Source organism: Camellia sinensis, chromosome 12 (genome assembly GCF_055761805.1).
Source record: "Camellia sinensis isolate YWXY chromosome 12, ASM5576180v1, whole genome shotgun sequence".
NCBI classification, from domain to species: domain Eukaryota; kingdom Viridiplantae; phylum Streptophyta; class Magnoliopsida; order Ericales; family Theaceae; genus Camellia; species Camellia sinensis.
In genome coordinates this window covers 102,933,154-103,005,242 of record NC_138972.1, presented here as the reverse complement: position 1 = coordinate 103,005,242, position 72,089 = coordinate 102,933,154, and the positions used below count along the sequence as shown (strand labels likewise).

Genomic DNA, 72,089 nt, shown 5'->3' with positions numbered 1-72,089 from the left:
TTTTATATTCCATAAAATTACATGATATAATATAATTTGTGATTGTGTATTCATGTGCTTTTAATTCCTTATAATGATTAGCCATTTAATATGTCTATCGCTCAAATTACTTGTCTTAGCCCTCATTGGTGAAAAATGTTTTGGGTTGAAATGTAGTGGCCAAAATTATTTTGTTCAATAGTCGTATGAAACAATTTCTTTTCAGTATGTCTTATTGAATTACATGTAATTTTCATAATGTTAAGAAGTTAGTTATGTGGGAAATAGTTTTGAATTATTACACCATTAATCTTGGTTTTGTAATTTTTAGTTAAAGGTTATTTAAAATAGGACAAATTACTAGTAAGTCCTCTTTGAAAGAGGTGTGACCTATTCAGTCGTACAACCTTTTGTCTATACTAAAAAGTCCTATAACGTTTTTCTTCGTCTTTGCCCCTTTTTCTTCCTGATTTTCGACAACCAGCAACTACATCTTACTTATTCTCTTTCTCTTTCTAATATATAGTCACCAACAATCGATGACCACCATCAATTAGGGTTCACCGGCAACCACCGACCAACGATTCCTTACTTCACCCTCACCAACAGTGAAGAAGATATGTTTTCAACGAAAAAGATAAGTAGGTCTACTCAAATCTGATGTAGATTTACTCTGATCTACATCATATCTAAGTAGATCTACATCAAATCCGACTAGATCTAAACTAAAAATAGTTGCCGGAGTACAATCCTTTCTCTATATTTGTCTATCTCCTTCGATCTCTCAATTTTTCCACCTTTTCTCGACTACATACTTCTTTTTTCCTATTTTAATTAGGGATGCAACTCAGGCAGGCTCCACCCAAGCAACCCATGTCTAGCCTAAGTTTTCTTAGGGCTTGGGCAACAATATCATGTAATCTGGACGGGCCTGGGCAGATTTTTGATGCTCGAATTGTAATTCCAGCCAGGCCTGGGCAGAGTCAGTGGCTAACTCAAGCAATCCAAACCCGAATAACATTTAATATATTATATAAATTATATAATATATGTATAAATTAAATAGCTTGCCCTTTATTTTTATTTTATTTTATTTTTGGGTGGTCTTTGGCCCTTGGATTAGCATCTTTTATTTGGACCATTAGATTAAAACTAAAAACAAAACCCTACCTTATCTATTCTTTCTTCCCTCTCTTTCAGACTCTCATTTCATTTCTTCATGAGAGTTGAAGAATAGCAGACAACAACGACGCCGCCATGAACAACGACGATGCCACGAACAACGACACAGCCACCCTTTTGATAAGCTTCGACGCCACACAAAACTAGTAGATCCCTCTCTGTGTTTGTATTTGTGCTTCAATTTGTCTATTTTTGGTCACTCATTATTCAATTACCACTCAAAACCGATGATATTGATTTTAAAGGACTTTGGACTAATTCCATTTGGATCTAGTCGAAAAGCATTTTGAAATCAATCTGGAAGTTGCAACAATAGAGCTTGCACTTGCCAATCTTCTTTGAAAAATCTCGAAATCCGTTAGATATTGATTTGTGATTATGTATTAATTTTAAGCAATAAAACAATCTCAATCAAATAATCAAGACAAATCGACACAACGATTTTAACGTGGAAAAACCACAATTGGAGCACCTCCAATTGTGATAAAAAAATCACGGGCAACAGCCACAAAACAATCGACTAAGAAAATATAAAGAAATTACACAGGTATACTCTCAATTACCTAGCGAATCCACGCCCGAATTGAACTAACCCCTATGTGCCTCTTCCAGCCCCGTCTTCACCTCAGAATTGTCTTGACGATGAGCCACTCCAGAATCCACCAAAGGTTCAGACTCAAATTCTTCAGAATCCACCGAAGAACAACTCTCTCTTTTGTATAGAATGAACAAACAATCCTTTGATGTATCCTCCTTAAACCATGAGTTGAATACTCAATGAAACATCAAAGAAAACTAGCAAAATAGCCCCAAACAAAAACCCTAATATCCAAGAAGAAGATCTGGAGGCATAACCCTAGATTTGGAGCAACTTGCGAATTTGTAGAATTTGAAATCGCGAGGTCCGCTCGAGCGTGAGAATTGACGCTCAAGCGGGGACTCTATATGACGTGTTCCAAACCAGGATGTAAAATCACGATACTCAATATTTTTGCAGACACGCATACTTCTAAAACTCACCATTCTCCACTCGAGCAGGGAAATGTTCACTCGAGCGGACAAGCAACTTTGAATGCGCTTTTGCATTTTGCTTCAGGAGCGCTACCCCTCGACCCCGTTGGACACTGCCCAGGACTTGCCAAAGGGCACTCCCCTCAACCCCCACGAGCTGACCGGGCAACTCGATCCCCGTCATAGTCAGCGAAGTGGCAATCTTGAAAGAATTAAACACCACAAACTTCTCTGAAAAGCACAATTCGGGTTGGATTCGTATCTAATAAACTCATAGCCTCACTAAAATAAAAGTGCGAAAACAAGTACAACTGAAAGGAGTTTTGTCAAACGGGATTGCCAAGAATAAAAACCTAACATTCTTTACTCATTTGATTGTGAATTACCTGCTGGGATGAAAATTGAAGATATTAAAACTAATATCAATCCTGGTCTTACAATGCATTAGAGAAATGCTCTTTGCCTAATGCCTAAGGTAACGTGTTTCGGCGTCAACCATTGCCTTGCTCACATAATACACTGGCCGTTGCTCCCCAAGCTCTTCTTTTAACAGTACGCCGCTAACGGCCCGGTCGGAGAGTGCCAGATATAAAATGAGCGGATCCCCTGCCGAAGGAGTTGTCATGAGTGGAACTGATCAGAGGTAAGTCTTCAAACCGTTCAAGGCGGCTTCGTACTCAGAGGTCCATTCAAAAGCTTTACCCTGTCAAAGGGTATGAAAGAATTGTCGGCAGCGATCTGTGGAACAACTGATGAACCTGTTGAGCGCGGCAGCCATCCCCATTAGCTTTTGAACCTCTTTGACCGACCAAGGAGAGCCGAGTTCGCGGATTGTAGTGATTTTCCTCGGGTTGGCTTCGATTCCGCGGTGGTTAACAATAAAGCCAAGGAATTTGCCGGATCCAATCCCGAATGCACATTTGGAGGCGTTCAGCTCCATTTTGTACTTGCGTAGAATGTCGAATGTCTCTTCCAGATCAGCCAGGTAGGTTTTCTCTTCTTTGGATTTGACCATCATATCATCAATGTACACTTCTATAGTTCGGCCGAGTTGCTCCTTGAACATGGCAGTGACTAGTCTTTGGTACGTTGCCCCCGCATTCCTCAGCCCAAAAAGCATTACCTTATAGCAATAGGTCCCTCTTGGGGTGAGAAATGCAGTTTTGTCTTGGTCTTCCGGATGCATGGCAATTTGATGGTAGCCTCTATAGGCATCGAGGAAGCTCATGCGTTGATGATGCGTCGTGGCATCCACGAGTTGGTCTATTCTGGGAAGAGGAAAATAATCCTTGGGTCAAGCTTTATTTAAGTCCATGAAATGCACACAAACACGCCAAGTCCCACTTTTCTTCTTGACAACCACAATGTTCGACAACCACGTCGGATAGGTAACTTTCCGGATTGCCCTGGCATCAAGCAATCGGTCAACTTCCTCAACAACGGCAGCAGTGTGTTCTGCGGCTGATTGCCGGCTTTTCTGAATAATCGGCTTGCATTTAGGGTCAATGTTTAAACGGTGCTGCGAAACATACGGATCCACACCCGATATCTCATATGGTGTCCACGCAAATACATCAAGGTTGCTAAGTAAGAAGGAAAGTAGCTGCTGCTTGGCGGCTTTATTCAGGGAGGTGCCGACCATGAAGAACCTGTCTGGATTCCCGTCAATTTTAACTCGATCCAAGGCTTCCGTGGCCTTTTCACTTAGGAGCCGCCCAACATCGTCGAGGCTCTCTCGATCCGGCACCTCAATAGAATTCACTTCCAACTCTTTTGGTGTCTTTGCGGCAAGGAGATAACATGCTTGTGTCGATTTCTGAGAACCACGGATTTGCTCAATGTCGCATTTTGTCGTGAAGCGGAGCAGTTGATGATAGGTGTTTGGAACGGCCTACCTGGTATGCAACCAAGTTCGCCCTATAGTGAGATTATACAGCGAAGGAAGCTTGACAACCAAGAATTCCACATCCACTGATCGGGAGCCCGCATGAACTGGTAGTGTGATTTTACCCAACGGGTACTCTGGATTAGCGTTAAAGCCGAATAATGGATAAGGAGCCGGAGACAGGTCCGACTCGGAGAACCCGAGCTTGATGAAGGTCTTGTAATACATAACCTCCAAAGTATTCCCTTAGTCTATGGGAATGCGTTTAACGGTAAATTGGTTTACACGTAGTTCGATGACCAAGTCTATGAGAACGCGTTCAATGGTAAATTGGTTTACGCGTAGTTCGATGACCAATGGATCAATGTGGGGGAGTGTTACGCCGATTAAATCAGAATCGTCGAAGGTAATATTTGGAGCTTCATGGGGCCGTTTTGCTGGTGTGATTTTCTTTTGGGGGCCTGGATGCGACTGAATTGTATGCACGGTGGGGGCTGTCAATAGGCTGTATATCATATGGATGATGCCGAACGGAAGTGAATCCTGCTGTAGGGCAACTGTTTTGGTTGAGTTGTTCTTTCAGACGTGTTGTCGGAGCCGACCATCTTGTACCAACTCCTCAAGGTGATCTTTCAAAGCATAGAAACTATTGGTATCATGACCGTGATCTTTGTGATATTCGCACCGCCTATCCCGTCGCCTCGCGTCGGGAGGTCTCACCATTTTTTAGGGCCATTTAAAGAACGAAAGGTGTTGAACCTTAGACATAACCACACTGATCGGCTCTAAAAACTCCGTGTATTTCTTGTCGGCGCGCCTTGCGTGCCTGCTATCCACCTGAAGTTGCTCATTAGCTCGGTGTAGACATTGGTTGTTTGATCGGCGTGAATCCCGTCTTCTATCTCGTTTAACCCGAGTCCGTAATTCAGGGCTCCGTGGTGGTACAGTGTTTATTGGCTGCACGACTTCAGGCGTGGCCAACTTAGTGGCTTTATACTCGTCTTTGACCTAGAGGGCATCGTCTTCTACTTTGCAGTATTCCTTAACTTTTCTCATCAACGACCAGACCGTTTTTGGGGGCCATCTGGTCAAAGAGCTGCGGAGGGCACTATTTGGATGTAACCCCATCTTGAAGGCGATAATGGCCATGGAGTCATTGCAGGCATCATCTACTAGATTAAAACATTTCCAATTCCGCGCCAAATACACACGAAGGGTTTTCCCTGGATGGATTTGCATTGCCCACAGAGAATCGGCTTACTTCGGCTGGACCTCATTAGTGATGAACCTTGCCCTGAAGGATTTTTGGAGTTGGTGGAAGCTCTTAATCGATGTCGGCTCCAGTTTATAATACCAGCTGACAGCCAGTGGTCCTAAACTGCTCGGAAATATTCGACACATGAGGGCCTCGTCGTCTGCATGAAGCGTCATGACTTGCTTGTAATGACAAATGTGATCGGTGGGGTCTAATTTACCATCATACAAGGTAAATGACGGTGCTTTGAACTTTTTGGGTAGCACTGCCCTTGCAATCCGTCGTACAAAGGGGTCATGCTGATCCTCTTCATCTGAATCATTTCTTCTTCGCTTCTTCCGTGCACACGGACTTTCCTCAGAAGAACTGGAGACTTTGACCCGCCCCTTCTTTTTGGGGTCTGGGGATGAGGAGTCAGAATCACTGTCACTATGTTGTCTCTGAGTTCGAGGTCGTCGGACATCCTTTCTCAGAGGTTGTGCCCGGTCTTGGCGCGTAGCCTATTGGGATTTTGCCACCTCCAAGGCCAAATCCTGTCGAAGGCGCTCGTTTTTAACCATCATGTTACCTCTGTTCGTTTTGCTTCACCTGATCCATAATTGCTTGTATTGTTTCATCAGCTGAGTCAAAGTTCAACGCTCTTCGAGCAATAATGTTTTCTGGTCCCAGCATGGTGCTTGGAGTTGTAACGACTGGTGGTGTAGGGTTGTCAGCGACTGCCGGAGGATCTTCCGTCACGCCCGCCATGGATGTGCTGGAGTATTCCCACAGACGGCGCCAATTGTGGGGAAGTAGTTTTAGAAATACTCTTTGGATCCAATGGGGCACTCGAGATCCTCAGCTAGTAACCTGAAAAGGAATAAACACTCCGGTCGGGGGTGCCAGAATTAGCACTCTGACGGATAAGTCAGTATATATTCTCTCGATTGCTTGTATCTTAAGTTAAGCGTACTAGTTCTCACATACCTTTCTCTGACTACTAACCCTCTATTTATATTATTCCCATTGGGCCTTAGGGTCGGGCCCATTCTCGATCCATTGCATGTACATCTACTCGGCTTTTATTCTACTAGTTGGAATGCCGATTCTTTTATTCCGCTCCTCAATCGACTAGGATCAATTGTGGGAGCCGAATAAAAGTTATGTTCCTGACTGACCTCATATCTACATTCGGCCCTATTGACCTCCAATTATTCGGCTCCCACAATCAACATGGTAAAATCTTAAAAAAGTACGGTACGAGTACGGGTATGGTTTAGTACGCTTGTAAAAAAATATTTATTTTTAATTTGAAATAATACAAAAATTGATTAAATGATTTAATTTGTTACATCCAACATACAATTGACATTTAACGCCAAAAAGCATAGGTATAAGATAAAATTAAATGTTATTATATTAAATTACTTATAAATCATAACTTAATTTTAAAACCATGTTAAACACAAAACTAAAAATGAAAAAGAAGTTTAGTAAAAAAAAAATTTATTCTTGTAGTAGAAGAAAAATATTATTTTCGACTGAGGTACAACACACGACTTGGGTATATATTAGATATGTTTAGGCAGACCAAAAATTAAGAAAGAAAAATTTGAGTACATATGTATGTAGAAATGTCATACGTTAGTAAGTGCCCGGTACGGGTACGACACGTTTGTCGAATTATCCATACTTTATAATCACAAAATAATTCGAAATGAGAATTTTTATATTTTTTATTATTTTTTTTCAAAGTATATATTATGGAAAATTTAATTTTTTCATTATTGAGATAAAAAAATTATTTATTAAATATTTAAATTTAATTTTTTTTTTTATATTTGGGGGGCAAATTGATTTTTAAAGTATAGTTTGGGGGATAAAATGAAATTTCAAATGAACTTTAGTGTCACATCAGCACATTTCATCCAATTGTATACGGAATGTGACGACAGGGGTTAAATTGATCAATTTGGTTAAATTGATCAATTGATCATACTAAATTGAAATAAATCGAAGTATGGGGGTCAAATTAAAAAACGCGTGATAATTTAGGAGGCAAAGTGATATTTCCGCTTTGTTATGAAATTAGAAATCTTAGGGGATGGAATGTAATTTCTAAAACCACCGGAGGCGATTCGTATTTTAGTCAAATCTCAAGAGGTGTATTTGTAATTTACCCTTAAAAATATTATCTAAAGAAAACAGTGTGAATTGCATAATATAGTTATTATCCTATAATATTTCTAATTTGTTGCTAAGTGGTACATGGAAATTGTTGCATATATAATTCACCATTACTTTGTGTAATTGATAGCATGTGGCTGTTGAAGATTAGTATGTGGATCGTTATTGTTATTTATAAATATTTATGAAAACAAATTTGTCAAATTAATTGATTTTAAATTTTGTTGACTAAACTATTGGAATTTGGTAATATTAGTGCTTGCCAATTAATTTGTGTTCTAAATTTTGTTGTGTAACAATTAAAATTGAATAATATTTGATGTACTGATTAATGTACTAACTAATATACTAACAGATGATGTGATATAATTTTAAAAATTTTAGGTATTTATAATATGTATAATAGATGGGAACAATAATAATGGCATAACATTAGTTGGTACAGTAGTGTGTACATTAATTTGTGCATATAGCACCACCGATTAAAATTGAAGTGTGCCATGATGATGGAATTTATGGAAAAAGTATTATTATTAAATTTTATAATAATCTAATTTTTTATGGTAATGTTTTATGTAGAGCCATTACATCTTGTATATTTTAAAGGTCTTGAATTTTGTAAACTTTTACAGCTCGATAGACATCTAATCGTGGATACGTAAAGTTAGTTACGAGCATTGTTGTGGGAAATAAGGAAAAACGTTAAAAATTCAATTATTAAAATAATTAAACTTTTTTTGTTTAAAAATAATAATAGTGAATAGTCATGTCCTAAAACAGAATATATTTTATGTTAAAAGGAAAATATCTTTTCCCTTAATATTAGTTTATGTTCTTTTACTAGTGTTAATATCTGTTATGTTTTGAATTTTGGTGTCTTGGAGTGTTACTATTAGAAACAGATTAAAAATGGAAAAAAATATTCCATTGTATTTAGTATGATATTTATCTCTTATCATAACAGTTTATAATGCCTATAACATGTCATTTATTTGTAAATTGATTGGCTTTATATGTTTATATTCATTTCCCACATGGAGAGCTACAGAGAGTCTGTATCTATTGCATTAATTGCTTATGATATATGTAAAATAAATTGATATATATTATTGATTGATTTGTGTATTATGTATATTACAAGGATTCCTATTATATAGGAGAGGATTTGGGAGTAGGTGAGGAGTAGGTGTAGGTGGTAGTGGAGGTGGTAGGTGGAGTGGGTGGTAGTGGAGGTGGTAGGTGAAGTGAGTGGTAGTGGTAATTTACATTTACACAATTTACATTAACAGCCCCCCTCAAACTCAAGGAGGATAGGTACTAGTCAACTTGAGTTTGGAGAGAGTAACAAAACAGAAAAATAAGCTGACAAATAAAATTAAAAATGGGATAGGAGACACTTTATGGTTGTGTCAGACCGTTGTAGAAGACACGGTATGGTCGTGTCGGACCGTTGTAGCAGACAGTTTACGGGGTCATGTCGGACCGTTGTAGCAGACACTGTGTGGTCGTGTCAGACTGATGTAGAAGACAGTTTACGGGGTCATGTCGGACCGTTGTAGCAGGACAGTTTACGGGGTCATGTCGGACCGTTGTAGAAGACAGTTTACGGGGTCATGTCGGACCGATGTAGCAGGACAGTTTACGGGGTCATGTCGGACCGTTGTAGAAGACAGTTTACGGGGTCATGTCGGACCGATGTAGCAGCTGACCGGAATCAATGTCAGGACAGTTTATGAGGTCATGTCGGACTGATGTAGCAGGACAGTTTACGAGGTCATGTCGGACCGATGTAGCAGGACACTGTGTGGTCGTGTCAGACCGCTGTAGAAGACACAGTTTATGGGGTCATGTCGGACCGTTGTAGCAGACAGTTTACGAGGTCATGTCGGACCGATGTAGCAGCTGACCGGAATCAATGTCGGGACAGTTTATGGGGTCATGTCGGACCAATGTAGAAGCTTGTGGTGGTTCCCATGATGTGTAACCATGCTCACCATGATACATGATATATGTATGATATATGTATAACCCCCCCTCAAACTCAAATAGGTGTGAAGATAGAAACCTATTTGAGGTTGAAACAAAGGGAGTGATAAAGCTGACCATTGTAGAAGACACTGTATGAGTGTGTAGATAGGCTGCCCAAAAGATATACATGGATGTAGATATCGAGCCCTCAAAAGTCGTGCCCTCAAAAGGTGTGCCCAATCTGTCAAAAGGCGTGCCATCAAAAGGCGTGCCCAATCCATAAAAAAGGCGTGCCAGATGTGATGGTGAGGCACGTGAGTGCCTTGGCTGGCGCGCCCGTTTGTCGTCTGTTGTCAAGTGGCGCGCGATACGCGTGGCTGCCTCGGCTATTTAACCAAGACGGAGGCTGAGGCCGAGGCAGAGGCAAAAAACCTGCGAAATCCGCTGAAAAACTCTTCGTTGTGCTGAGAGAGAGAGTCTGTAACACTCTGTTGCGAGAGATATTCGGTAACACTCTATTGCCCAGAAAATGGCCTCGTCTTCCCGGAGTCTGCTCACTCTCTTTCCAGACCTCAACGAGTCAACAAGAGAGAAAACTGGTGCGGTGGCACTGGAACCTCAACCAAGCGCCCCGGAGTTTGCTCCGTTGAACTTTCCGATGCGGTCTGTGGAGCAAAAAATGGCGGTGCAGTCGGATGTGGAGGCCAATCAGTATACGCTGAAGTCATGTGTGGAGACCATGACGGCTGTCACAAACCTGTCGCACCGGCTGTAGAGTAGGACAAATGAGGTGCAGCAGTTAAACGCCCAACTAGCTCTGCTCCAACGCATGTATAAGGATGCGCGAGCAGAGATAAGTGTGCTAAAGGCGGAAAATAAGGAGCTGAAGCGGAAGGCCACCGTGATGTTCCGATTTGGAGGTCCGCCATATGCTGCAGTGGAGGAGTATGGGGTAGTGAACGTGCTCGGAGGCGCGGGAAACACGGAGGCAACACCGTCAAGGGCCGGCCAGGACGGAGGCAAGAAGAAGAGACCGGCGGCAAAGTAGGTCGGTGGGTGGCCGTCTGCAGAAAAGAAAACAAATCTGTTGGTGTTGTGTTTGGTTTGTTGTTGTTTTTTTTTTTTTTTTTTTTTTGTGTAAAATTGTAATTGGGGTTAATCCCGGAGATGAATAAAATATGTATGTTGTGCAAATTTGTAGTTTTTTTTTTTTTTTGGATGGGTTATTTGAAAGAGATTAAAAGTGTTTTGGAAAAACTAAATAAAAAAAAAAGAAATGATTTTGAAATCAAACGGATGAGAGAGAGAGGGGACAAGCGCATGTGATAAAGTGGAGAGAGAGGGTGTTCGGTTTGCAGATGAGCATGTTTTGGGTTAAAAAATAAAAAAAAAAAGGGGGATGGATGTGCAAAAGGTGTTGGAGGGATGGGTTGGAAAGGTAGACATATCGTGGATGGAGCATACTCGGTCTGACCCAACTCAAGTGCATTGTGCAGTGATTGGAGCATATACTTAGTGCAGTCCACCATGTTAACATCCATCGTCTTCTTTCAAAACTCTATTCCAATTTGAGGGTTGTGGAGAAGATACACTCTTCCAGAACCAATAATGAAAATCAGTGAACACAGCGATGAAGGAAGAACCCTAAATGTTAATCAGGGACAGTGGCTGAATTTGAGCCTAGGAAGGAATCCAGATACAACAACACCACTGTGGCCATCGTAGAGAGAGAGGAGGTGGGTGTGTGTGTGTGAGCTGCTGGGTGTATGGCAGTGATGGGTGGGTGTGTGTGTGTGCTGGGTTTGTGTTAGAGAGAGAAGAGAGAGAAAGAGCTAGTGCATGTCCGTAGTATTCGGCGCAGCTGGGGTGGTGAGGTTGTTTGTGTGTTTTCTGGAAGAGAGAGTTGCCGAGAGGGAGAGAGCTGCCATGCATATGTGTGTGTATGCCGAGAGGGAGAGGTGATAGTGATTTTATAATCAAAAGAAACATGGCCTTGACAGTCTCTGCAATTGGATTTGAGGGTTATGAAAAGAGGCTTGAAATTTCCTTTTTTTTTTTTTTTTTTTTAGCCCAGCATATTTGCTGATCCTGAACGGGACGGCGGAGGGGACGGGTTCGCGGCGGCGATGGACTCGACGAGGCCGTTCTTGCACTCGTGACAGACCACGTCGGGGAGGGTTTCGATGGAGACCCGTTTGTCGCAGTGGTAGCACCAGTACTGTAACGGATCAGGATCCGAACCCGATTGGGTCTGTGATGGTGGGGCTTCTTCGGCCATAGGGATTCGAGTACCGATACAGACGATGAAGACTCCGCACGAAGTGGTGAAGACTTGCGCAGAGAGAGAGAGGAAGCTTGTGTGTTGTGGGGTTGTTCTCCCTCCCCTGCACACCGAGAGAAAAAGAGAGAGGAGGAGTTGTATTAGTTGGAAGATGAGAGGTCCGGCGGGCGGCTAAGGCGAGGCTGCCGCCCGCCGGTGAAGCGAAAATACGAGGTTCTTAACAAAGCTCTGATACCATGTAAAATAAATTGATATATATTATTGATTGATTTGTGTATTATGTATATTACAAGGATTCCTATTATATAGGAGAGGATTTGGGAGTAGGTGAGGAGTAGGTATAGGTGGTAGTGGAGGTGGTAGTGGAGGTGGTAGGTGGAGTGGGTGGTAGTGGAGGTGGTAGGTGGAGTGAGTGGTAGTGGTAATTTACATTTACACAATTTACATTAACAATATATATCATTTGAATATTGATGGTTTGGGAGTTTTAAAAGTTTGAAAAATGTGAGATAAATTCAATTATGTTGTTTGAGTAAGTTACATAATTATAATTGCTGGCAGAGTCATTGTCTTTTTTTCTATAAATTATTATTTTTTATTTATTTATTTATTTTTAAAAAGGATTGGAATGTGGTGAATGAAATTATTTGTATGTCTACAAATTCTTATTTTGAGATTGGTTTGTTCTAAGCACTAGTATAATGTTAATCTTGCATCATTATTTAGCATAATTTTATTGATTGATTTCGAAAAGGATTCCATTATTTAGCATAATTTTATTGATTGATTGTTATATAAATTAATAATTTTATTTTAAAACAAGGATTCCAATGTGGGGGGAAAAATTATTTTGAACAGTTAGTTTGGAACTTGATCAATGTTTGTATTTTTCACTCCGAAATCATTTTCATTAGTTGTGGTAAATTGAATTCATAAGTTCCAAATATTTGAAGGTTTTTTTATATTCCATAAAATTACATGATATAATATAATGTGTGATTGTGCATTCATGTGCTTTTAATTCCTTATAATGATTAGCAGTTTAATATGTCTATTGCTCAAATTAGTTGTCTTAACCCTTATTGGTGAAAAATATTTTGGGTTGAAATGTAGTAGTCAAAATTATTTTGTTCAATATTCATATGAAACAATTTCTTTTAATTATGTCTTATTGAATTACATGTAATTTTCATAATGTTAAGAAGTTAGTTATGTGGGAAATAGTTTTGAATTATTACACCATTAATCTTGGTTTTGTAATTTTTAGTTAAAGGTTATTTAAAATAGGACAAATTACTAATAAGTCCTCCTTAGAAGAGGTGTGGCCTATTTAGTCCAACAACCTCTTGTTTATACCCAAAAGTCTTGTAATGTTTTTCTTCTTCTCTGCCTCTTTCTCTTCTTGATTTTCGGCAACTAGCAACCACATCTTACTTCTTCTCTTTCTCTTTCTAATATATAGTCACCAGCAATCGATGACCACCATCGATTGGGGTTCACCAGGAACCATCGACCACTGATTTCTTACTTCACTCTCACCAACGGTGAAGAAGATATATTTTTGACCAAGAAGGTGAGTAGGTCTACTGAAATCTGATGTAGATCTACTCAGATCTACATTATATCCGAATAGATCTACATCAGATCCGACTAGATCTAAACAAAAAATAATTGCTGGAGTGCAATCTTTTCTCTATATTTGTCTATCTCCTTCAATCTCTCAATTTTTTTTACATTTTCTCTACTATACACTTCTTTTTCATGTTTTAATGGAGAAAAATTTTAAGTTCTAAATAAGTTGTTTTCGAGTTTTAATTACAGGCGGTGAAAACTGTAAAATTTTGTAACTTCAACTTTTTTGGCGTTGAAATGAATCATGGTTTAAAATTGTAAAATTTTGCAGTTTCATAACATTCTTTAGAATTATAAAATTTTACAGTTTCATAACATGTTTTTCAATTTGATTAATAAGGATAAATGCTTAATAGATTTTTGCTTTGAAATTATAACATTTTACAGCTTCAAAACTTATTTTTTATTTTGATCAATATTTGAGATTATTTGTTTAAACCCTACAAAATTTGAAAAGTAACATATACTTTTTTCCCTTTTTTTGTTGTTTTTTGTTGTTACTTTTTTTTTTTTCAATTTATCAATATTTAGTACATTTTGCTATTTTTTTTGCTCTAATTTCTTCGTTTATTCTTCTCTTTTTTTTGGCAATATTTTGGACATTCCAATGAGTCTCTAACGATATTCTTAACGTCCAGTGAACGTTTTGGACATTTTGGCGGCTTCCATGAGATAGAGAAATACATTGTTGATCAACAGTTAGGCTTGGGAAGTCGAAATAGGAATTGTAACGCCCTCAAAATAATAACAATAAACCCATCAGATAAGACATGCATTTACATTTAAACTAACTGCATTCCTTTCATTCATTAAAATTCCAAGTCGTAAGTATTACATGTTAACCTCATAACAAAATGCCCTACGGGCTTACAGCTTTCCAAGTTAACACTTGGTTACAACAAAGAGTTCTAACTCGTTTACACATTAAGCCCTTGGCTTGAAATTACATGTAATACATCAAAAGTAAAACGACAAAACTATGCCCGCCACTAGCCTCCCAGCTATGTCCTTGGAGGTGGCATGCTTCCTGTACCTGAAAATGATATTCCCATATAGGGTGAGCCACAGCCCAGTAGAAATACACTAAACCAACCATGGATAATGACTAAAACATTAGCAATTGATAGTTGGTCAACACTGATACAATCACATAAATTACATATTTATGTCAACGACTTACAAGTCCCAATTACTTTTCATTTTCCCTTTTTCAACAGATAAGCTTGCTAGCTCTATCATCATTTCCACAGATATGTATAAAAACTATATCTCACATTCAGATAAGCATAAAAGCTATATCCACATTCTCAACAGATATGTATATCAACAATATCCACAGATAAGCATACAAGCTGTATCCACACTCTACAACAGATATGTATATCAACAATATCCACAGATAAGCATACAAGCTGTATCCACACTTCACTTCACAAAGATAAGCATATGAGCTCTATCTTCACTTCTCTAGACAAGCATATGAGCTCTGTCTACGGAGTTCATCCCCTATCTCCTCCCAATACCTATCCGGTTTAGAGGTACATCCCCTATCTTCCCCTAAACCGCGGAGTACATCCCCTATCTCCTCCTCTACACATAACGTATATAAACACATTGGTTCTATATACAATCACGCAATACATACAATTAATGTATTCTATCAACTGTCAAGTTCCATGACACATTCCATTGATTAGTTTCCGTTTACTTAATCATCATGCATTGTCTACAACAATCACGACTATCCTCCACCGATAGCCCAAAGCAGTTATTTCTAAAACAGAAAATAAATGCACAAATGGATGTTCAATCAACATTTCATTTCCTCATTTCTCACCAATTAATTATCCCAATTAATTAAACAATGTAATTAGGCCATTTTCCATAATTACCATTTCAACCCTTAGGTCCCATTTTCATCAATGATTCAACAATCATTCCATTTTTTCATGCCTAACATGCATCTAGGTTTATTGTGAATAAAACCCCAACTTTTGTATAATTGCACAAAAGCCCCAAACTTTCACAAAATTACCAAACCAAGCCCAACATCTCAAAATACTAAAATTCAAAGACAAAACCCATAGAGAGGAGTAGGTTATCCCTACCTTGAAGTTTTAGCCCAAAAGGAGATGAAGACTCCAAGATCAACTTGCTCCAAATCCAAACTTTTTCAGATTAAGTCGAAGCTCTCAACGCCCTCTATCTTTTTAACAAAGGCCCTAGGCTAGATTTACACCTTAGGGAGATCAAATCTTAGAGAGAGTGCAAGTTTAGAGAGAGAGGGTGTCGGATTTAGGGTTTAATCAAAGAAAGGGACTGAAAAAGTGATGTTTTAGACGCTGCTGTCCGTTGATATAAAACACGCTCGCTCGAGCGAAGACATGGTCGCTCGAGCGACCAGACACAGAAAACTCTCGCTCGAGCCAAGAAGTTCTCGATCGAGCGAAGAAAAACCCAGACCGCTCGAGCCACGAAAATCTCGCTCGAGCCAGAAACTACAACTCTCAGGTCCAGAACCGGGGCAACACTACTCTCGCTCGAGCGACAAACTCCTCGCTCGAGCGAAGGACCAAAAATCTGGGCAGCAACACTAGGCTCCCAAGCACAACCAACCTGTAACAAACCTGCCCAACACATCCCATAACTCAAAATACAAAGTAAAGAGGATGCAAACTAGGAAATAAACAACTACCAACATCCACGGACACATGTCCGGTTCACTGTACAACAAGGGTAAACCCGGGATCGCTATAGGAATTTTTGTCTCTCTACTAGTGTTGAGGCTAGATCTGCTATTGTCCAGGGGGATGAGTGTAAGCCCATTAGGAAATCACCTAGGGAGGTAACCCATCTTTTGTGATTAAAGATTCTGTGAAGGAAGTATAATGGATAAAAACAATCCATATAGCGTGACTTGATTCCATCGCTCATTTTTTAGGAGACACCATATCAAGGTTGATCTCGTACTCATTCCTAAGACAATAGTGCTAAAAGAAGTGATTGATTACGAACGGTTTTACCTTGAATGAATCCAAGGCAGGCAATCTCCTGCAAGGTGCATTATGTTACTATACCTTTGGAGGGTTCTACTAAGTGGAAGTCGTCGCGAGGTCGCAACTTAATGACTTGGGCTAGTCTCTAGTAACCAATGAGAATCAAGATCTAGTGCATGGCCTTTAAGAGCACTAACTCGCGAATTGATATCCAGTACTAGTACTGTGTGTCTGACAAGTTGAACTTTGGCACAAAGGGTCTAGTTCAAGATATATTTCAAATTGTCAACACTAAGTGTAGTTCAAGCTCGGAAGGCTCCCACATCTATTGCGCAGTATGTAGTTGCCCTTATAAAATGTAGGGATAATTATTTTTTAAGGACCAAATTTTTTGTTGCGAAAAGTATCGTTATTATATTTTTAGCAACAAAAATTGGATATTAGTGATGGATTATTATCATTTTGGGATCAAATTTTTTTGTTTCAAAAAATAAATCATTTCGAGATCAAATTATTTTGTCATAAAAGTCTATTTATTAGTGAGTGACATTTTCAAAATTTTGTCGCTAAAAGCCTTATTTTCTACTTTTTGGGATGACCTTTTAGCAACTATCCTCACGATGATAGAAATTAGTTTTTAGATATCTTTTGCAACAAAATTTTCACTTTTAGAGATCAAAAAATTTGGTCTCTAAAACTCTAATATGTTGTAGTGTAAAATTTTAAAATTGTGGGGGTATAATATAAACTTTATGGTATTATGTAAAATTTTATTTTTATTAAAAGTAGGAGAATGTTGGAATTTTAATAAAAATAAAATTAATTATTTCTATTTAATTTATTTGACCATTGTTAACATTAATATTGGTTTTAAACATTTCGGTTACATAGATATTATGAAGTTTTATTATTATAATTATGTAATGGTTAAATATTATATATTAATTCTTATAAGATTTTCACTTATATATATTTATATGTTTTCCAAACATAGAGGACACATAAGAGACACACAAGAGTATAATATATATTGAGATTTTGTTGAAGGGTATAGTTTAATCTATCTTCTATATTTTTTGGCAACTATGATTCGTGACTTGTTTATATCCTCTTGGTGGACGTGAACATCAGATGAGAAAGGTTGTGAGTGCTTAGGTTGTATCTTAAAATCGTTGCACTTTGATTGTACCTTCACGTGGGGGAGGAACAACAGTTTTAGGACAGTGAGACGGACAGTAAGTACACGCCTCTCAATCTCAAAAGCCAATTCTTTTTTACTCTATATGAGTTTACTTACTTTCATATTTTATTTATCGTAAATCTCTTAATAATTTTATTACTCCCTTCGTCCCAAAATAATGGTCCTTTTTGGGGAATTCAATTTTGTTTAGTAGTATAATTATTGCACTTTAAAAAATTAAGTTTCTAAAATTACGCTTTGATAGTACAATTTTTGGAGAATATCAATGTCATAATTGTATTTTTATGTTGTTAATGAATTTAAAATAAGGGAAAAATAAGAAATTTATATTATTTTTGTTCTTGATTTTTAAAAAGGGACTAATATTTTGGGACAATAAAAAATAGAATAAGGGACTAATATTTTGAAACGGATGGAATAATTAAATTATATTAGTGCATAATATTTTTTCTAATAATATCATATTTTTACTTTTTATACGTCTTTTCGTAATAAATAAAAAGTCAACTTTTTTAACACTTTCCAAAATAATCCATACTCCAACAATCTTCCAGTGTGTATATATATATAACATTTTTTAGGAAGAATTAATCAACCGTTAGACAGAAAATATATATATATATATATATATATATATATACAGAGATGTAAGTGAGATTTGCACTCTCACAATTTTACGTGTACATCCCATCACAAATTCACTTACACCTTCCATATTTTTATAATTTTTTTTTCTATCCCACTGTCAAAGTAATTCTCTCCAATTTTTAACTCAAAATACATGTTAGTGATTTACAACATGCACTACAAGAAAAAGCATTTTTGCCGACCACTTTTAGCTACCAAAACTAATTTAGTCGCCAAAAGTCACGGAATTGGCTACCAAAAATAATATTAGTCGGCAAAAGTCAACATTTTAGCTACTAATTTTTTTTAGTAGGGGAATGTTGATTATTGGCTACTAAAAAAAATTTAGTAGCTAAAGATATTACAATTGGCGACTAAAACAATTTTTAGTAGCTAAACATATGACAATTGGCGACTAAATAAAAATTTAGTAGCCGTAGAGGTACCTTTAGCTACTAAATTGTTTGGTAGCCGAATGAAAATAAAAAAAATAATTTTTAATCTTTCCCGACCAAACTTTTGGTCGCCAAATGTCAACTTTCGGCGACAAAATTTCTTTTAGTCGCCAAATACCTACTTTCGGCTACTAAATTGTTTGGTAGCCGAATGAAAAAAAAAAAAAATAATTTTTAATCTTTCCCGACCAAACTTTTGGTCGCCAAATGTCAACTTCTGGCGACAAAATTTCTTTTAGTCGCCAAATACCTACTTTCGGCTACTAAATTTTTTGGTAGCCGAATGAAAATAAAAAAATTAATTTTTAATCTTTCCCGACCAAACTTTTGGTCGCCAAATGTCAACTTTCGGCGACAAAATTTCTTTTAGTCGCCAAATACCTACTTTCGGCTACTAAATTTTTTGGTAGCCGAATGAAAATAAAAAAAATAATTTTTAATCTTTCCCGACCAAACTTTTGGTCGCCAAATGTCAACTTTCGGCGACAAAATTTCTTTTAGTCACCAAATACCTACTTTCGGCTACTAAATTGTTTGGTAGCCGAATGAAAATTAAAAAATTAATTATTTTTATTAAGAGGTTGTACACCTACCATCCAAAAATATTAATATCTTATTTTTTTTATTATCTCAAAATATTAATTTTTTTAAAAAATTAGTTATTAAAATAATATGAATTTCTTATTTTGTCCTTTTTTTAAATCCATTAATAATACAAAAAGTACAATTATGACAATTGATATGTCTAAAAAAATATACTATCAAAAGGTAATTTTGAAAAATTAATATTTTTAAAATGTAATAATTGTATTATAAAAAGAAATTAAATTCTGAAAATAGATTATTATTTTTAGATGGAAGAAGTAGTCGGCTTTCATTTGATGGTTGAACACATCTTTTAATAATTGGGCCCTCACGCGAAAGGTATGCTAAAATGGGCAACTTGTTATTGGCTGTTTGTCGATAGTTTTACATTGCAAAAATTTAAAGGCATAGTTACAAGTCAGTCTGATGAATTTAATTTTTAATAATAAATTTATTATTTTTAAAAAGTACAATTAAACTATTTATACTTTTTACATCATCATATTTCAATAACACTAATAAATTAAGAATAAATCAAAATTCACAAATAAAAGACAAAATATCCCCATTATTTATCATTTTAATAAAATTTTCAATATTATTACCAGTACTAATGAAATAATCATTTTACAGACACAAAACATATGTTTAAAAAGTTTTAAAAAAATTTCATTATCAAAACGAGGGCTAAGTGTGTAAAAAAAATTCACTCATGACTTATGAGTAAATAAATCTGATTTGTAAGACTTCTTTTTAAATTTATACTTTCTAAATATTTCTAAATTTTGTAATTTTTTTTTCACAAACTGAGTCATAAAACTCCAATAAAGTAAAAAGTATAAACAATAAATAAAATTAAAAAATATTAATTTAACAAGCCTGATCTATTTTTCACATCTCGAAAAAAATTAGCAGCAAATATTTTCACAAAATTTTATCTTAATTTGAAATTCCCTCTCAAATTGGGGATTCCCCCCAAAATTTTGCCCTAACCCTTCTCCGTTTCTCATCTCACTCTCACACACAACTCCTTCTCATTCCTCACTACAAGAAAAGTGGGTATATGAGACGGAACTATTTGCGACGGCACACTTGCCGTCTTAAAAAAACAGAGTATTTGCGACGGAACCATTTGCCATCTCAAAAAAGCAGAGCATTTGCGACGGCACTATTTGCCGTCTCAAAAAATGAGAGCATTTGCGACGGTATTGAATTATTGTATTTTTTTTGTATTTTTGGTATTTAGTGAATTTTTAAAATATTTTTTTTACAAATTTTTAAATTTTTAGGTGCATTTATGTTAGGTGTGTCTAAAAATTTTAAAAAATACTTAAAATATTAAAAAAATTCAGTAAAAACAATATAACACGAAAAACAAGAAGTATAATTTTCTCAAAAGAGTTTTTGGAAAACTCTAACCTAGCATAGTGATTGTGGTTTTGAGATAGCTTCATATATATATAGTCACAAAATGGTTTGAATAAATTCAACAGTATTTTTCTGTCGCAAAAGAAATTAAAAAAAAACAATGTCGTCTTACTCTTTTGATATAACATTTCTCGCCTATCTTTCTTTGTCTATTTCTCTCTTACTATGTTCGTCTTGCTCACTCTCTTACTCTCATCTTCTCTATTTATCGAGCTCCTTCTCGATTTATCGATCCACTATAAGAAAATACACTTTTAGCAACCATTTTGTCTATCTCTCTCTATCGCTCATCACTCTATCTCTCTCTCTCTATCTCTCTTCTTTCTCTGTCTGTTTGTCTATCTGTCTGTGTGTCTTTCATTCATCTTTCTTCTCTTTATCTTTCTCATTTGTCTTCTCTCTATGTCTCTATTTTTCTGTTCTCTCTCTCGTTCATCTCTTTTCGTTCTCTTTCTATATATCTCTCATCGCTTGTTTCTCTCTATTTTTCTATATGTCTCTCTCTATCTCTTTTTCCCTCCGTCTCTCTGTCTGTCTCTCTCTCTCTATATCTCTTTCTCTCTTTATCTCTCTCTCACTTATCACTCTTCTCTCTTTCTTTCTCTCTCTGTGTCTGTTTGTCTCTCTCTCACTCTTCTCTCTCTCTCTCTCTATGTGTCTATCTGTCTGTTTATCTCTCTCTCCAATTGTGTTCACATTGCTCACTTTCTCCCTCATCTCTGTGTCTCTCTGTGTCTCTCACCCATCTATCTCTTCTTTCATCTATTTTCTCTCTCTGTCTCTTTCGCTCATCTCTCTTCTCTTTATCTCTCTCACTCATCTCTCTTCTTTCTATATTTGTGTCTCTCTGTCTATCACTCTCTCCCTCATCTCTGTGTCTCTCTGTCTATCACTCTCTCTCACCACCCATCTCTTCTATCACCTTCACCACTACTGCAAACACCATTCCACCACCATTATTACTTCCACTGTCGCTACTTCACCTCTACGACTACCATTACTACTACTATCGCCACCACTCTACTACCACCACCACTACTACTACTGCTACTACTACTACCATTACCTCTCTTTCATCCCTGCCACTCCATTTACACTACCACTAAAATATATATTAGTGAAAAATATTTTTATTTTAGTGAAAAATATTTTTTATTAAAATATATATTACCCCTACTTCTACAAAATAAAAAATAATAATATTTTTTTCATTAAAATAAAAATGAAACAAATAAATTTTCAATCTTAATAACTAAAAAAAAAAAAAAATTTAAAAAAATTCATTAACTACAAAAAATATATATATTTTAACAAAAAATAAATTTATTTAATTATTTTTTTATTTTTATTTTTATTTTTCATCCCCCCTAAATTGATTTCCATTACCGCTCCCCCCCTTTATTTTTTTCCCATTCCTGCTTCCACACCGCCTCCCAAAAAAAAAAATCCCTAATCTCAAACCCAAAAAATCCCTAATCTCTTCTTCCCCCCCTCTCTCTCTCTCTCTCTCTCTCTCTCTCTCTCTCTCTCTCTCTGTCTCTCTGTAATGGGTCTTGATCCCTCTTTGATTTTAATGATTTAAGTGCAGAGTGGGTTTCTGCAAGATTGCAACTGGTTTTGTATCCGGATCGAAAATGCTCTGAATGTGCTCCCTTCGAACTCACACTCGCTAGGTTTGATTTCTGCCTCTCCCCTTCTCTCTTTGATTTTGGTTTTACCCTAATGACAGTGAGTCTTCGCCATCTTCACTGATCTTCCGTATCTGAGATTTGATCAGCAAAAAGGTATGTAATTCTCTTTCTTTCTCTGTTTCTGACAATGTAATGTGTCCTAAATATGCTCTAGAGAAGAGAAAAAAATTAAATAAATGGAGAAGTGAAGGAGAAGATTTTGTTGCATAAATCACTCTGATAAGCTTGAATTTTTGGCTGAATAAAGGAACAAAAATTTAATACTACTTTGTTGGATTTGAAGTTGTTTTAGTGCCAATGTTCTAACTATCTCAAGGTTTGATCACTCTACTTGGTAATCTTTTAAGCATTGATAACAGATGCCTAATGATTGAGCTAGGACTTGAGCATGTCTAAAATTGAATGGATTAACCCAAAAAAGTAGGGGGAGAGCTTGAAGTCGATCCTTTCTTGATATGTCCACATGAGTACTTTGCTCATCTTGCAGTATTGTGTTAAAGAAAAGATGGGAGGTGGAGTGGAGGATGCTTCACATAGATATTGAATTATAAATTTTAGATGATATCTGCAAGTAGATTTAGTTTTCTGGGTTATATTACCAAACACATTGTTCTTTAATGTTTCATAGACTTAAGTGCATCATTGTATTACCATCATTTTGCAGACCGATACTGTTGTCCTCTATGTGTGTCCACTTCTGTTTTCTCGTGGAAGGTAACTCTGGCTGGGTCTTGAATTTCATTCCTTTCATGTAGCTGGTGTTTTGAACTGCTGAAGAGGTACTAAACGATGAGACTTTTTAGTTATATTCTAGAATATACTTACATTGTTTTAACTTTTAAGAATTATCTTATTCTTCAAATTTGGGCCTTTGGCGAGGACGGTAGGGGATAAGGGGCAAGATTGTAATGATATTGAGTCATGCTAAGTGTGTTGAATTCTACATTGAAAGTCTACATGTGAGGTCTTGGGATATAATTGGGGACTATGAACCCAATTGATATCATAGGTTGGCCCTTTTATGTGAGAATCAAGGTTGTTGTTATTATTAAACACCACTCTATGCGTGTTTGTGCTTTATGTTTAGTTTAGTTTATGTTTTTGTCTACTTCCCTCTCCACCTGCCAGATGGGAACACATGAGGGAGGGTGTTAGCTTATTTACATTGATGGACTCATTCTGAATAGTTTAAGATTTTTGGACAATTGGTTATCTAGCAAAATGTAACCAATCCATAGTCCATTGGTAAAGTTTGTAGCATCTTGCAGATAGGTGTCAAAGACTTAACTGTTCAGTGCAAGCCACAATTAAAGCCTGAATTGACGCATTTACATATTATCATTCTAGCATAATTTCCAGCTACTTGGGAAAAAAGGCATTAAAATGGAATTTATGGAAGTACTCTAATGCAATTAAAGGAGAGATAGCGAATATCTTTTGATTCCATATGTAAGTGATCAAGTTGGATTATCTTCATTAACTTCACCTGATTGGGATTTGATCTAGCAGTAATGGTTCTAAATTTTTCATCTGAACATGGTTCAATGCAGGCATAGCCGTGGCATCTCAAGCTTCTTCAGCTAATATAAAGAGGAAAACGGAGAAACATGTTGATGATGGTGGTGGTGATATAGTTGAAGCAGTACCAAACCTGAAGTTGCTTCAGCATCATCATTGCGAAGTGCTAGTGAGTATGGCAATTCAACTCCATTGGTCCAGGTTATGACATACAATAGCGTTGAAGTTCAGGAGTTCTCATCTGATGGCAAGATTTGAATATTTTCCTCACTGTTTTTAGTAGTAGTTGTGTAATTATTCTTAGAGCCTGTTTGGTGCAGCTTTTCCAAAGCTGTAAGTTGATGATAAATAGAAGCTAAAAGAATGATTTCCCCAGCTTTTTTCAACTTTATTTGAGCTATTTCTGTCTCATAAGCTATAAGTAAAAGCTGCACCAAACACTTTCACAGACTCAAAATAAGAAAAGTTATAAGCAGCATTATAAGTTGCACCAAACAACACCACAGTTGAGCTGACTCATTATTTATTCATTTACAATGCAGTGCAAGACAGTGGGGATGTTAATGACAGTGCAGATGCAGCAAAGTTGATTGAAAATATGGGGTTGAGTGAGGAGGTAAATGGTTCATCAGAATATGGAGGCGAAGATGAGAATGGGACGACTTTCAATGACACTGATCGAGCCGACACTGATGACAACGGCGATAATAAACCAGAGCATCCTGGTGAAGTGTCAAAATACGAAAGAAATCTGGAACTTCTTAACATCATGACACACTCCATTTTTTTTGAGTTTTCTGTTAGGAGCGCTCTCTCTCTCTCTCTCTCATGTGTATTGTGTAGAATATATGTACAGAAATTTCTTAGCTTAGTTTGCATGTCAGGGTTGATCTGTTATCTAGTTACAGCATAGCCTAGTTGATTTTGTGCAGTATCACCAGATGGTGCATTTTTCGACTCTCATTCATAACCGTATCTCATTTTTTGTGCCAGTTGGACTTCATTTCTATTTTTTTTAATGGATGAAATCGACAGCATTGGATCTGCTTGAATGGAATTTGGATCTGGTAATGGTGATAGTGAAGTGCAGGGGACGATGCTGGAGCTTCTCAATCAACTAGATGGATTAGAGCATCTAACAAAATCAAAGTACTGATTTCATTCTCTTAAACTAGCAACATGAGGGTGCTACTGCTCTGGGTCTTCCAGTTGCAACGAGTGCATGTGTATACATTGATCTTTGTAAGTAATTTGAGGCATTTTCTTTTAGTTATCTTTATCTGTCCTCTTATTTGACATTATTGTAGAATTTATAGCTATGCATACTGTTTGGTCTGAAATTAGTCATTTGTACATTATGGTTTTTTCATCTCATAGACTTGTTTCTAGACTTGATGGGACTTAAGGCTTGGTTTGGTTTGTTTTGTTTTATAGACTTGTTTCTATAATGGTTCAAAAAGAAAGGAAAAAAGAATAAAAGAAAAGAAAAGAGACTTGTTTCTATAAGATTGAGGCTAACTTTAGGAGTTCAATATGCACCATTACACAAGTTATTGCATGGGGAATTTTCTTAGTTGCAATCTGACATTTTGTTTGATGTGACCAGATACAATCTTGAAGAAGTATTCATCAGCTGTTGCCACAATATTCACAGGCATAACATCTGCTGCATTATTTGGCCACTCTGACTACATCTGCTGCACGTATTTACTGCAGAATATTCTTTAATATGTAAAATTTATGAGTACAAAAGCCATATATAAGCTTCATGGACAACATAACAATGGGATTTGGAATTGGCCTATCTGGTCGTGGTCGCTACCAGCTTATCACTGAGGTCTGGTTGCCTTTTCTAGCACACAGATATATATATATATATATATATATATATTTAGATAAAAAACACTATTTAAGTTATTAATTTTTACTTGTTTGAGTTTCTTTCAGAGGTCTGCTTGCTATGCCAGAAAATGGGATTGGCTTGTTTCCAGATGTGGGCTTTTGCATATATAGCAGCACGAACTCTAGGAAGAGGATCAGTTGGTATGCTTTCTGTTATTTAAAAGGTTCAGTTGGGTTCTATGGAGGGAATTTTTTTTATGATGTTATGTTTTCTTTTGTTTGCACATTGAAGCTTTTTGGTATCACCTTTAAGTATATTGAATTTATTGTTTAAATTCATCATTGAGGGGCATGATGCTCATTATTTTTTTAGCAAAAGTAAGGTGAAAATGTGATAAATCTGCAAATCAGTTTTATTTTTTTTGATAAACTGATAAATTGATAAATCATTATTTTATTGATAAATCTGCAAATCAGTTTTATTTTAGCAAATGTGATAAACTGATAAATCTGAAAATCTGAAAATGTAAGGTGAAAATGTGATAAACTGATAAATCTGCAAATTAGTTTTATTTTAGCAAAAGTAAGGTGAAAATGTGATAAATCATTATTTTTTTTTTATGATGTTAAAACGCCGCTAAAAATCAGTTTTCCAGCAGTGAGTATGTCATCGTTTTTCTTATAAGAATTAATTTTTTACTTTGTCAGGAAAGAAGAAGAAAAAGAAGAAACCCCGGTTGCCTTTGAATGGTATATTTGCTGTTTTGTTGTATATCCCTTGAGACATCTCTCAGAGTTAGTTTGTTGGGATTTGGGGAAAATTCCTAGTTGGAATCTGTACTATCAATGTGATTGGCAGGAGGAAAATATGGCTGTAAGCGGGAAGAAGAACGGGGAATTTATCACAGGCAGTGATGTTTCTGAAATGAAATACACAAACAAGGTCTTTTTTTGCCAAGTTTGATTGAACTTGTCACTGTCTCAGTAAAGAACAATGATGGGTTTTATTGTATCCTGTGTGCTGTGTTTTTTCTTTCATTTTCTTGATAATAGATGTTTTTTCTTTCATTTTCTTGATAATAGATGAAGAAAATAATAGAAGAAAAACCAGCTTCAAATAATTTTGTGTAGTTGCCCAAGTTGAATCATTTATGCATTTGTCACCTTTCATGTAGGTGGTGGAAGAAACTTTGAGACTCACAAACATTTCACCCTTCCTTTTTCGCTCAGGTGACGGAAGAAGTTGAATTTCAAGGTATGCCGCTAAATTTTGTAAACACATGAAATTGTTGAGAATTAGTGATCATAATGAAGACTTGCAGGTTTCATAATCCCAAAAGGCTGGAAATTGTTATTGTGGTTTCGATACAATCACAGTAATTCAGAATACTTCATGGATCCATTGTGCTTCAATCCAGATAGATGGAATGTAAGCTCGCAATAAGGCATTGCTTTTGTTTTTGTCTATCATCTCAGAAGTTTCACGTCTTTGCTTTGTTAGTACATAGTCTTCCAAAAGTAGATTACTCAATTCCTAGAGGCAAGAAAAGTGTTTCAAATATTTTACTCAGATCGCTATTCCTATTGAATGTGAACATATTTATTTTGCTAGAAACCGGCAAAACCTGGTACATTCCAAGTTTTTGGTGGGGGTTCAAGGAGTTGTGCTCGAAATATGCTCTCTCGGACTGAACTTGCAATCTTTCTGCACCATTTGGTTGTCGGCTACAAGCAAGTGAAAATTTTAATGGCTTGAAGGCTTGTAAGTATTTGGGCTTCAATGGAATTTGCATAATTCTAAACTATGTTCTGTTTTTCCATTTTTCTTTTTGGTTTTTGGTGAATTTTCAGGTGGGAACTAATAAATCCAGATGCCAAGATTGATTATCTTCCTCACCCTAAACCAATTGATCGGGTTAAGATTGCCTTTAGCAAAATTTAGAACTACTTCATCATTGTTTTGGTTCCATGTATTTGTAGGCCTTATGAGCCAATCTGCTTTGTATCCTGTATGACAGTTTAACAGTGGTGTGCTAATTTGTATGGAAAACACTGGTGCAATAAAGGCCTCATGAGCCACGTTTGTATGGCTAGTGTTTTTACACCTTTAAAATATTCTCAAGACCTTGCTGCTGAGAACTATATGATGCCTAGGCCCTGCTGCTTATAATCTGCATTTTTTACACCTTTAAAATATTTTGTAAATGACATTTGATGTAGAATTTTTTGTACAGAGGACATCTTTTTTGTATGATTTTGTGTTTGTATGGAATTATTATTTTGGGTTGGGTTGGATTGTATTTGATTTGTATAGAATTTGATGTTAAAAGATCAAATTTTTGTATTGTTGAAACGAAATAGAAATAGATATATGTATTATTTTGTTTAAATACAGGGTGCAGGTTGCATGAAATAAATACAGGTTGTGAATAAATTAATTATAATAAAAAAAACACTAAATAAAGTTTTTGGAACTTAAATGTTTAGTAGTGGAAAAAAAAAAAAAGTGAATTTATTAGTGACTAACCAATTGGTAGCTAAAAAGGAAATCAATATTTTTAGTGACTAAATATTTGGTAGCCATAAAATCTAAAGATTTTTGGTGACTAAAAATTTAGTAGATAAAAATAAATGAAGACTTTCGGCTACCAAATGGTTAGTAGCCAAAAGTTTAATAAAATGAAAAATAATATTTTTGGCGACTAAATTCTTTAGTCCCTAAATGTAGTAATGTTGTGACTAAAATTTATTCCCGACAAAAATTTTTAGTCGCTGAAAATTTAATTTATTTTATTTGAACACTTTTGGCGACTAAATATTTAGTCGCCAAAGTATACCCTTTCCCGACTACTCAGAGTTTGGTAGCCGAATGTTCACTTTTGGCGACTAATATTTTAGTCGCCAAAAGATAACCTTTGCCGACTAACCAGAGTTTAGTAGCCAAAACATTCACTTTCAGCGACCAAAAATAGTTTAGTCGCCAATACTATCGCCGACAGGGTATAGGCGACTAGTTTGGCGACAAAATATTTTAGTCGCTAATTGTTTCGGCGACCAAAAATGGGGCTTTTGGCGACCAATATTTTGGTCGCCAAAAGTGGCATTTCTTGTAGTGATGCTTTACATATTATGGTAAAATCATCAGGTCACATGCAACGCAATAGTAAAGGCAAGGCACCATATTGTGTTGATTAAACGAGTATTGGAATGTAGGGTTGATAGTGATTGATAATGACAAATCTCAATGATTGATTATAATTCACCCTTTATACTCAAGTTTGGCATCTTCTAAAAAATTTAAAAAGTCAAAAAGTCACTATCCTATTTAAATTATATCATCTTATTTAAGTCACATCACCTCTCTAACCCATCACTTCAAACCCAACCCAAATCCAACTCATATTTCATAAAAAGCCAAAAAATACACTTATTTAGTCTTCCCAAACTTTGCCGGAATATTTAGTCATGTGTCAAACGTAAATTCAATCTTAAATGACAAATCTCATGTATAATTATTACAAGCTCAAATTAACCACCCCCACCCCCAAAAAATGCTCAAATTAAACCCCCATATATATATATATATATATATATATATATATATATATATTTATCAAGGTCAGCATACTGCAAAGCTCAACTTAAATTTTCTTTATGATAAATTACACTTTGTTTTCTCTATATTTGATTATTTTTTCATTTTAGTATTTAAATTTTTTTTTCCTCATTTTAACCTTACTCATTTTAAATTTTTTTAATTAAATTATATCTAAAATTAAACCAAAAATAAATGATATATTGACCACCACATGATATAATAATTTTAAGTTGCAGTTTCTTTGTGCTTCTCCGTTAATTATATATATATATATATATATATGTACACACATATACGTGCGTATCCACTTGTGATTTGTTGATGTATCAAACCCTCACATGAAACGACAACCTGGGTCTAGTTCTTTTTCATATGAAAAATCAAACCCAGGTTTCTAAATTTAAAGATTCTAGTAGTTTTGTGTCGTATTTGTTTGTGAAAAGCTGAAACCCTTTAAAGTTACTGTTTGCAATTCAAGTGTTTGTTGAGTTGTCTGAAAGATGGGGAGAAGTTTTGGTTGAATGAAGAGGACAAGTGTATGATAGAAGCTGTTTTAGGCAGTGAATCCTTTGAATTCTTTGCTGCTTCGGCCTCCGGCAACATGTTGTCGGAGTTCGTGTCGTCGGCCAGAGATTTGGGTGTGCAGAAAGGGCTTTGTAAGGTTGTTGAGGGGTCAAATTTGAATTATGCCATTTTCTGGCAGGTTTCGAAGTCGAAATCGGGCAATTCGGCCTTGATTTGGGGTGATGGGCATTGTAAGGAGCTGAAGGGAAGTGAGGTTGAGAATGGGAACTGTTCCAAGGATCGAAAATTGGATGAAGAAAATAGGAAAAAGGGGGTTCTGCAGAAGCTTCACGCTTGTTTTGGAGGATCGGATGAAGATAATTATGCAGAGAATATGGATTCGGTTTCAGATTTGGAGATGTTCTATCTCGCATCAATGTATTACTCATTCCCATTTGATAAGCCATCTAGTCCTTCTCAATCATTCAATACTAGTAGAGTGATTTGGGCTTCAGATGCCAAGAGTTGTTCAGAACTGTTAGAAATTGGGCGCCCCTGTGGCATGACCCTTAGAACCTTTTGAACCTCATCTAAATGGGTTTTGAATTTGAATTCAAACCTATTTGGATAGCCACTCAGGATATATATCTATCATATCATGATATGGATAGATGATATAGATATCAGATATTATCTCATTTAACAAATGGATAAATGAGATAAATAGATTATATATCTGATATATGAGATATGGGTGATTAAGTGGAAAAACAACGTATGTTTGTTTTTTTTTTCATGATACTGACTCTCTCCCAAAATAACGATCAAAGCCATTTGCACTGTGGTTTGTGTGGGTAATATTCACCATTGTAATATCACCCCACTGCTGGGATTGATTGATTAGATTCTGGAAGCACGTGATTTATCCACGAGGTTTTAGATCAGAAAAGGTATGATCTACACATTTTATTCGGCTGCATGTTTTGTGTTTTGATTTACATTGGTATCAGAGCCATTAATGGATATTTTCGTGTTTCTTTTTAATCATGTGTATATTTTTACATGTGTATGTTTACATTATATACATGAATGTTTGTAAAGGAGAAAAAAAATCTACTTGGATTAGATTAAGAGCATAAATATTTTTTTTGTGTTCATTAATGTCTTTTTTTCATACCATAAACGGTTTTATTTTGAAAAAAGGAGTCCGGCAGTACAAAAATCGGACCAGAAAACACCCGGGAAGGCGGCGCGTGTGATTCACGCGCTGTATGACGCCTCCCAGCAGCGCCACCACGCGCAGCCACGCGCTCCCACGCGCCGGATGCCCTTCTGACGCGCCTGCACGCGCCATCACGCGTGCGTCGGCGGCGCTGTCCACGCACGCGCGCCATCCGCGCCTCGCACGCGCGCCGCGTGCTGGAGCCGAGCGCCGAGCCGCAGCTGAGCCGCGCACCGAGCCGCCCTTGAAGCCGAGTTGCGCCGAGTTGCGCTGAGCGGCGCCGAGCCGAGCCGAGCCGTTTTTCCCGCCTGGCTTGGCTCTAAGGCTCTGTTTGTTTGTTTTTAATTCTGAATTGCGTTAATTGGCCATAATTTATTCGTTATAGCTTTGTTTTAAGCATGGTTGGTACCGTTAGACTCAGAATTAATTTTTCTACATTCTGAAAAATTTTGAAAATTTTATGAAAATAAAAAATATTTTTCCTGAAATAATAATGCATTATTTTTGCTTTAAAATGCATATGGTGTTGCATGATTAAATTTCTGGGGCTGAATTTTTTATTGTAGACTATTGATATAGTTTACTATTTACTGGTATAGTTATAGCATTTTATCAGATTCTGGAATATTTATTTCTGATTTTATGTGTGTTTATTAGTTATTTAAAATTCCAAAAAATTCCAGAAAATTCCAGAAAATTTCAGGATGATGTACTTTCTGTTATGGCATAATTTAAATATTTAATACAGCATATTTTTTTTAGAATTTGTAATATGTTGTAATTAGAGGAGCATGATTATTTATTTATTTATTTATTAGAATTCCATTATTAAATGAACATAGCATGAGTTATTTGTAAATTTACATTAAGATGCTATTGTATGGAATTTATCATGCTTTGTATATGCCATAGTCAGTAGGAGGTTATTCGGTTGAGAGAAATCTTTGTAGATTAACTCCCGAAAACCAATATTTTGCGCATAAATTAAATTAAATTTTGGATAATTGTCACCTGTGGCGCAAGAGATGATTACGAGCATAGCGGATTTTCGATCTTGCGACTTGTGTAATATTGTCACAATTTAATTTAGTTTTTTGCGGCAAAATTATATAATGCTAATCAAATTAATCCCAATGCGAATTTCTCTCTAAATTGATTTAACTTATGGAAGTTAATTTGATTGACCTAGACTTAGTAGAAATGTTCAAATGTGAACAAACTAATCCCATTCTTTAGATGAGCAAAAGTCTTGGAGACTTTAGGTCAAACCTTAATTGAGCCAAAGTAAGGAAACATGACTCAAAGTCGTCGTGGTTTTGTTGCCTTGTTTGGCACAATAAAAACTAATGTGTGCGCTATGGTTAGCGGCATACTACGTAGTTTTTTTGGTTGGCGAGTTTTGGAGTTATGAAATTAGTAAGCCCTCAATAGATCAGTATATGATCTTGACTAATGAGCTGCGCGGATTGACTTTGTAATTTGATTTGTAAATAATGTTACATCATTGGATGAAGTAACATTCAAGAGTCACGTCATCCAAGAAATGCGACCTTAAATAAATTAGTCATTAAGTGTAAGACGAGTAGCCAGTATGAGTAGTGTTTTGCTCTCTACCCAATTATTGGGAGTGGATTGAGCGAAATTTCATGCACTATAATAGTGTGCGTAGAAATATCACGTGAAGTGAAAAGATCAGCGCTTAGAAGCTGCAAAATCTATTAACACTAAGTGAAAAGATTAGCGCTTAGTGGCTGCAAAATCTATTAGCATTGCCAACTTGTCTAAGTTTGGACACTTACTGTTTCCACACTTGAGTGTGAGACATGGATGAGGTGCTTCTTTGTGTGATTCCTTTACTAGGCTAATGTTTTAACATTTACCACTAAGCGCAAATGTTGCAGCATAGTAATGAAAAGGTCAAGGCCGACAAGGTTGTAATGACTCTAAGAATTTGACGCATCGCTTGTGAGAGCATTATGTTGAAATTAGACTCTTTAGCCTCATTCGCGCTTAAGTTACTTCAGGAGCTGCCATAGGTGATAGCTTATTCTCTCCTTCTTGTGGATAGTAGAATTAATTGCAAGTAACTATGAAGTGAGAAATAGATATGGCAAGAGGAGTACCGTCATCTTTCAACTAGATGTATTAAAGTGTATGGAGAATAAAATTGACTTGAAGGTGTAGGGGATTAGCACTTACTAGTTAAATTTGCGACTTAGGCGCAGTTGATATCTCCATGACATCCTTTTATGATCTAGTGAATATGAATTAGTCCTGAGTCATTACCTAGTTGGGCCTAAACCTTTTAAACTTATCTTCGAGAACTCACACATTAAGATGATTGGAATTAGTTTATGACATTGGTCATGAACCAGTGGCTTATTATACTTAATCACATTAATGAGATGATGACACGATGGTTTGAGTAGGCCTTCTCGGGCCCACTCGCTTATGACATCCTGCTCTCATGTGAATGTGTAACTTTGTTCGCAATGGGTGCGCACAAGTAAGTAGGAAAGCCGTAGAAGGTCATTTGTATTGGCGCATTTAGTCCACTATGATATTTGTGACTAGATATGTGTGAGGGTATGATAGCTAAGCCTCAATCTCGACACATTTATAGATTACGATACGCATCTGAGTCAAGACTATTTGATCTCCTATAAGTCAAAAGTTTTGAGATGATTTTTGACATTGCACATATGAGGTTGAGATCAATTAGATAACAGCTTTCATGCTTTTAGTTTTGACCAAGGTGGCGAATATCTATTTGAGTTATTTTTTTAGAAAACTCTGTGAAGAGAGATGGGTGCTTAGAAAATTGATTATTCCTAGTACTCAACAACACAATTGTGTAGTAGAGATAAGGAATTAAATATTGTTAATGATAGGTGGATAATGGCGCAAAATGTTTCCCAATTGGAAATTGCACTAGTTTGTTGCCTATATCCCTAACTAAGTGCCCTCCATATCAGATTTTACACTCCATTTGAGTAATGGGTTAGCGGAGAGCCATCTATGGGCGATCTGTAACCGTTAAGCAGCTTATCTTTATTTTACTTCTCATAAGATTGCGAAGTTCAGACCTAGGGTTCTATAGCGCATTATTGTATGCTGTCTTGTAAACACAAAGGGTCGTGTGGCGCATTATTGTATGCGGTCATGCAAACCCTTCGGGTCATGTGCATATAGGTAAGCAGCTTTGTGGTAGTGTAACTAAGTCACATAAAGTTTTATTAGTAAAGGTGACGTGAATAGAGTTTTTGGAACTCTATAAGATGGAGAATTCCAAGCATAACGCTCTATGTAGCCTAGTTGAGAATGGAAAGAAATTTCTAATATCCTAGGGACAGTGGGAGCGATGTGCCTACTAATGGATTACTCCATTAGAGCAGAATACTCTACATTCTTAGTTGCGTGGTAGCAAATGTGAAAATTTTCCACATCATCACTGGGTGATTGAGAGGGAAACATTCATGATTGCTCCGCAAGATGATAAAGAGCCTAGGATAATGCCAAAGGCTCTAGTCCCCTGTTTTTAGAAAGTGGATCAGTGTTGCGCAGTTTAAGACAAAGTCTTTGAGGATTAACCATTTTTTGGTTGACTTTCCATTATGACGCAAAACTGTTATAAAGTTATGCGTAATTTGGATAGTCATTGTTGAGGCATAAGGCTCGCTAGATACCGAATGGTCGCACCATTGAGGAAAGTGTAGACCATGAGAAGACTTCCTCCTGGGGAGTGAGGTTATTTTGACTTAGGCTATGATTGACATAAGTTCGGAACATTGATTTGTGGATATTGTGACCCGATTTTTCATTAGAGAATTGGATAAGTAGATCCGTAAGGATTTACCTTCTGCTTTTATGGTGAAAAGTTAGGAGCGCAAAAGGTTGCTGGTTCCAATAAATCTTTTACAACCTAAAGCAGTTATCCAAACAGTGGTTCTTAGATTTCGTCAAGCCATGATAGGCCAACGATGATCAATGAAGACCACTGAGGCATGATCAATGGTCCAAAAGAAGTTTTTTCCTTACTTAGTCATTATGAGCCAGGAATTTAAAAGGTTGTCGCCACCTAGGGTGGGCAGTCCTCCATTTTAGATATGATGGACATGGGTGATGTAATTCATATGCTCGGATGTACGATCCTTAGGGATTGTTTTAGGAAAATTCTCGGTTTGTCTTCGATGACTTACATGAGGAATATCCTAGAACGATTCTAGATGCAAAATTGCAAACCCATTGACTTACCTATTGGTAAAAGCCAGAGCCTTAGCTATTGAGTGAATCCTCAGATTGTCTTTGGGAGAAACAGATGACCTATGTTCCTTGATCTTTTCTTTGTTGTGGGAGCCTAAAGTACGCTATGTGGGCGTATTCGGCATGATAAGTGTTATCTTTGATAAATGGTTAACTGAGTTGTTTAGACATTGACCTTGCTCATTAGACTGTGGATAAAATGCTTTATTAGAAGCATATTAATTTGCTCCTTGTAAAATTCAATGCGCTAGTTGGGCGCATCTGCGCTAGTTGGGCGCATTAAGAATGAACGCAAATTGGTCACCAAAAATATCTTTAGAGAGGTCAGTGCGCAAGAGGTAGTGATCTTAAATCATTTCATGTGAGGCGCACATGGTGGATTCCGTTGTATATACTTATCGCAAGAGGTGCTGATAAGGCTTATGTTTGGAATCTATAATTGCGCAAGCTGTGGTCAATTTTTTTTTTAAATCGATCACTTATTTTGAGATGATGAGATGTTGACACTATTATGGTTTGTGTCATAATGATTAGCAGATGATGATGTCAGCAGGCAAGATTGGCTCACTCACACGAGCAATCGCCCTTGGCGCTTGGGAGCGAGCAAGGATGAGACTGGTGGTTTATTTTTATTTGGAGCTAAGAGAGGCTTAAATCATCCACTATGTATGTCGCCTTGGTTATAACCAAGATGAGGTCGTGTTAAGGACCAAACATGGATGTTAGTACCCACTTTCCATGTTGTGTCTGTTATGATTAGCCAGATGCGAGATCTCATTTGGCGCCTAGAAGGCGAGCAAATAGAGAATTCGGGTTAGGCGCTAGAAAGCGACTAGACTAATATCTGTACGGTGTATCGAGTATGACGTCACTCTTTATGGAAGAGTTACTCCACCGTAGCATGTATTCATACTATATGTGCTTGGCGACCGAGTAATGAGGTGAGAGAATGGATCCCTGCTTCCTCACCGTGTGAGTCTTACGTGTCATTATTGATATGACTTTCATTTATGTACCCTATTGTGACTTTTGACTATGTCATAAGGTAAGGGGTTGATGTTCTGCTACTTTGGTATGTTGCCTGCGGTCATGCATGATTCGGCCTTAAGGGACATCACTGGGAAAGCGGTCAATCCTAAACTAAATGACATGAGTGCAAAGGGAAGATCATCTAGTATTACACCACTGTTGTATATTCACTGCTGTAGACACCCCATTTTTGACCGTCCTCAAGACTTGGACGTCACCGTTTGAACACTCGGTGATCATCCATGTTTGTGTTCGTTTGGAGTTCCCGGAGGCCTCGGCTCGCGCGCCTTGCCTCAGGATCTCCGAACTCGACCGTTTAGTGTGTGGTTTTGCACCAAACACTTGTGTTTTGCCTTGGAAGGGCAGGGTAGGGCTTGTGGACCATCCCCACCCATCACCGGCAGTGGCTAGAGGCCACCGGCTGGTTTTTGCTGCCACCGGCAATGTATATTGCCGGCCGGCACTATTTGTTGCCGGTCAGCACTATTTAGTGCCGGCCGGCACTATTTTTGGCCAAGATGGCATTTTTGGCCGGCCGATTACTGTGCATCTGCTTTTGCAGATATTTTAAGACAGCTGTCTTGCTTTTTGCTCCCCTCCATACACGTGTATGGAGGGATCTCCCTCTTATGAAGCTTGTCTTGTAAGCTTTACAAGACAAGAAGTGCCATATAGAGAGAGGTTGGTCTCTTGGCTTGAGGGGAGAGACTTAGGATTTTTTTTGAGAGCTTAGACAGCCATTGTTGGGGTTTGAGTTCTAGGGTTAGGGTTAGATACACATTCTATCTCTCTTTCCCTCTCTTTTGTGCTCTTGTGTGTGTTTTAGTCCATACTATTGCACACAAGCACCTAGTGTTCCACCTTCCTCTTGGAGCTGAGGTTCTAAGGGACTGATTTTGAGGTTTTGGTGTTGGATTCAAGCCAAGGAAGGCCATTGGAGCATCATTGTTGAAGAGGTCATCAAGGGTAAGAAACTTACAGCTTTATTTCCCATTTTTGCATTGATTTTCTACCTATCTTAGAGCTATTTTCGTGCTTATTGTATAACACAAAAAAGTTCTGTTTTTAGACCCCCTTGGTTGTTTGTTAAGAGTGTTTTGTGGTTTGGGTAAGTTTGAACACCCTTAGGCCTTGAAAGGCCTCATTTTGTGCCCTTTTGTGCTAGCTCCGGGATTTTGGTGTTGGGGTCTCTTCACCACTGAAATCTTGAGGGATTTCAGTGGTGAAGGTGATGCCTTGAAGTCCCAAGAAGGAGAGGGCCACCCCCTCTCCTTGTTGTCCTTGAAAAGGGCATGTTTTGGCCTCTTGAGAGAGCATTATGTTTGAGGGTGTATTGACCATGACTTGGCTGCTTTTTATGCTTAATATGTCATGTTATGCCTCTGTTTTTACTTGGTTTTGGTACCCCATGCATGCTTAGCATAGTTGCCATGTAATGCCATGTTATCGCCTCAATGTGCCTTAGGTTGTTAGCCTTTGTTGGAGCATGTTTTAGGCTTAGTCTTGTGAAGATTTTGTGCATGTTTTGCCATGTTCTAGGTCTGTCCTAGGTTGTTTGGGTCGAATTTGGCATGCATCATATAGCCCCTTTGCATTCCGGCTTGTTGGCCTTAAGTATGTGAACGTATAGCATGCCATCCTTGCATTGTTTTGGTGATTTGGGACCATCCACCATGCCATTTCAGACCTTATTGTATGCTTGAGAGCTCGCATTTGATGTTCCTTTAATGCCTTGTAAGGTTGTCATCTCATGCTCCATGTTTTGGTGTTTGTGCATGCCTTTGTTTTTGAGTCATTTGGATGCCATCTAAATGGTCCTTAGGCCTTGTATTAATGTCCCAAAACTCTGTTTTTGGCCAATGAGTTCATGCCATGTTTGGTTTTGCTAAGTGTAGTTCAATACTCCATTGTTTTGTTTTGAGCACTTAGGCCATTTGTTGCATGCTTGGCTTGATTTGTTGCTTGGTTTGGCACCATGTTTTAGCATGATTTCAATGCTTATGTTGCATGCTAATTAGTCCATGATTCCTCCTTTCAAATGTGTTTGAGGGTTGTCCAATTTGTGCCTAAGTGTTGGCCTTTCAACATGTGTATGTGTGCATGTGTATTTGGTCCTTCATTATAGCATTTTGGCTACTATTTTTAGGCCTATTTAGAGTTGCCTAATTCATGTTTAAGTCCATCTCTCCATCTATTTGCATTGCCATATGTATGCTTGTATGCTTGCATAAGTGCATCGCCATGATCATGTTGCATCCTTAGCTTGCATGCTTAGGTTGCATTGCATCTTGCATGCATGCCTTGTTCCTTGAATTGGTGATAGGAATTGGGCCTCCTTGTGTGTTTATTTGGTTTGCATGCATTTTGAAATTGAAGTTGCATACTTGGTTCTTTGGGCCATCATGCATGGAAATGCGTAATTGGTGGTCCGAGAATCGAGGCACATGCCCCTTTGAGTCATTATCATGATAAGGGACATGGTTGGTGCATATATGCCTTGAATTGTGCTGCCATGCTTTGCTTTGCCCTCTGTTGCTGTCATTTGCAGATTCTGCAGGAACACTCTGCCGACCGGCAGTGTAAGGTGCCGACCGGCAACAATTCCTCTGCCGACAGCTTCATTTTGTGCCGATGGCCACACACCACTGCCGGTGGTAATTCCACTCAGCCGGTGGCACTCCCCAGTGTCCAGGGATGCAGTCCTGAGGTTTTGACAGCCTCCAGAGGAGTGAAGGAAGGAAAACAGAGGCAGCCTATGCATGGCGGCGTGTTTCCCGAGGCGTCTTTCCTGTTTTCTTAGTTTTAGCTAATTTGCTTAGTTGATTAGGCAATTTGTAATTATTTAATTAGCTTGCGTAGTTAATTAATTTGTAATATTTATTTGGTCCCTCCGAGTGAGGGCAAATCTGTAATAAGTGTGCGTGGGTGGTGTGTATGTCTTCCAATCCCCATTTCTTTCTTCCCTTTTATTTACCTGCTTATGATGGTAGATTAGGGCACGTTTAATTTAGCATACCTTATGCTATGCATGCGTGCATCCATGCATTTGTACTGCATGCATTAGGCTCGGTACATCACGCTAACTGCATCTTACTTCAATTCAAAAATTGAATATGTGATAGTTGATCGCATTTCAAATGCCATGCTTAGGTTAGCCGAGCCTATCTAATTGCATCCTGTATGTGTTGCATTAGGCAATTTAACATGAACTAGGACACGCATGTTTGCTAACTAGTTTACTGTTTTGGCACGGAGTACGATGTAAGTATTTATGCTTTAGCATCTCGCATGTGTGTGAATGTTAACATGACAGTATGCTTGCCATGCGGCTAAATGCTTATGTGTTAAACTGTTTGAATGCCTGTGGGTGCAGGTTGGATTGTTTGAGTTGGAAAAACTCATTGAAATCCGTGTTTTAGCCTACTTGCGAGTAGCAAATTTCAAAGCATTTTCAAAACAAACGGATATGCAATGTTTCTTTCCAAATTAGGCAATCTAGTCTATACTTGTTTGCTGCGCGTATAACATAGTAATTCTAGGCTAATAATTGGAATAAGAACACATAACGTTTTCAAAATCGGATATCATGGTTAGTAGAGGCCGGTCTTCGAACCGGGCGAAAGGGGGTGCTCATAGCTGACCTTCCCCGATCGTACCCAAGCTCCCGAGCCGAGACAACTCCGGTGATGACGGACATGTGGCCTTCGGCACCGAGTCAGGGTTTCCTAAATTTCACCATTTTAAAAATATTTAGGTGGCGACTCTGTATCTGGCAAAGCAGTCCATGTTTGGCACTACTTTTTCAAAAATCTGTTTCTCAAAACGATTTGTCAGATTTGGACTCTTTGGTTCAGATTAAGAACCGCGACAACAAAAATCGCGAGTCCGAACTGTAGCATGAGGCCCCCCCCTTCCGCGGGCGCATCTACAACTGCCGACAACTCATATCGCTCTGTATGAGAGGCGAATTGAGTGTGAATATATTGCAAGAATTGAGAGGGTCAAACATGCTCTTTTTTTGAGGGATTAGAGATGTTTTTTGGACCGGTGTAATTAGATGGGTCTAGGGTATATGAGACACTATTTCTTTTCTTTTTGGGTTGATGTCTCTATGTTGGCTCATTTTGAGTTTCTAGTATAGAGCTCCCACATGCAGGTGTTCTCAGCAGTCGCACGGTGCAGTGGCTAGTATGAGATTGTTTATTTTTGGGGAGATTGAGATTGAGACGTGGCAGTGTCATGCCAACTCATGTCCGAGTGGGAGATGTTAGAAATTGGGCGCCCATGTGGCATGACCCTTAGAACCTTTTGAACCTCATCCAAATGGGTTTTGAATTTGAATTCAAACCTATTTGGATAGCCACTCAGGATATATATCTATCATATCATGATATGGATAGATGATATAGATATCAGATATTATCTCATTTAACAAATGGATAAATGAGATAAATAGATTATATATCTGATATATGGGATATGGGTGATTAAGTGGAAAAACAACGTATGTTTGTTTTTTTTTCATGATACTGACTCTCTCCCAAAATAACGATCAAAGCCATTTGCACTGTGGTTTGTGTGGGTGATATTCACCATTGTAATATCACCCCATTGCTGGGATTGATTGATTAGATTCTGGAAGCATGTGATTTATCCACGAGGTTTTAGATCAGAAAAGGTATGATCTAAACATTTTATTCCGCTGCATGTTTTGTGTTTTGATTTACAAGAACATTACCAATCAAGGTCATATTTAGCCAAATTAGCTCGATTTGAGATGGTAGTTTTTATCCCACTAAAATCAGGGGTAGTTGAGATTGATTCCGTTAAATCAGTTCCTGAAGAACAAGGTGTGATTCAAATGGTGAAAACTACACTTGGGGAACCTCTGTCTGTACAGGCAAAGGTGGTGCCAAAGATATCTGGGCCTGAACTTAGTCTTGGTGGTGCAAAGTCACGTCTAATGACTATAAGTTTTTCACCGAAAGTGGAAGATGATTCAGGGTTTACATCAGAATCTTATGATTTGCAAGTGGTGGGAACTAATCAAGTTTATGGGAACTCTTCTAATGGGTCTCGAAGTGATGATGGTGAAGCAAAACTGTTTCCACAAATGAACCAAGTGATTGTTTCTGGTTTAGACCAGGGTCAGGAGGGCTTGTTGATTCTGTCCGATGAAAGGAAACAACGAAAGAGAGGGAGAAAGCCTGCCAATGGAATGGAGGAGCTTAACCAACATTTTTATGTGGAAGTGTGTGGAAGCACAGAGGCAGAGGCGAGAGAAGCTTAACCAGCATTTTTATGCATTAAGAGCAGTTGTTCCTAACATCTCCAAGATGGACAAGGCCTCTCTGCTCGGTGATGCGATTATATACATCACTGATCTTCAGAAGAAGATAAGGATCTTAGAAACCGAAAAGTACGTGGGTAATAATAAGCAAAAGCAATGCATTGTCCCGGACATTGATTTTCAAGCAAGGCACGAAGATGCGGTTGTGCGAATGAGCTGTCCATTGGATGCTCACCCAGTTTCTAGGGTCATAAAGACATTCAGAGAACATCAAGTTATAGCACAAGACTCTAAAGTTTCGACAACAAACAATGGAGAGATTGTTCACTCATTCTCTATACCGACTCAAGATGGTGCTGCTGAGGATTTGAAGGATAAGCTGGTTGCTGCCCTTTCATTATGATCTAGGTTTGAAGTTGTATTTGTAAGATCAGTCTCACTTTGTAATGATTGGCTGTATTTCTCAATGTTGACGTACAAACGCTTTCCTACTAGAAAAACTAGAAATAGCCTATTGTTGCATATCTGGTTTTGGTTTTTGCTTCAATGATGTATTGTCTGACTGCAGACTATTGAGTTTACTTCTTTAGTTAAAATCATGAGGATGGTTTTGTGGAGTTTTGTTCTGCATAAAGACAATTGTTAAATGAGAATTGATATTATTAGTTTGAAGAATAATAGACTGTTTTATTAGATATCCAATTGTCAAATGAAAACTGATCTCATAACTTAAATTCTAAGGGAATGATTTGTACAAACCTATCCTTATTGTACTATTTTTTAAAGCATGTGATGTACCACGTTCCTATTCCTATTCCTATTCCTATTCCCACTGCTTGGAACAATCACTACAACAAAATGCATATTTGGCGACTAAAACTGGCAACCAAAACAATTTTAGTCGCCAAAAACAGTAGATTGGGCGACTAAAAACCTGATTTAGTCGGCATTGATTGAATCTTTTTAGCTACTAAATTATTTTAGTCGCCATATAGTCTTATTGGCGACCAAATTTAGCTTTAGTCGATGTTTGTTACCATTTTTCGCTACTAAAATTTGATTTTGTCACCGTATAATAACATTTTGTGACAAAACATTTTTGTCGCCCAAAAATGGTCATATTTTTGATGAATTTTTGACGACCACAGCTAAGTTAGTCGTTGTATATTCAATATTGCCGACAAAAATTTGAATTTAGTAGCCAAAGAAACAGCTTTTGGCGATCAATTTTTAGTCGTTGTTAAAGATATTTGGCGACAAATAATCATTTAATCGCTAAAGCTTCGAATTTTTTTTAGAGGGAAACTCATTAATATTAGTACCCAATATATATATTACACAGACACACTTTTTTGTTCTGTTTTGTCTCACACACCAACATACAAAGTAGTCAATACCAAACCCGTCGCTCACCATCGCCGATCATCACCATCGCAGGCCACCGACGCTCGCCGCCACTACCACTGCAAATCGGCCACACCACTGATTACAAGTATGTGTCTGTCGTCTCTCTCCCTCTTTGTCGATCTGGGTTAGTCTGTTTGTATTTGTTTCTCGCTGTCTCTCCCATCCCCTTTTCTCACGATTTCTGTAGGGTTTTGACATGTTTTTTTTTCTTTCATTTTCCGTTTATTTCGTAAACAATTTTTTAAGTCTTTTTCTGATTTCGTGAATGGGTTTGGTTGAAATTTCGGATTGTGGATTTCGATTCTCGATTTTGGATTGTTGAACTATATCACCAAATGTGTCTGTGTTTCTCACCTATGCTAAACAGCGTAATAAGCAAACAATTTGGTGCACATTGTATCTTTTAATGCTCCAGTTCTGAAGTGTTGAATCCTGTGTATTACAGAATTTCTAAATTAAATTTTTTTATTTGGAGCATTTTTATTTATTTTTTAATTAGAATTTGGGGCTATCTTATATTGCTCGACAGTTTGGGCATCTAACATATCTCTAGCTCTATTCTTGCCTTTGGTTAAATTATTCAGCATGTTATTCTGGGAAGACATTTACATGAAAATGAAGCAGAGAAAATGTAAAACTTCAAGGATTCCTAGACACCATAAGTAATCAAAGGTGAAAAATATGATCATGCAATTTTGACCTTTAGCCCTAGGGCACTCCATTTGTGCATCTTGTTCAATGCCTTCCCAAACAAGCTATTAATCTCAGAACAGTGAGACAATACGTCACTGAAGTGGCTAAAACCATATACAAATATATATATATATATATATATATATAAAATAAAAAATAAAAATAAAAACAAGTAGGAGTCTAATAGAATTATATATGTCATCATCAAAAGCCACTCAACATTTGTCTCCAAAACTGTAAATACATACTGATAAGGAATCAATGAACATGTCAAAAATTAACTAAATAGTTAAGGAGACCAATGAATTTAAAAGCTATGGGCAAATCATGTACTGCATTAGCCCCATGAAAGAAGAACTGATTTTAAAAAGTGATTATAGCTGACTCTAATATATATAAAGTCGTGATTGAAAGAATGGTTACAAATTTTGTCAAGCTTTTTGTGTCCAAGTTCAACGAAATCCAAGGTCAAAGGAAATAGAATGCATAAGTTTGATTACATACGAATAAATTTCAAAAACATATAATTAACTACCTTTGATGACCGCAACAGAGAAACATATACATTATCAACACATACCCCATGACGGCGTGCTGATAACCAATCAACAAACACACTGCGAAAAACTTGAGGTTTACACTGTCGTTGCTTTCTATAGTTGAAAATAATTTCTTTAAAAGTCAGCCTTAGTTGAGAAATCTGTGGCCAACACATAAAAAATTAGGATTAGAAAGTGTGATTAATCAATAGCCTAAATACTCTCACATCTTTCTAGTGCAAACCTTTGGAACTCCATAGAAATAATAGAGGATAATCTGGTCAATATGACAATTAAAGAACATGGTCGTCCTTTCACTCAGGATTTGTTGAAAAAAGACGAAAAATAATCTCTCTGATCTCCTGGGATAGCTGTAGCCTGTCAACCATACCGTTGATTCTGAAAGCACATAACTTTACAATCTAAGTTGCACAAGAAGTTGCACTATGTTAGTGTAGAATGGGGACAATAATAGAATGGCAATGGCCAATGTAAGGCACCAAACCATATTCTAACTACATTTTTTTTGTCTAGGCCCTCAATAGGCTTGAGCCATCTCTGCTGTAGACCAAAATGCCCTTACTGCAAGAACACGAAAGCCATCATAAAGTAGAGAACTCATAAAGGGGTGGTAATCTATGTAAATATATCACATTCAAACATTCTAGACCAAATGTAGAATGTAATTAGTAGTAGTTGTTGGGTTTCAATTTTGGATTTTAGTAATTGATTATTAGATTTTGTTGACTTTTTAACTATTTTAAGTTAATAGTCTATTTCATGTAATATTTTTCATGAATTTTAAAATTATTTTTCTACTAATTGGAACAAATATATACAAATTAGAATAATGTTAGTTACATATAAATTAATCTTGCACCACGACTAGCAAATGCCCTTATTAATTAATATACAATTGAAGAATCATTTTAAGGGTATATATTTGAAATACTACTTAGAAGGAACAATCAATCCATGTACTTAAATTAAATATTTTGTAATATGAAAATAAATTTGTTCACACACTTTTTTAGTATATGAATAATACAAAATATAATTATAGTTGAAATATAATTATTGTCAACTTGATTAACACTCTTCTCTAATGAAAAGAAGAAAAAATATCCCAAATCATAGTCTATTGACATATTATGACAAAATTAGATCCTTTCAACAATCTAACATCTTTGAGCTACCTTCAAAACACATAAACGTCAACTAATTTTATTGATATTATATATTTGCCACAGCTTTAGACCCAAATATGCAAGCAACAAATAGCCAATGGTCATCTACTACACTATACTCACATGAACTTGTACTTCGTCTAGTATTGAATACATGTCAACTACTGTGTAACGCTTAAAAGAGTCTTTAATACACTCTTATTTGTGAATAATGCATAAAAATAGTATTGAATACACTAATATTTGGAGGTGTTAGTTTCACATATGGAAAAGAGCATCTGCTAATTGCATCTTCAATGGGAGTCGCACCAACTGGACTTTTTTTGGGTATTTGTTCTTTGTGATTTGTGCATAACAACCAAATTAATGTATAAAGCAATTACTTTATTTTTTAAAATGTTTCAAAACTTTAAAATTTTATTACTTTTGTTTTACCCATCTGATTTTCATAAAATTTACGTTTACAAAATGTATTTGCTGAGATTTATTCAAGTCCAATTATCAAATTTAATTTCTCTTTAAATTTGGTTACAATTATATGTCTCCCTCTATGATGACTTCATATAGAATTGTGAATGTATGTCACATTTGCGTATGAATACATGCCAAGTTAGTAGTGAAATTAGCCAACTATATGCAATTAACAAATAGGCAAAACATCCCAATCTGTTATTACTATTTCGTTCATTTCAAAAAGCAATGCTAATCAAACCCCTAAACTTTGCGGAAGCTCTCTTCCATTACAGAGTATTTTTCCAAGTTGCCGTCTATTCCCAGGTTCATCTTTGCTTGATGTGTACTGTTCCAATAATGGACAAGAGTTGGATGATGATAAAAGATAGGCTAAAAAGTAAAGAGTATCTAGAAGGTGTTCAGTCATTTATTGAGTTCGCTACGAAGAATTTAGGGCCGCAAGATGAAATCCATTGTCCTTGTGTTGATTGCTTGAACGACACAGAATTTAGTCGACACATTGTATGGTTGCACTTGATTCGAAGAGGAATCGCATGTTCTTATCGAACTTGGGTCCACCACGGGGAACATGTTCCCATGTTTCGTGCTCATCCTACTATGCGAAACGATGATACTAAAAGCAACCGAGCTGGAATGACAACCAATCACAAAAATGTGGGTGAACTTCCAACCATGTTAGAAGAGATTTACTTGAGTGGTCTCATGGATGATCATATCGATGAAGAACGTACTAGTTTGGAGAGGCACCATTTGTTGAAGTTCATGAAGTTGTTCGACGATGCTCAACGCAAAGTATATCCAGAGTGTGAAAAGTTCTCCATCTTGTCCTTCGTAATTAAGATGCTTCACGTGAAGGTGTACAATAAATGGAGCAACAAATCTTTCAATATGGTTATGCAAGTTTTCAAAGACATTCTACCAAAGTGTGATGAAAATGTTCCATGGACCCTTTATGAAGCGAAAAAGTTCTTACGTGAATTGGGTTTGGGATATGAGGCCATTCATGCATGCAATAATGATTGTACTCTATTTTGGAAGGACAACGCCACATTGGAGAATTGCCTTACATGTACGGAGTATAGATACAAGTTGAACGACAAGACGGGTAAAAAAATTCCACACAAAATACTGAGGTACTTTCCTTTGACACCAAGGTTGAAGAGATTGTACATGTCGAAAAAAAACAACCGCATATATGAGATGGCACAAAAATAAGCGTGTGGATGATGGAGTATTGCGACATCCAACTGATGGTGATGCATGAAAGGACTTTGATAGGCTGCATCCTACGTTCTCTACGGATTCTCGGAATGTAAGGCTAGGGCTTGCCATGGATGGTTTCAATCCATTCGGAAATATGAGTACATCGTACAACATGTGGCCCGTAATCTTAATGCCTTACAATCTACCCCCATGGAAGTGTATGAAAGATCCATTTGTCATGATGTCATTGCTTATTTTTGAACGATCCACACCTGGAAGAGACATCGATGTTTACTTGCAACCATTAGTAGAAGAGTTAACTAATCTGTGGAAGCATGGTGTGCAAACATATGATGCCTCAAACGGCCAAATATTTACAATGCGTGCAGCAGTCATGTGGACCATCAATGACTTCCCCGCATATGGTTCCTTGTCTGGTTGGAGTACAAAAGGTTACTTGGCCTACCCTAATTGGAACTTGGATGCTTCATCTCAGAGTTTGCGAAGTAAGATAGGGTATATGGGTGCTCGGCAGTACTTACCTGAGAACCATAATTGGCGAAGAAGTAGACTATTCAACAGTGAAATTGAGAATCGATCGAAACCCGTGGAGTTATCGGGAGAACAAATACTGGAGAAAATTAATTTGGGGACGTACAAGCCGTACGGAAAGCATCCAACCAACCAAAAAAGACAAAGGACTGAAAATCCAACTCCGAATTGGACAAAAATAATCATTTTGTTTGACCTACCCTATTGGAAAACACTTACGCTTCGACATAACCTTGATGCCATACACATAGAGAAGAATATATGTGACAATCTGCTTGGGACACTATTGAGCATAGATGGGGAGAACAAGGACACGGGCAAAGCACGTTTGGATCTGGAGGACATGCGAATACGAAAGAAGTTACACTTGATAAGGCATGCGAATGGCTCTTTCGCGAAGCCTCCGGCATTCTACACATTGTCCCCGGCAGAGAGACAAGGGTTTTCTAATTTCTTGAAATCGATTAAGTATCCTGATGGCTATGTGGCAAATGTATCCAATTGTGTCACCGCGAATGGTGGTAAGTTAGTTGGCCTCAAGAGTCATGACTGTCATGTCTTTCTAAGACGACTTCTTTCCATTGGGATGCGAGGATACCTTCCTACCGAGATTGGGATGACATTGTTTGAGTTGGGAACTTTTTTCAAACAGTTGTGCTCAAAGACATTGAGGGTGACTGATTTGGAGAAATTGCAATAACAAATCGTACTTATACTTTGTAAGTTTGAGAAGATTTTTCCTTCTGCTTTTTTTGATGTCATGGCCCACTTGGCAATTCATTTGCCTTATGAGGCTATGCTTGGAGGGCCTGTGCAATATCGATGGATGTATCCTATTGAGAGGTATAACTACAATGGGGGTGCTTTTTTCATATAAATATAGTTCAATATGACCATACTAACGATCAGGCTGATGTTTACATGTAGGATGCTTGGACTTCTTAAAGGATTTGTGGGCAATAAAGCTCGGCCAGAAGGTTTCATTGTGGAGGGGTACATATCAAAAGAGTGTACGACGTTTTGTTCAATGTATTTGGATGGAGTTGAAACGGTGTTTGACCGAGAAGAAAGGAACTACGATGGGGGTGACAATGGCCTGGGGTTGGCGATTTTCACTCAAAATGTCCGTCCTTTTGGTCAACTCCCAAGGGCAATTGATATGTCCATAGCTGACTGCAAATTGGCTCATTGGTTTATCCTACACAATAGATTGGAAGTGGACGAATAGCTAGAGTATGATTCTTCATCATTTATGCAACATACATTTTGTACATGGTTTTTATTTTTTAAAGTCTTCATTATTCCAATTACTTATGAATTACATTGCATTAAGTAGGGAACACAAGCTCGTGTTGCAACAAACATATGGAAGTACATGCAACATTGCAACGCGACAATGCAAAGAATTTCCTAAATGGTTCAAAGATCGCATAAGCTAAAACTCGTTAGTGTATAGTTTGCAAATAACGTTACATTATTCTAAGTTAGAATTAACATGACATACTTTCTTGTGTAGATGAACCAATTGTGAAATCAAAAGTCACCCGAATCAACCAATGAGATGTGGTCATTAGCCAATGGATCTAATGCCTTGGTGAACACATATTCGGGACGCATTGCTAATGGCGTCTGATTCCATACTATCGACCGTGATAACCGTCGTAAATGTCAAAATAGTGGGTTGGTAGTGGAAGGCGACCACCAAGGCCAATTGATAAAGTTCTACGGCTACCTTTGTAAAGTGTGGGAACTGACATATTTGTTTGGACATCGGGTTGTTTTGTTCCAACGTGAATGGTATAACACCGGTAGTAGTCGAACTTTGTGTGTCGAACCACATGTGACAACTGTTGATGTAAGAAGTCGATAGTATAAAGATGACTCGTTTGTGTTCCCAAGCCAAGTTCAACAAGTTTTTTATGTTCATGATACGAAGTTAGGGCCGAATTGGCGAGTCGTAGAAAAGTTTCAACATCGACGAATTTGGGATGTGCCAGAGCTGGATGTGCCAGAATTTGACAAAGTGTTGCAAGAAGATGAAACCACTATTGTTGTACCAACTGAGCCTATTGATGATGATGTTGTTTTGCGTCGAGATGACATTGAACCTGAAATTATTTCAATGGAAGTTTCTCAGTCCAAAAAGCGTGTACAACCCGAGGGTGTTATGGACGATGCTTGTGATGACAATGTTGAACTAACAATCGCGGGTGATGACGAAGAAGAAGATGAGATATAAAGTGATTTTGATACAGATACGGACCTAGAGTTTTAACTCACTTTGTGGTAAAATTACTTTATGTGTTCTCTAAGTACATTGTTGATGAACTTTGTTTGTTTGTCCGGGTTGTTTTGTTGATCTAATTGGGGGAATTAAGAATACGGTGTTTGTTATTCTTGTATTACGTTGTGAGATGTTATGTACAATTCCTTAATTTTGTGCAGTGTTCAACCTCTTAAATTGATGAACCTTGTAATTTGAATTTCAAATTCTGCTCTTGGTTATTCAGTAAATTAGTTTTAAATGTGAGTAGACTAATTATGTCTTGTTTCTTCTTCTTTTTCTTCTTGTTTGGACCCCAATTTCCCAAGTACATTCATATTCTATGAACTTAATAGCCTTGTAATTAATTTCCTCTACGATTTCTATGAACTTTGGCCGAAAATTGAAAATCAAATTCATAGTCAAGTCAGATTTTCCATTTGGTCTGCTGTCCTATTTGGCAGATTTTTCCACAATCTATGGTAGATTTACCCACAATCTGTGGCAGATTTACACATCTGCTCTGTCTCTGGTTGCTGACTTGGAGAGTTTGCTGCTATTTTTTTCCACTTTGGCTGCTTGATGCTTGACTGCTATGCTTAGGTGCTAGCTAATGGTAGGATGGTTGATTGGCTGAGTTGGGATGTTGTGCTGGTTGCTAATCTGCAGGTTGTTAGTCATGTTCTATTTGTTAATCTGGTGGTTAATCTTGTTGATCTGTTGGTTGCTTAATCTGCTAGTTAATCTGAGTTGGGATGTTTGTATTCATGGTTAATCTGTTGGTTGCTTAATAATGTAAAAGTATGTAATCTGTTGGTTGCTTAATAATCTGCTGGTTGTCAAAGAAATAATGACATTTAAACATCCAATGATGTTTGGACATTTATGTATGTGAGGTTTATACAAATGTATGTAAATGACGTATGTGAGGTTTATGTAAATGTATGTAAATGATGTATGTGACATTTATTACTCATGTATGTTTGTTATTTTTTTGTGTAGGTACCATGGTTCCTGGAATCGAGACGGGACGGCGAAAGACAGCAACAAGTGGCAACGTATTATCAGCCTCTGAAGCATGTCCACCCGTGATTTGCACCCCATTGACATTCTCTGATGAGACGCAGCCACCAGATGAAACACAAACAGTGGTGGAGGAGACGCAGCCAGGTGGCATGGGTAAGAGCATTGAACTTAGTTGTTTAGAAATTTTTTAAAACATATAACTGCTTTCTTTGCAAAACATATAACAGCCAGGTGGTGTGATTGGCTCCCCGTTAACATTAATGATAGAAGTGTACTATTCTTTGCAAAACTAACATGGATAACAACAACAAAAAAATGAGGGTAAAACATATTTCATTGTTGGAGCAGAAATATAACTGCTTTCTCATCTAAATACCAATATACCGTCGATTTTTTTGGCTGCTGAAACCAAGAAAGGAAAGAGAATCAAATTTTTTTCTCAAGTTTAACAGAGGCAACACATGTAATCTTTGGTTGGCCTATAGTTGGTTGAGGTGATATTATAGCTTTATTGTGCTTGAAGTATTTAAAATTCAAATATGTAAATTTTGTTGTAGATAAAGTTCATTGGTTTAGTTGAGTTCTAAACTTAAAAGAAACCAAGGGTTGTACACTTATAATTAATAGTATTAGTTTGATAGTCACTTATTGTCTTTGCTGTTACAATGCTTTTTTGTTTACAAAGGCTTCAAAAAACAGGCTTCTATATGAAGTATACTGTTTGTTCATTGCTTCATTTCCATGGAGGAGAAATTCCAAAAAAGTTGGGGTATTAGCTGTTTACTAATTTAATGGTTAGAGAACTGTGACTTGTCATTCTTCATTGGTAACACCTCTGCTGTGATTCTTTCTTTTTTCTTTCTCTTTTTTTTTTTTTTTTGGAAATTTGAAGCTCTTTAATGAATTTGACTGAAGTTTTTAATGTGTTTCTTTTATACTGTACCAGGCCTACATAACAAGTTTATATGTTTTTTTTTTTTTTTTTGTAAATGAAGCAGCAACCAATACTCTCACATGTTTCATTAAATTTGTTCATAATTTGTGACTTGCTTCCTCTTTTGTACCAAGGCAAAAAAGGTCAACTCGTGTACGAGGACCTACATTAGGCAAAGGAGTGCAAAAAAGAATAGCTAGGAAAAAAGGAGAGAAATTACATGTGTATGTCAATCGGGTGTTGAACGCAATCACAGGAGGGAATGCCACCCCAGTGACGAATGAGTTAGGATTGTAAATTAGACAGTTGTGCCCTCTTCAGAGCGTGAAGTCATGGAGAAAAATCGATCAAAGTACCAAAGATGCAGTCGTCCAAGCGGTGCTAGTATGAGATTCATCTTGCCATAATGTCGTTATTATGTTATTTGTAATTGCTTAAATTAATTGATGTACTAATTCTCTTATTATGTTTGTAGGACAAGTTTGTTATTGGCGATGATTTTGATAATGATGAACAAGCTCAACAAATCCTTGATAGAAAGACATAATTGCTATACAAGGATTGGAGGTACAATCTAAAGCAAGAGTTCCTCGAACTCGAGGAAAAAGGTGTTGATGACCCCTATAGTCATCCGCCTAGTGGAGTGAGCTTGGACGACTGGAAATATCTTATTGATGTTGCTTGGAAAGACGAATCTCACTTGGTAACAAATTAATTAGAAGCCCCATTCTTGAAATTCATTTATGTGTTGTTATGTAAAAATTCTTTACTAAATATTTTTTTTTTGTAATTTTTTTTTCTTATTAGAAACGCTCTAAAGCTGGTAAAGCAAATAGGGGTATGCTCCCCTATAATCATACAAGTGGATCGCGATTATTTCCTATAGCAATGTCGCTTATGGTGAGAAGTAGTTATTTGTTTAGTAATGTAATGGATGATTGATTTTTCTTCATTTTGAATATTACTATGTACTACTTCATCAATGGAATTTTTTCAAACCTAATAGGCAAATGAGGATGGAGATATAGATTTCCCTGAATTTTATAAGAAATCACACAAGTCTAAGAAGATGGAAGACTGGATTGACCCCAAATGTGGTGAGCTACATGTGAGTGTTGAATGTTGAAACCAATTTTGTTGCATATCAATTAGTAAAGTTGTTTTCAATTCCTTCTGCCATCTTGACTTTATTGTTTTTTTGCCATGACAGGATGATATGGTGAATCTACAAGTCATAGCTGTCACGACCCGAACCCACCCCTATGGGTTAAGGCCATAACCGGCCAGTAATCATGAGATTACCTATGGCCTCAAACCAAATAAAACAAAACTCATCAGAGTAAAGGGGCCAAACGGAAGCAAATTTAAAACTTTGTCCATAGAGCTGTGCTTATATGCACACCATAACATTCCAAACATTTATATGTTAATAACTCACATCAAAATATACACTAACACAGAACACTGTACATACAGGATCATACAAGTTTAAGTCAGTCGAACCCAAGACTTATATACAAAAGTAGTCCAATGCTTTCACCAACATTACAAAACTATGAATAAAGGACAAAGGCGAAGACAGTCTCGTGCATGAGACGTTTGGGCTGACTCCTCAAAACTTTGACTGATTCTCACAATTTCACCGAGGCTGGTTCTGGACGTCCCTTGGCTCACCTACATGTACATTAATGAGCGTGAGCGAAAGCCTAGTGAATAATGTCAATAAGCAAGATACATAAGCAATCTTTGAAATAGTTACAGCAGACGGCCTTCGACCCAATCACTTGTATCAATCAGCCTTCGGCCCAATCATTTATGTCAATCGGCCTTTGGCCCAATCATTTATGTCAATCGGTCTTCGGCCCAATCATTTATGTCAATCGACCTTCGGCCCAATCATTCATGTCAATCGGCCTTTGGCCCAATCATTTATTTCAATCGGCCTTTAGCCCAATCATTTATGTCAATTGGCCTTCGGCTCAATCATTCAAATTAATGAAATTACAAAACTTATATAGAAGTAAACAATTGGACAACAACATATTTCAAATATCTTGTTAAGATATTACTCACAGTAATCGGTTGGTTGGTTTGCCCTAGAGCTCGACCCTACACACTCCATGAACACAAAAGGGTCACAAACAATTTGATCCGTTCTAAATTTATATTTTCCTCTTTAGGCTTCATTCTTGTCTCTTTAACTCAATTACAATGCTCAATGCATGCCTAAGAGTACTTTGAAGTGAAAGAGAACAGAAAATGAAACACAGAATATCTTTTCAAAATTTCAGAAAACAGGGTCCCCGCTCGAGAGTGGACTTCCCCGCTCGAGCGGACCCTTGAGTCCTGCAAAAGTACTGGATACGTCAAATTTACGCTCGATCGCGAACTATGGCGCTCGAGTGGAAGGCCTCTCTACATGGCTCCCTGCTTGAGCGTGAACTTCCCGGCTCGAACAGACACCGTGTCTACAGAAAATGCTGGGAGCACGAATTTCACGCTCGAGTGGCGGTTTCCCCGCTCGAGCGGACATCAAAATTCTGGAAAATACATAACATGTTCTTGAGCTTCAATTCGACATTCTAACCAACATTTCTTGCATGCAATAGCTCAAACTTCAAATACACTTGTACTAACATGGTATAACCCCAAATTACAACCCAATGAAGCTCAATCTCACCAATTAATCACATGCATGTCCCAATCTACACCAAATTCACCTCCAACATAACAATTTCATGCATTCAAGCTCATATTCTTATTAATTGTACATGCATGTGAGATATAACTCTCCTTATCAACTCAAGTGGTGCAAATGGTGATCACAAGCATGAATTCTAACCAAAATCTTACATAGATCATACATTTTGTGGTCAAACATGCAAATCCAAAGCAATTACACACATGCATGCATACATTGACCTTCAATTCAACAAAACTAACCCAATTTCATGTCAAACTTACTCTTGATTACCCAACTAGCTTGAATACACAAAATTACAACTAGAATCCATGAAATACTCACCTAGGAGTTTAATTCTCCCAATCTATAGCAAAATCTTGAGTTTAATCCTTCAATTCTTCACAAACTTGAGCCAAACACAATTCTTCTTCTCTCACCCTCTCTAGCCGACCCTCTCTCTACTCTTAGAGTCAAAAATTAGCCAAAATAAACTAAAGAGGGAGTTTGAGTGAAAGTGGCCCACTAAAAGCTCTTTTAATCAAAATTCTTAATACTAAAAATAATTGAGCACCAATTTACTAATTTAATCAATTTAATCTGATCCGAATCAATTTCCAATTAAATTTCACCATAGGCTCTAAAAATTACGCTATTCACAATGGCGCAATCAATTTCGGGTTCTGTGGCCGATAAGGCCTTCAATTTAATTTCCAAAGCAGATAATCAAACCGATATTCCTACGGTGAACAGATAGAAATTCAAAACCACATATTTTCAGATAATGGCACACAAAATCATATTAAACACATAATCATACTCATATTAAGGACCAATTAACATGTTACGGAACAGGAATATCACAGTAGCCACCGATGCGGGGTTGCCATTGACCCGCAAAGAACTATCAAGGCAAGTGCTCAGGGCAAAAAAAATTACTTGCGTAGATGTGGGATAGGCCCACAACCCTCTTCCACAGCTTCTAGTGCGGCACGAGCACGTGATAAACATATGGAGTCAATGAGAGTGGAAATGGAGGTTCTTCGTGAGGAGCATCAAAGAGATCACGCAGAGTTACTGAAGGAGAAAGAGGAGCGCCAAAGAGATAGGGTGGAAATTATGGGGAAAAAGAGGAGCTCATGAAACAAATTGAAAAAGAAAAAAAAGCACGGGAGGCACAACAAGTACAACTCAATCATCTAAACGATGTGGTGTCACGGCTCATGACCCTCTTGCAGGGTTCAGATGATCATCCTACTATTCGGTAAACATAATTTTATTGATAAACTAATGCAAGTTCTACAAAAATATGGATCATATTGGCATAGAATTGTTTTCCAAAGTTGCTATGCAATTTTTTTTTTTGTTATGTGCTTCGAATAGGTTTTGAGGCATAATGTGAGTAGACTTTGCAGCAGACGGACAACAATCTGATTTCCATAAGGTAACCACATGATTTCAATGAAATATTAAGTTTCCCAAAATAAATTCCATTTTGGCATTCTAATTTCGAATACAAAAAGTTAAGGCAATCTGCCCAACACCTACTTCCTACTTACCTCTGTTACAGTGTGATGTGATATTCATCACACTATTCGGTATATATTTTCTTAACGCTTCTATCTACAAGAAACCTAGTCATTGTTTCTAGAGTTTTGGGGTCTGTTATTGGACAACAATTATAGTTGTTATATACCGAATTGTTTAACAATATTTACGTTGCACAAGTATTTTGTTTGCCACATCTCAAGAATTCCACTATAAAATTATAATTTTTGTTGCCTAAAAAGGATGCTAATACGTGAAATAAATTAATGAAAGCCTCATTGTGCATTAGAAGTTCTTAACATTGAATTATGATTTTATTTGGGTTGTAATCAACATAATTCCGGGTCTTTTTCTCCCTATCGACCATGTTAAATCCGTTGGACAATTATGCGCTTTATTATTGTAATATTGGAAAAATATATTAGTTCAGTTAATATTAGAGTATCTAGGTTATTTGTTGTCTTACCAAAACGCCGTAAAATTAGCCGAAAAAGGCCTTCGACGGCCGAAAATTGAAAGTAGCCCCCGAACCACTTTAGAGATGGCATGAGTAGCTTCGTTGCGTCAAATAAGACCAATGGGGACATACAGGACGTAAGTAGCACATGTACGGTAGGAGTTGGTGTGCAAAACGCCGTAAACTTATCTGAAAATGCCCTTTGAGGCCCAAAAATTCAAATCAACCCCCGAAGCACTCTACGGATGGCACGGGTAGCTTCCTTGTGTGCAATACGATCTATTGGGATAGACGGGAGGTAAATAGTATGTGTACGTTGGGAGTTGGCATGAAAAACACCATAAACTTAGCCGAAAAAGGCCTTTGACGGGCCGAAAATTCAAATCAGCCCCTGAAGCACTCTACGGATGGCACGGGTAGCTTCCTTGTGTCAAATAGGACCTGTGGGGATAGACGAGACGTAATTAGCACGCGTACGTTGGGAGTTGGCGTGAAAAACGCCGTAAACTTAGCCAAAAAAGGCCTTCGAGGGCTGAAAATTGAAAGCAGCCCCCAAACCATTGTAGGGATGGCACGGGTAGCTTCCTTGTGTCAAATAGGACCTGTGGGGATAGACGGGACGTAATTAGCACGTGTACGTTGGGAGTTGGCTTGAAAATCACCGTAAACTTAGCCGAAAAAAGCCTTCGAGGGTTGAAAATTGAAAGCAGCCCCTTAACCATAGTAGGAATGGCATGGGTAGCTTCCTTGCATCAATTATGACCTGTTGGGATAGACGGGATGTAAATAGAACGTGTACGTTGGGAGTTGGCATGAAAAACCCCATAAACCCAGCCGAAAAAGGCCTTTGAGGGGCCGAAAATTCAAAGAAACCTCTGAACCACTGTAGGGACGACATGGGTAGCTTCCTCATGTCAAATAGGACCTGTGGGGACAAGCGGGACGTAATTAGCACTCGTGCGTTGGGAGTTGGCGTGAAAAACGCTGTAAACTTAGCCGAAAAAGGCCTTCAAGGGCCAAAAATTGAAACCAGCCCCCGAACCACTGTAGGGATAGCATGGATAGCTTCATTGCATCAAATAAGACCTGTGGTGACATACGGGACAAAAGTAGCACATGTACGCTGGGAGTTGGCATGAAAAACGCTGTAAACTTAGCCGAAAAAGGCCTTCTAGGGCTGAAAATTGAAAGCAGACCCCAAACCACTGTAGGGATGGCACGGGTAGCTTCCTTGTGTCAAATAGGACCTGTGGGACAGACGGGACCTAATTAGCATGCGTACGTTAGGAGTTGGCGTGAAAAACGCCGTAAACTTAGCCGAAAAGGACCTTTGAGGGCCGAAAATTGAAAGCAGCCCCCGAACTACTGTAGGGATGGTACGGGTAGCTTCCTTACATCAAATACGACCTGTTGGGACAGACAGGACATAAATTGCACGTGTACATTGGGAGTTGGCGTGAAAAACGCCTTAAACTTAGCCAAGAAAGGCCTTTGAGGGCCGAAAATTCAAATCAGCCACTGAAGCACTCTATGGATGGCACGGGTAGCTTCCTTGTGTCAAATAGGACCTGTGGGGACAGACGGGATGTAATTAGCACGTATACGTTGGGAGTTGGCATGAAAAACACCGTAAACTTAGCCGAAAAAGGCATTTGGGGGCCGAAAATTGAAAGCATCCCCCGAACCGCTGCACGGATGGCACAGGTAGCTTCGCTGCATCAAATAAGACCTGTAGGCATATACGGGACGTAAGTAGCACATGTACGCTTGGAGTTGGCATGAAAAACGCGGTAAACTTAGTCAAAAAAGGTCTTCGAGGGCCGAAAATTGAAAGTAGCCCCCGAACCACTGTAGGGATGGCACGGGTAGCTTCCTTGTGTCAAATAGGACCTGTGGGGACAGACGGGGCATAATTAGCACGCGTACGTTGGGAGTTGGCATGAAAAACGCTATAAACTTAGCCGAAAAAGGCCTTCGAGGGTCGAAAATTGAAAGTAGCCACCGAACTATTATAGGGATGGCGCGGGTAGCTTCCTTGTATCAAATACGACCTGTTGGGATAGATAGGGCATTGTAGACACCCCATTTTTGACTGTCCTCAAGACTTGGACGTCACCATTGGGACACTTGGTGATTACTCTTGTTTGTGTTCGTTTGGAGTTCTCGGAGGTCTCGGCTACGCGCCTTGCCTCAGGATCTCCGAACTTGACTGTTTAGTGTCTGGTTTTGCACCAAACACTTGTGTTTTGCCTTGGAGGGGCAGGGAATGCCTTGTGAGGCATCCCCACACATCACTGGCCATGGCCAGAGGCCACCGGCTGGTGTTTTGCTGCCATCAGCAATATATATTGCCGGTCGGCATTCTTTGTTGCCGGTCGGCACCCCCTTTTGCCAAAATGGCATTTTTGGGCAGCCGACTACTGTTCATCTGCTTTTGCAGATATTTTATTACAGCTGTCTTGCATTTGGCTCCCCTCCATACACGTGTATGGAGGGATCTCTCTCTTTAGAAGCTTGTCTTGTAAGCTTTACAAGACAAGAAGCTCTATAAGAGGAGCCCTCCTCTCCCTTGTTTTAGGTTAGAGATTTTAGACAGCCACATTAGGGTTTTGAGTTCTAGGGTTAGGGTTGATACACATTCTATCTCTATACCTCTCTCTTTTTACCTTTGTGTGTGTTTAAGTGTGTTTGTGTCTTACTATTGCACACAAACACATAGTGTTTCACCTTCCCTTAGCTACTGAGGTTCTAAGAGGTTGTTTTTGAGGTTTTGGAGCTGGTTTCAACCGAAAAGAGGCTGCTGGTTCACCATTGTTGAAGGGGTCTTCAAGGGTAAGAAACTAGTCCCTTTATTCCCCATTTTTGCATTGTTTTTTTACCTATCTTAGAGCTGTTTTTGTGCTTAGTGTATAACATAAAAAAGTTCTTTTTTTAGGTCCTCTAAATAGTTTGTTTAGAGTGTTTTGTGGTTTGGAGGTGTTTGACCCCTCTTAGGCCTTGAGAGGCCTCATTTTGTGCTATTTTGTGTAAGCTCTGAGACCTTGGGGTTTGGGCCTCCTCACCACTGAAATCTCGAGGGATTTCAGAGGTGAGGATGGTGCCTTGAGGTCCCAAGAAGGAGAGGGCCACCCCCTCTCCTTATTGTCCTTGAAATGGACCATTTTTTGGCCTCTTGAGGGAGCATCTAGCTAAGCTTCATGTTGACCATGCCTTGGCTGTTTTTTGTGCCTATTATATCATAATATGTCTCTGTTTATTGTTGGTTTTGGTACACCGTGCATGCTTAGCATACCTACCTTGTAATGCCATGTTTAGGCCTTAACATGCCTTAGGTTGTAAACCTTTGTTCAAGCTTGTTTTAGGTCTAGTTTTGTGAAGCTTCTATGCTTATTTTACCATGCTAGAGGTCTATCCATAGTTGTTTGGGTCGGCCATGGCATGCATTGTATAGCCCCTTTGCATTTTTGGCTTGTCGGCCTTAAGTGTGTGAATGCATAGCATGCATCCTTGCCTTAATTTAGTGGGTTGGGACCATTTTTCATGTAATTTCAGTCCCTTTGACATGCTTGTATGCTTGCCTTGGACACCTCTTTAATGCTTTGAAAGCTTGTGTAGCATGTTCCATGTTTTGGCCATTGTACATGCCTTTGAATTTGAGCCACTTAGATGCCATCTAGGGGACCCCCTTTTGCATGGTCTAGGTCTGCCTTGAACCTATTTTAAGTCCTCTTAGCCTTGTGAGGCTTGGTTGACTTGGTCATGGTTCAAGCCCCTTTGCTTGCTTCAAGTACTCGGGCCATTTATTGCATGCTTAGTCTATTTTATTTGCTTGGTTTGGCACCATCTTAACATGATTTTCAATACTTATCTTGCATGCCATTAGTCCACATTATGCCTCTTTCAAGTGTGCTTGAGAGTCCCCCTTTTGTGCCTAAGTGTTGGCCCTTAATCATGTGCATGTGTGCATGTGTATTTGGTCCTTTATTTTGGTCACTTTGGCCACTGTTTTGGGCCTTATTAGAGCTGCCCAAATCATGTTTAAGTCCATCTCTTTGTTTGTTGCATGTACTCCTTGTATGTTGTAGCATATTGGTGAGTTGTTGAATAATTGAACTTGCATGATTGAATAAAGTCACATGTTTGTTTACATGCTTAAACACCCACATTATGCCTTGCATACTTGTTGGTGGCATTATCTCATGCCTTGTATGCTTGTTTGCTTGCTTGCATAGTTGGTGTGCCTAGTGTGCATCACTCGCATTGCATTGCTATGTTGCATGCTAGCTCGCATGATTAGGATTGCATTGCATTGGCATGCATGCTCTACCTCTTGACCAAGTCATGATGGAGGTCGAGTCCCATTGGTTTGTTGGTTTGCATTGCATTTGACATCAAAACGTGCGCACTTGGTCCTTTGGGCCATCACGCATGGAAATGCACGATTGATGGTACGAGAACCAAGGAGCATGTCCCTTTGAGTCATTAACATGATAAGGGACATGATTGGTGCATATATGCCTTGAATTGTATTGCCATGCTCTGCCTTACCCTCTGTTGCTGTCAATTGCAGATTCTGCAGGAGCTTTCTGCCAACCGGCAGTGATAAGTGCCGACCGGCAATCCTCCCTCTGCCGATAGCTTCACCAATGGCCGGTGATCACATGCCACTGCCGGTGGGCATTCTACCCAGCCGATGGCATTCCCTAGTATCCAGAAAAGCAATCCTGAGGTTTTGGCAGCCTCCAGAGGAGTAAAGAAAGGAAAACAGAGGCAGCCTATGCATGGCGGTGCACTTCTGAGCAAGACCCGAGCACGCATTGCATTGAGTTCTCCTCCCGAGGCGGTTTACTATTTTTCCTAGCTTAGTTAGTTTGTTAGCTAATTAGGCAATTTGTAATAATTAATTAGCTTGTAGGTTAATTATCTGTAATATTTATTCGGTCCCTCCGAGCGAGGGTGAATCTGTAATAAGTGTGAGTGCGTGTGTGTGTATGTCTTCCAACCCCCACTTCTTTCTTCCCTTTTATTTACCTGCTTATGATGGTAGATTAGGTCATGTTTAATTCAACATACCTTATGCTATGCATACGTGCATTCCTGCATTTGCCTTGCACGCACCGGGTTCGGTACATCATGCAAACTGCATTCGTACTTCAAATTCCGAATTGAATACATGCGTTAACTGATTGCATTTCACATGTTATCCTTAGATTAGCCGAGTCTATTCTAGTAACATTTTGTATGCGATGCATTAGGCACTTAACATGGACTTGGATCACGCATGTTTGCTAACTAGTTTATTGTATTGGCACGGAGTACGATGTAAGTATTTATGCTTTAGCATCTCGCATGCGTGCGAATGTTAACATGATAGCATACTTACCATGTGGCTAGATGCTTATGTGATAAACTATTTGAATGCCTGTGGGTGAAGGTTGGATTGTTTGAGTTGGAAAAACTCGTTGAAATCCATATTTTAGCCTACTTGCGAGTAGCAAATTCCAAAGTACTTTTTTTTAAGACAAAGGGATATGCAATACTTATTTCCAAATTAGGCAATCTAGTCTATACTTGTTTGCTGTGCGCATAATATAGTAACGCTAGGCTAATAATTGGTTTAAGAACACATAACGTTTTCAAAAACGGATATCATGGTTAGTAGAGGCCGATCTTCGGGTCGGGCGAGAGGGGGTGCTCATAGCTGACCTTCCCCAATCGTACCCTAGCTCCCGAGCCGAGACAACTCCGGTGATGACGGACATGTGGCCTTCGGCACCGAGTCAGGGTTTCCTAAATTCCCCCATAAAAAATATTTAGGTGGCGACTCTGTATCTGGCAAAGCAGTCCATGTTTGGCACTTCTTTTCAAAAATCTATTTCTGAAAACGATTTGCCGGATTTGGACTCTTTGGTTCAGATTAAGAACCATGACAATTTAAGAGTCCGAGCTGTAGTGACCCCAAAATGAACAGAACGGGACTCACCCTCCCGGGGGCGTTCGGGGACGTCTACAGTTTCTGGCGAATCCATAGGGGATTTAGAGAGCTTGACTCGAACTCGTGATATCCTGTTTTGATCTCATTTATGTGTCTCTTTGCATTGCATGTGCATAGGTGCACCTAGGAACACAGTGTTTGCCATCTGCCATTCCTGAACGGTTTGCCGGAGGCTTGTCTTGTCAAGGCATGACCATAAGGCTGACCGGTTATGGGCTCTGACAATATGGGAACACAAACCCCGGTTTTTCACCGGGGCACCCTTTTGACCATTCGACCTAGTGCATATTCGGATCCATAGTGACCATTCCAAGTTAGGACAGGTTGCTTACCCGATTATAGGTTGTTTGAAACCGCCGCGTGCATAGTGAAACCCTAGCTCTTGACAAAATAGGACAGGGAAACCCTACCCCAACATAGGGGTGTTTTGGTTCTCACTTATCTGCTATGTGCTTTTAGAATGTACCTCTACAGGAACGTACATATTAGTTTGCAAGTTTGAGTATCGGACCTGAGAGCATCAGTGTCAGTTACGAGAATCAGTTATCTGCGGGTATCAGGTTCAGTTTTTGGGACAGTGATTTCTGGGGAATAGTGATCAGTGGTAGAGTGCAGTTGTTCAGCTATGCCCGTGTTTGATCTGTTTGGGCTGAAATGCTGTTTGTTGTCTCTTTCAGTTCGGACAGCTGGTACAAAATAGCTAGTGCTTCTCCTTGCTGAGGCAGGACTTATGATGACGCAGAATTCAGAAGAGATCGTGGTTATGACAGCTGCATTAGATCAAGGGATCACTCTGCAAAGTGAGGCCAACATTGATGTGTCACATCCACCCAGGTCGCCTGTTGCGCACCCGGTTTGGGCCCCTCAACTATACCAGGCTTGCAAGCCTACTACATTTGAACTAATGGGGATGATAGGTGATCTCCAGAGGTCTGTGGCGGATCTTGCCTACGGAATGTCAGCTTCACCTCTAGCCGCACCATATGCTGGGAGTTTTGTACCCCATGAGGCCCCGCTGTTGGGGCGAATTGTGATTGAACTTAGCCAACCGGAGATGGCCTCTAGCTATGGTAATGACATATCAACATCAACTCAAACCCTCGATCAGGCTGAGGCCAGAGGAAAAGACAAAATGAAGGCAGATGCCGATCCCATTGAACAACTACTGTGGGCGGTCGAGGCTTTGAAAGCCGGGGGGATGAACAAGCAACAGATATCCGCAGTTGTGGCAAAAACTGTGGAGGATGCTTTCCCCACTCCACCTGAGGGGAGTTCAAGTCAGTCAGAAAATCGGGATAGGCCCCGTCATGCCAAAACAGTTCCTCCTGTTCCCGCCCCTGCACCTGGGAAAGATCAGAAAGTTGAGGTGGCGCCTGCCGACCCTTTCGCTTGTGCAGCTAGTAAGAGCGCTCAGACTCCAAAGTACCTGCCCCGGGGGCGCAGGACCTTTCATGCTCTCTACATGCCTCTATCTAAGGCACTTCAGATCCTTGCTGAGAGGGGACACCTTAAACCCTTGGAGCCTCGGCCTCTCCCGAAGAATCTCCCTACCACGCATGATGCTGCCCAATACTGCGCGTACCACCAGCAGACAGGCCATGCAACCGACAATTGTTTCCGCCTCCGTCATGAGGTGCAAGATTTGATTGACAACGAGGTTATCCTCCCGCCCACCTCAGCCAAGTCCGTTACCACCCAGTTATTGGATTTTGAGGACACAGATACTGCAAGTATGTAATCAGAAAGTGAACCACCTGCGGGTGGCATCTGGTATATTTTGAATGTGGCGTCTGGCACGCATTTTTGAGCATCTATGAACGCTAGCTTTGTAAATTCTGGCTTGGGTATTGAGTCAGTCTTTTGTTTTGAGTCTGTCTCTTTATCTTGAGTCAGTCTTTTTTGCTTAAGGGTCTGTCTTGTTGTAGCGAGTCAGTCCCTTTTATATAGAATACCAGGTGATTCCGGGGTTGTTGCCTCGAACACCGTTTTGTCTTGTAATTACCCGTTTTTGTTTTTGAGTCTGTTTCTGCCGAGGGGCCAGTTACACCAACAAATCTGAATGAAACAGCTGTGGCTATCTCATTTTCATGCTTGCTTTCAGTGAGAGTTAGTTGTGCCAGAGGATTTGAATGGGCCAACAGTACATCTCATCTGCTCTCCTGCGCGCCAAACTCATTGCATTAACCTAAGTTTTTCGAAAACCCCTTTTGAACATTGCGGTGATAAAAACGAAGGGGAAGGAATTCCTCGGGTTTTGCAAAATTTTGATCATTTTGAGAGAAGGAGAGGCATGCTAAGCCTTTTTATGAATGAAATCATGCTTGTCAACGTGAGTACTGAGAAGGATCCTGGCTTGATCCAGATTGGTTCCACACTATCTTCGGCGCGAGCAATTTGTCGCTTTCTTAAAAACTTTCAAAAACAAATGTTTTTACGCGGCCCTGTGAAGACCTGTGTGGGATCGCTCTTGAGATTGTGCAGCCTAGGATCGCTCTCAGCCTCAAAATTCGACCTGTTTGTCTTGAACCTCGAACTCATTCAGAACATTCAACAGTCAACTGTCAGAGGAGGCCCGTGTGGCCAGTTTTGAAGCAGCCCTCAAGCAAGAGGCACCGAAGGCGAGTCAAAAGGATTAGATCTCACCAAAAGAAGCTTGTGGAGCAGCCATGATGGATTCTCCTACAAATCATTGCAACAGCCGTTCTCCTAGATATAGAGAGGCTTCAACTTCAAAAACCATTTGGCATGGACTTGTTACACTTTTACCCTTCGAGAGGCTCGCTGGGCCAAAAACCCAGAAGGGCGACCCAGGCAAAAGTTAGAGCAAGAGAAAAATACAAAAAAAAAAATAATAATAAAAAAGAAACGGAAAAGAAATGAACAAAAAAAAAGGGGGGGGGGAAATAAAAAGAAGCTCGCAAGGTCGAAAACCCGCATCGGGCACCTTGGCAAAAGTTAGAGCCTAAAAAGTGAAGGTTAAAATACCCGAGTGTACCTTAACCGGAACTACGTAAGGCTTGATTCCCATGTTTGGGATACGTAGGCAACTTCATCTTGAAGTCCAGCCCCCAACCCTTTCATAGCACCTCGGTCCATACAATGGTTTCGATTCCATCCCAAAGTCCGGTCGCCAATGCTTCCAAGCCGACTGTGTCCATATATTTGTTATAACCGCCTTCGTCATCTCTGTGTCCAGGAGTTCGACCACCACCAATGAAGATTGTTTGTGGACTGCTGCGGCACCATCCAAACAAGGGGCAACTTTCCGTTGCCACGAGTCGCTATGAGTCGCCGTTCAAACCAGGGGCAACTTTTCGTTGCCATCCAACCCCTTAAGCCAGGGGCAATTTTCCATTGCCTCCGATTCGAGGTTGCGCATCTCAAAGAGTAAGTTCCATGCTCGTTGAGCATTGACTGTTTGCAAAATAGTTGTTTTTTTGAAAATTTTTACTGAGGTTGACTATTTTCTCGAAAACTGTTCCATTTTCCAAAACTGGACCTTTTTCTTGGACCCAAAAAGGAAAATTTTCAGTGCTTACAGCCTGACTTGCATGGTTTTCAAATCAAGAGTCAAACAAGTACGTTAATCCGACTCTCATTTTGATCAAAACTGTTTTAGTAAAAAGCAAAAACAAAAAAAATGGTCAAAGTGATGAACTAAGGGCACAGTTGAGCCAGGCATTCTGTCTCCCCCCCCCCGCGTCGTCAACATACTTGCTAGAAGGGCACTCTACCCACCAGAAGAAATAGCTGTGAGCTAACGGCATTGGGCATGAACCCGCAACTTCCTATTCATTCATTAATCACCTTGGGGAGGGACGAAAAATGAGAGAACAAAGAATAGAGAGGTGTGAATTGAGAGAAAAGTGAGGAAAAGGGTTTTTAGAGAAAATCCGAGCTTGAGTGCTAGAGTGATGTGAGAATCACAAATGAGAAAAGGGTGGGAAACAATACCCAAAGAAATTGGCTCCTCGTGATCTGAGGTCCCCCGTCTTCACTGACGCGTCTGTGTATCGTGTCTTTTTGATTTGTCGGTCTCGTCTTTTGTTTTTCCCGGGCGTGTCTCGTTGTGTTTAGGTCTTGTACCCTTTTGTTTGAGTCCTCCCCGCTGTGTCCAGTTGTAGGCTCGATACCCCGGTTTGAAAAACCCTTATTTAATTTCAAAAATCGTTTATACTCAGAATGCTGTGCCATTCTCTATATTTGAGCGCGCTTCAACTCCAACCGGTTCCATCTTTGAGCTCCGTCTTGTCAGATTGGGCCGTTCACTCAGGATTTGTTGTGTGTAGAATGAACCGAATGCTGTGTTATGGGCTGTATGCAGATTAATCCCCAGCAGAGTAAGGGATGTGTGTCCAGAATCAGGTAGTCGGCTGCTTGGGCTATTCTGCCGTTGGCTGTTTAGTTATCTGATTATTACAGTGCAAGTGTTCAATTTTCAGACAACTAATCATATTTCATTTACATTGAGGTGTAACATGGTGTGATGCAATGCAAAGTATGGAATGTAAAGATATACGGATGTAAACACTTTTTCAGATAAAAAGCCTGTTTCATTTCATCATCTTTTCAAGTACACAAGTTTTGGAAACAAAAATCTACCCGCGGCAGTACAAGGTAATCTAACTACCAACAAAAGGGAAAAGTACAAAAAAAAAAGAGAAGAAAAACAACAAAAATCTGTATCCATGTCAAGCGACTCCGAGGGCTATCGGTCTGTCCTAGTCCTCTACCTGGACGAAGGTCTAGGAGCATCATCAGCATCGTCGTTAGAGCCCGAGCTAGTGCCGCCTCCGGTCTTCTCCTCCGATGACTCCGCTTCTGACTCTGCCTCCGCCTCCGACTCGTCATCATCATCATCGTCATCATCAGGGACGGGAGCCCGCAAACTACTCCCGACATGAGTGCGCCCCGCCTTGGTGCGGGGGAATACTCTGCCCTCCTCATCTCTCCCTCGGGCGGGGACGGAAGGTCCAGTTGGAGCACCTCCTACCACGGGAATCTGGAAGGGAGGCTGAAAAGGTACATAGAAGGCAAATGCATCAATATACTGTGGACAGTTTATCAGTGCAGAATGCAACGTATGAGTACAATGTGTGAATGCTGTGGACAGTTTATCAGTGCAGAATGCAGTGTATGAGCACAGTGTGTGAATACTGTGGACAATCTAACAGTGCAGCATGCAATGTATGAGTACAGTGTGTGAATATTGTGGACAGTTTATCAGTGCAGAATGCAGTGTATGAGTATAGTGTGTGAATACTGTGGATAATCTATCAGTGCAGAATGCGGTGTATGAGTACAGTCTGTGAATGCCGTGAGCAGTTTATCAGTGCAGAATGCGGTGTATGAGTACAATGTATGAATGCCGTGAGCAGTTTATCAGTGCAGAGTACAGTGCAGAATGCAGTGTATGTAGTGTATCAGACGTTGTGAGATCAGTGTGGCAGGTGTTGTGTCGTGCATCAGATTACGTGAATCAGCTTGTGAGTGATTTGAGGCCGTGATCAGAAGGACAGACCGGAATGCTGTAGAGGGCCAGGAGGTCAAAGGTCCGCTATAGCATCCCCATCATGGAGGCATTCAGCTCCACGGACTGCCGGGTGTACTCGGAGGACGCCTACAAAAGTACAAGATATATCAGTATTCCGTGGAATATCAAACAAACTGAAATGAAATGCCAATGCAAGATGCAAAATGAAGTAATACATACCGGAGGCAAGTCGGGGATGCCGGCTAACTCATGACCAGCTGGGGGGGGAGCAAAGGGGACTTGGTAGGTCGCCCCATCCTGCCCTCTGTATGTCAGTAAGGTGGGCAGAGCAGGCCAACCGGTTCCCCGTCCTCCCTGAACTCCGCCCCTGCCACGAACTCGAGCCCTCATCGAAGCTCCTGCTCCAGCTCCCGCTCCTGCCCTAGCTGCTGGCGCCACGGGCCTGGCTCCCTCAGCTCAACGGCCGCCGCTCAGAGACCGCATAATGTACGTCTGCATGTACTCTCTGTAGTCGCCGATGCCTCTGAAACGGGTCGCCTCCCAGCCGATAGTATAATCGGCCATCTGCTCGGTAGTGAGTCTCTCGGTCTCCCTCATGTCCTTAGGAGGGTGAACCGGGACTATCTGCTCCGGTAACCCTAGGGTCTGGCATAGGAAACGCTCACCCAGGTACCAAGCCCGACAGACCGGGCCCTCCAGTAAGATCTGGAAACGTGAGGTCTCCTCAGCACCGGCAAATCGGTCCCGAATCGTCACCGGCAACGGAGCCCAAGGCTGCCAAGTGATCTGAAAGTGACATACAGTTTGTTATCTATCGTTATTGAAGTATGCAGTGAAAAGCAAAGCTTAGATAAATTCTAAAATAAAACATACCTCGGCAGGGGTGATAGTGTCGAAGTAGCGGCGAAAGAAGCTAAATGTCTCTCGTGGCCTCCGCACGCATCTCCCGTCGAAGCGTCGCGAGAACGGGACGACGAGGGGGGTCTCCGTGTCTGGCACGGGTGCAAGCCTGGGAAAGTAGGCGTAAACCCACAACTGCAGAGAAAACATCAATATGATTATTAGATAAGAGCAAAATACAGAATAAAGCAGAAATGGCAGGGCCGTGTGTTGTACAGTGTGTTGCGCAGACAGTATATTGTGTATAGTGTGAGAAGTGTATAGTCAGTGTAAAGCAGAGTGTATGTGTGTGCCGCGTGTGCAGTATACAGTTAGTGAAAAGCAGACATAGTATGTGCAATACAGAATACAGTACAAAGTACAGAAGATAGAAAAGCGAAAATGAAAAGTGGGAAAGAAACGTACCTCCCAAGCACGCCAGTAGCCTCCGAGCAACTGTCCGCTGCCACGGGAAGCCGAGCTCATATACCCGTAGAGTGTGGCCAGAGCGGCGCCACCCCAATCATAGTGTAAGATATGCCTGACGTCCACCAAAGCACTAAGCAGGCAGAGGGGCACGGTGTTCGCCCGGTCGGCGAAAATGGTCGTCCCCAGCAGGAACATGAGAAAGCCGCGCGCATACCTCTCCACGGCCTCCTGAGTCATCTGCGCCTCCTCCACCAACGCGGGCTGGACCCTGAACTGCACCTCGAACCAGGAGTAACGAACAAAGCCTGGACGGGCGAGAGGTGGCACCTCACCAAGCAGATGGATCTGAGCGGCAGTCCACTCGTCCATGTCAGTATCAAAGGGGATCGGATCACCCCCTACCCCAATGCCTGTGAGCATCGAGAAATCATAGGGAGTCATCGTCATGTCTCCCGTCGCAGATAAATAGAACGAGTCGGTGGTGTCCCACCACCTCTCCACTAGAGCGGCGAGCAAGGACTTGCAGGTCGTGAGTCTGGATAGTCCCCTGCAGAAAGCGCCGAAGCCCGCCTGGTCCACGATGTGGCGAACCGCATTGGGAAGCTCGGCATACCAGTCTCGAGCGCCGGTATTCCCATACCCACGGATGGTATGGGAATCCTCCTGTAAACCAAAAAACAACAATTGCAAGGCAACATTCAAAATGCAGTTCTAAGAAGCATATAGGTATGCAGCATGTGTGCAAGTTTAACAGATTTAAACAAATACCGGGTGCCGGTGTGCTTACAGTGAACTACAACGTGTGATGCGTCAGCGTGTTCGGGTGGTTCAGTACAGTATAGCATGTGTGCATATTTTCAGACTCAAGCAAATACTGGGTACCAGTGTGTATGCAGTGAAATACAGTGAGCGCCGTGTGTTCGGGTGATTCAGGGCTAGTGCAGTGTGTGTGCATGTGTCAGTCTCAAGCAGATATCAGTTGCATGTATGTTTACAATCAACTACAGTATACAGGGTATCTGAGCTAAAGTAGTTAAAGAGCACAACCAGCTACGACAGTTTTGTATCCTACATTGCAGAAAGTAAAGCAGAGAAAAGAGAGTTACCTCGGAAGCGCCGAAGGACAGGTGGGAGGTAGGCTCACGCAGTAATAGCTCGGGTGGCACGTGCCTCTCGAAGCTCCGAACTGGCGAAGTCTGTCAAGAGGTAGCACATGAATTGCCGGCCGGTAGGTCGCCGGGTCGAGCGGGCGGACGCTCAGCGGGAGAAGCTCAACCCCGGGATCCATCTCGTGATCCGGGGGAGTCCCGCCCTGTGGAATATCGTCAGCCATGTCAAAAAGGGTGAGAAAATAGCCGAAAAAGGAAAACCGAGCGAAAATGTGGAAAGTCAACCGAAAAGTCAAACCCCGAGAGGGTCGGAAAAGGCCGGAAAAGTCAGAGTACGGAAAAGGTACGGATATCGAGAAAAACTCGAGGGAAACAAGCCCCGAGTGGCAGAAATCAAGAAACAAACACCGAAACAAAGTTTCGTTCGGTTGAAAAACAACGAAACGGGAGCTAGAACGCAAGAAAAAGAGAGAATCAACGGGGGAAAACATTCTAGAGAGAGAGAGAGGCGTTTTTCGACCAAGGAGAAGTAAGAAAATAGGGTTAGAAACCCTATTTTAAAAGGCCCGTGCCGAAATGACAGAACTGCCCTGATACAGCAATTCTTTGCCGGTCGGCCACACTCTTTGCCGGTCGGCAAAATATTGTGCCGATGGAATTGAATGATGGCCGGTGGACGGCCGGTGATACATTTTGATGGCCGGTGGGCATCCGGTGATCTCCTACAGTGATTTTGGAGCCTCCTACACCATTTTTTTGAGTTATGTGTGGGGTCCAGGGCCTTTAGTGCTCAAAACAGTGCAAAACAGTGCACTTCTGACGCTCAGCCAGCCTCCGTTTTGACCTCAGGTCGTGTCTTCTGTGCGTGGCGCTTGAATTAGTGCAAGGTGTATCCTTTTCGTATCCTTTTGGCTTTTACGAAATTCAAAAGTTGCCCCATGCGTATCGCATATTATCGCACTGTCTTGTGCATTTCAAATCAATAGCACTGTTTTGTGCATCACATATCAATCGCACTGTCTTGTGCATCGCATATCAATCGCACTGTCTTGTGCATCTCAAGTCAATCGCACTGTTTAGTGCATTTCAAAATCAATCGCATTGTCTTGTGCATTTCAAACCATGGCACTGTCTTGTGCACTCGCGTTGTCTAACGCATCGCGCTGTTTTGCGCATCTCATCGCATTTTGCATATCTATTTAGTTCATTACTTGCGTAGACCGCATGTTAATTACATTACCTGCCTAGACCGCATGTTTGTAATCAATTTCATTACTTGCGTAGACCGCATGTTAATTACATTACCTGCGTAGACCGCATGTTTGTAATAAATTTCATTACTTGCGTAGACCGCATGTTAATTACATTACCTGCGTAGACCGCATGTTTGTAATCAATTTCATTACTTGCGTAGACCGCATGTTAATTACATTACCTGCGTAGACTGCATGTTTGTAATCAATTTCATTACTTGCGTAGACCGCATGTTAATTACATTACCTGCGTAGACCGCATGTTTGTAATCAATTTCGTTACTTACGTAGACCGCATGTTAATTACATTACCTGCGTAGACCGCATGTTTGTAATTAATTTCGTTACTTGCGTAGACC

At 39.2% G+C, this 72,089-nt stretch overlaps 1 protein-coding gene, 2 long non-coding RNA genes and 1 pseudogene across 4 annotated transcripts; all 4 read left to right on the top strand.

The window, feature by feature from the left end:
• Positions 1-22,771: 22,771 nt before the first annotated feature.
• LOC114277235 (uncharacterized) lies at positions 22,772-25,055 on the top strand. The gene is made up of 3 exons (XR_014345861.1): positions 22,772-23,791; positions 23,893-24,029; positions 24,403-25,055. It is a non-coding gene; the product is annotated as an uncharacterized LOC114277235 (long non-coding RNA).
• Positions 25,056-25,472: 417 nt separating this feature from the next.
• LOC114321912 (uncharacterized) lies at positions 25,473-27,432 on the top strand. 2 transcript variants are annotated; one of them, XR_014345860.1, is made up of 7 exons: positions 25,473-25,697; positions 25,808-25,903; positions 26,411-26,452; positions 26,562-26,645; positions 26,878-26,957; positions 27,025-27,131; positions 27,315-27,432. It is a non-coding gene; the product is annotated as an uncharacterized LOC114321912 (long non-coding RNA). The 2 variants fall into 2 exon arrangements; XR_014345859.1 differs by having other exon boundaries at positions 26,411-26,645.
• A 1,762-nt stretch (positions 27,433-29,194) lies between these two features.
• Positions 29,195-42,233, top strand: LOC114282236 (transcription factor MTB3 pseudogene; annotated as a pseudogene).
• A 4,011-nt stretch (positions 42,234-46,244) lies between these two features.
• LOC145803782 (uncharacterized) lies at positions 46,245-48,363 on the top strand. The gene is made up of 2 exons (XM_082897127.1): positions 46,245-46,799; positions 47,176-48,363. The coding sequence occupies exons 1-2, from the start codon at positions 46,245-46,247 to the stop codon at positions 48,361-48,363; spliced, it is 1,743 nt and encodes a 580-aa protein (XP_082753253.1).
• The last annotated feature ends 23,726 nt before the right edge of the window (positions 48,364-72,089 follow it).

Coding starts and splice junctions, on each gene's coding strand:
- LOC145803782 (XM_082897127.1), top strand. CDS start 46,245: ATGGACAAGAGTTGGATGATGATAAAAGATAGGCTAAAAAGTAAAGAG. Junction 46,800..47,175: donor GCAACAAATCTTTCAATATG/GTTATGCAAGTT, acceptor GATGCATGAAAG/GACTTTGATAGGCTGCATCC.